We start from the raw sequence: 70,939 nt of genomic DNA, 5'->3' as shown, positions 1-70,939 counted from the left end.
AGTATGGGACAGCCAAGTTGCCTATGACCTCATGCTGAAATAGTGATCTAGATGGTTTGACTCCATATCTACACGCATGGTTGAAATATACAAGAGAATTAATAGGTTGTGGCCCATGGATGTGATGTTGTAGACTTGACTTCAACGACTGTCCCTTTTTCCAGTCTTATTAGGCCCTTCCCCCTTTTTTTTTCTTGCGAGAATCTTGGGCTAGATTTCAAATATGACCTCTTCAGCAAAAAGGATAGAGATGTGTCTACGAAAAGAAGTATGGTTTCTTGGACTATTATCAATAACCAATGGCAAAACCTTTTGGCTGAGGCTTTCAAATTTGAACATTGAGAAGAACAAATAAATCTAGGGATATTCATTTGCTTGTTTGAACCTAAACTTTGGCTGAAAACATTTGATGGCTTTGACTACCTATAATCTGGGTTCTGTACATGGAGAAATGTGATATTCACTGCACTGGCTCATTCCAATTGATCAGGTGGATTTGGCAATTACTTGTTCGCCATGAGTGGAACCATCGCCAGCCAAGCAACAGAGGCTAACGATGCTCAGAATGTCAAGGACCCCCACATCGGGTGGATGATAGGGTTCCTCTTCCTCGTCAGTTTCGTTGGGCTATTTGCTCTTGTGCCCCTGAGAAAGGTAAATCTGCAGCCTGTTTCTGCATTCCTACTTATGTTCTTACATCATCCCTGCATACCCATCTACTAATCGTCTCAAATCACTTTCTGGTTCAGATCATGATCGTGGACTACAAGCTCACCTATCCAAGTGGCACCGCGACTGCATATCTTATCAACGGTTTCCACACGCCAGAGGGTGCAAAGCTTGCAAAGTAATCTAGTCGTCTGAATGTCACAGTGCTAGTATTCTCCTTGGTGATATATAGTTAGTGACAACATGATTATGGTATTTCAGGAAGCAAGTAAGGACATTGGGCAAGTTCTTTTCATTCAGCTTCCTCTGGGGCTTTTTCCAGTGGTTCTACACTGCTGGAGACGGCTGTGGGTTTCAGAACTTCCCTTCCTTGGGCCTTCAGGCCTACAAGAGCAGGTTGGATAATGCCTGTTTTCTTGGTCTGAATGTCTGAAACTTGCCTGAAGCCTTTTGTATCTATATGGAGATCTGAACTCATTGTCCAAACTGAACTTCACATTTCAAAATTTCAGGTTTTATTTCGATTTCTCCCCTACCTATGTTGGAGTCGGGATGATCTGCCCCCACATAGTGAACGTGTCTGTTCTACTGGGAGGCATCCTGTCGTGGGGTGTGATGTGGCCCTTGATACACAACAACAGAGGGAGTTGGTACTCGGCTGACCTCAAAGACAGCAGTCTCCATGGCCTCCAAGGTTACAGGGTAAAACAAACATCTACACATTTCATCATCTTTGATTTCAATTTGTTTGGCTGATTGGTGCCACTGATGCTGGTACTAATCAAGCAACCAATCCCAACTACTCTGCAGGTGTTCATATCCATCGCCATGATCCTCGGGGACGGCCTGTACAACTTCGTCAAGGTGCTCGTCCGCACGAGTGTCGCCTTCGCGGCGATGGCGAAGAAGAACAGCACCATCCCGGTCTCGGACGTGGGCGGCGCCAAGGCCACCGGCGAGCCTGTATCGTTCGACGAGCAGCGTCGCACCGAGCAATTCATGAAGGACCAGATCCCCAAGTCGGTGGCGTATGCGGGGTACGCCGCCGTCGCCGCGGTGTCGATCGCCACCCTACCCCAGATCTTCCCGGACCTCAAGTGGTACTACATCCTGGTGGCGTATGTCTTCGCGCCCGTGCTCGCCTTCTGCAACGCCTACGGGACAGGCCTCACCGACTGGTCCCTCGCCTCCACCTACGGCAAGCTCGCCATCTTCATCTTCGGCGCGTGGGCGGGCGCCCCGCACGGCGGCGTGCTCGTCGGCCTCGCCGCCTGCGGCGTCATGATGAGCATCGTGTCCACCGCCGCCGACCTCATGCAGGACTTCAAGACGGGCTATCTCACGCTCGCGTCGCCCAGGTCCATGTTCATCAGCCAGATCATCGGCACCGGCATGGGCTGCGTCATCGCGCCCTGCGTCTTCTGGCTCTTCTACAAGGCCTTCGACGACATCGGCATCAGCGGCAGCGAGTACCCCGCGCCCTACGCCATCGTCTACCGCAACATGGCCATACTCGGCGTCGACGGCTTCTCCTCGCTCCCCAAGCACTGCCTCACGCTCTGCTACGTCTTCTTCGCCGGCGCCATCCTCATCAACCTCGTCAGGGACTTGGTGCCCGCCAAGGTCGCCAAGTTCATCCCGCTGCCCATGGCCATGGCCATACCCTTCTACATCGGCTCCTACTTCGCCATCGACATGTTCGTCGGCACCGTCATCGTCTTCGTGTGGGGGATCGTGAACAAGGCCAAGGCCGACGCGTTTGCGCCGGCGGTCGCCTCGGGGTTGATCTGCGGTGACGGCATTTGGACGCTGCCGCAGTCGATCCTCGCTCTTGCAAAGGTGAAGCCACCGATTTGCATGAAGTTTCTATCGAGATCCGTCAATGCCAACGTGGATGCCTACCTAGGAAATTAAGTCAGTGCCTGTGCGGCAGTTCTCCTTTCCTTGGAAAAAAAGGAAGGCCTCCCTGTCTATAGTTTGAAGTTACACATTCTGTACTGTATCATCATCCTATAATCACGATTGTATATGGCTTGTTACGTACGGTGATTTTGTAGCTAATGTATGTAAGCTTTAAGGTTGTGCTTATTAAGTGGCTATAGGGATGTAATGGGCTAATGGCAAACAAGGGGCGTCTACAAGTAAGTCCCGTTTGGTTAGCTTTAGCTAGCTCCATAGTTCATTTCTCTAAAGAAAAAACAAAACCAAATTTTAAACTGTTCGATTGTTGGTGGGACTGCTCCTTAAACGATTGACATCCCTAAATGGCTACCCCTCGGCTGATGAACTGTGAGAAGCAAATGACAAACTCGGTCTGTGCTGCTCGTGGTTTTCTCCTACCGAATTGAATGTGTGGGCCAGGCAGGCGTCCTGTACTCGTACACAATCGCACCCATATGGTATCGTTGTGTAGGCGTACACACTTGAGACCAACGGTGTGTTTGACTACGGGAGAAGTACATCCGAATCTCAACACCATCCGGTGGTGGCTAGATACCCGGTAGAAACCAATTCCACTCGAAATGTCACTCTCAGCGAGCTCCATAAATTATACCGATCAATCCTCGTATGCCGACTCTTTAAAGTGCCATTTTTAGCCAAAATCGTCATATTAATAGTTATTATGCCGATATGGCCAATCTGATGACTCTGCTAAAGTTGCTCTTGGAGATTTGCTTTCCTTGTCCAAGATTATAACATCTACCGCTTTTTGCACTGAACGCTCTTTATCTTCGGTCCGTTATCTGATGATAGTGGACTGATAGTGGAGCGCGGCCAAAGTTTGATCGTATGGAAAAGGTATACTACCGTAACAACCAGTGCACACTGACCCTGTAATCGCCCGGGGCCGATTTACGGATGCCGGTGAGCCGTCGAAATCAACCGGCACCTACGCAAAACGTACACGCATATACGACGATCAATAGAAACGGATGCGTACACGCGTGCCGTGCGCCCGTTACCTCTTTCGCTCTGTCGCGTGTTCGGTCGCCGTATGCGCGCGCTGTCTCTACCTTCTTTCTCATGGATCGATTCTGCTGGTACATGATGCGCATGTTCTCTTCTCTCGCCGTTTATGAGCCAGGGTGGCAATGGCATGCCTAACTTAATTCCTGTTTGATTCCCTCCTGCTGCTTATTAGTTAGCTGCCAAATTGCCTCCAAAATATAGCTCGCTGGCAAATATGGAACGCATGCATGTAATTAACATGGTTGATTTGTCTATGCAATGTGGATACTCCTATATGGAGTAGTACGCTACTGCACACCCGTATTTGGAAGCATTTTACTTCCTCATTGATTAGGATATATCTCGCTTGATTAACTCCTTGTTTATGTGTAGCTATATAGGTGCGTCACTCCCTTGCTATGCGCTCGTTAAATATACGTCGTCCAGGGATTTTCCTATCGATCGGCTCGATCTTGCTTCCACTACTCGATCCATTGAAACGATGGTGAAGACGAGGGTCGGTGCCGTCCGGCCGTGGGCGCTTCTCGCTCTTGCTCTCCTCCTCATCGCCGGCAGCTGCGTGGAGGCGGCGGACGAGCAGGCGGCGAACGGCGGTGGCAGGAGGAGGAGGACGCATCGACGTTCCGCGGCGGCGGTCGCGGACATGATGGTGCCCATCACCTTCCTCAACGCCTCCGTCGAGAAGGGCGCCGGTATGTCCACTCCAAGTCCAAGCATGGTTCTGTGAATCACTGCTCGTTTCTTCTTGTTCATCTGCTCCTCTTTTTTAATTTTGGCGGGGGACTTCTGCTCCTTTTCGGTGTGTACTATGGGAAATGGTATCTGATCTGCTTGATCGATTCAGCTGATAGCTAGCGAGTGAAAAAATTTAGGCATATGTAGAGTGTAGTGGACAATTTGGTCAGCTAGATTATCAAGAATTGTCTGCGAAATTCTGGCGCCGGTCGGTAGTTTCATATGTCTATGAGCAATTGGAATCCAGTGGCGTTCGACAATACATGCATGCATTCTTCATCTTTTCTCTTGTGCTTCTTGCGCTCGAGATCGGCCCCGTGCGTCTTCGGCGTGCACTCAGATCCAGCTGCCGGGGCCCCTTCTCTGCCTCCCTCTCTCCCTCGCCGCGGCTGGCTATAGCACATATTAAGATAACCCCTAAAAAAATCTGATCAAAATTCGAAACATACATCAAGAAGCAAAAAAGAGAAATTTGTTATGAATAGTTGCGAATGGTTCTCTGTATATTATTCACATATGAGTTTCTCTTTTTTGCTTCTTGGTGTATGTTTCGAATTTTGATCTGAATTTTTTAGGGATTATCTTAATATGTGTTATGTGACTTGTCTTCCTTCTCCTCATCGTCAACATCGAAGCAAACCAGACCAATGCGTCGAATCCTCTCCTTTCCCTCATCCTCACACACCGCTCCTCCGGCAAGCTCAAGAGGCGGCCAGCCGATGCTGCAAGGCCGGGCCAAGGTGCTGCAACACGCCCGCACACTGCTTCAAGGGAAGAGAGAGGCGGCGGCGAGGTGTTTGTCAAACATCCCATGTTGCAAAGGCACGAGTCTGCGAGCTCGCCAGCTTGCTATGTCATCAACGTTTTTGAAATCATCGGTGTTGTGGCGGTGTGGGTGTTGCGAGCTCGCTGGGTTGCAACTTCATCGTTGGTTTCAGAAACATCACTGATGTTGCGGAGACACGCGTCCAAAAGAGAATGCATGAGGCGAATTGCTACTCAGCTGATGTTTCTGAAATATGGCCAACGTTGCAACTGTTTTTGTGAAGGAAGGATGAGCGAGATGAGGGATACACTGCGGGCCATTTGATCGTGGCTGATTTGATGGTCAAAGAGGCGTTGGATAATTAAAAGTTATCACCCGGCCGATGCGTAGTAGGACCCAAATAAAATGTTGAGGATGTAGAAGGTTGGTCTAGGCAGGGTTCTAGCTTCCATTCCACGGCACAACCCACAAACCCCCTCCCAATTTTTTCATTTTCCCTTTTCACCAAAAATGGAAAGTGGTGGTCAGTTTGATTCGTTACTTACTTGCCGCGGAGTTGTCATTTTTTCCTCCTGTGGTTTCGACAAAAGCGGTGGCGATCCGTTAGCCTAGCCACAAATGTGATCGTTTTGAGCAATTTACTCTGTCGGAATCAAGCCTAGCTAGCTAAGAATTTTGAGTGGTATTGGTATATGCTATTGAACTGTTTCTGACGTCTGCACAGTATTGATTTACTTTAAATCATGTGCAACACACCGAGACTAATTTGCTATCTACGATTGCAGTGTGTATGGATGGGACGCCAGCCGCTTACCACCTGGACCCGGGCTCCGGGGCAGGGAGCAAGAGCTGGATCGTCAACCTCGAGGTACCCAGCGGGCGCACTTCTACAGTGGTGCATACATGATTTTACCTGATCCTTGGTGCATCGTAAGTGCAGGGAGGCGGGTGGTGCAACAACGCGAGGACGTGCAGGTTCCGGACAAGGACTCACCATGGCTCCTCCAACTTCATGGAGCGGCAGATCGCCTTCACCGGCATCATGAGCGCCAGCCCCGCCGAGAATCCTGGTCCGTCTCAAGTCTCAACTCCAAAAGCAAAGATGGTTTGCATGATTAATCTCGGGCAAACGAGGCCATCGACGACATGTGCATTTTTCATGCAGATTTCTACAACTGGAACCGGGTGAAGATCCGCTACTGCGACAGCGCCTCCTTCGCCGGCGACACCTTCGACAAGGTGCATATTAATTCCTTAGACGCAACAATGTGTCAGCTCTTCATGCATCGATCCGTGGTGGCATCATCACCCTATGTTTTGACGCATAATTTTTCCTCTGTAAATATGTTGCAGGGTACCGGGCTCTACTTCCGGGGGCAGCGGATTTGGGAGGAAGCCATCCAGCACCTCCTCTCCATCGGGATGGCGTCGGCCGACCGGGCGCTTCTCACGGGCTGCTCCGCCGGTGGGCTGGCGGCGATACTCCACTGCGACCAGTTCGGCGCCTTCTTCGCCGGCCGAAGCACCACCGTCAAGTGCCTCGCCGACGCAGGCCTCTTCCTCGACGCGTACGTCTACCTATTTACCTATATCGCTGATTCACCGTCACTCTCACGGGTCTCACCCAGTTGATGGACTGTTTGCGTGCAGCGTTGATGTTTCCGGGGGCCGCAGCTTGAGATCTTACTACGGCGACATTGTAGCCATGCAGGGAGTGGCTCCAAACCTTCCGCCCACCTGCACCGATCACCTCGACGCCACCTCGGTGCGTGCGTGCTTCATTTAGTTAGTTTGCGTGCAAGAAAGATCATTCGTGAGTGACTCTCTTCTGTCTACTGATCCTAGCTACCTTGCTGTTTCTTTTGCATGCACGTCTGCAGTGCTTCTTCCCTCAGAATATAATCGACAGCATCAAGACCCCCATCTTCTTGCTCAACGCAGCCTACGACGTCTGGCAGGTAACTAAATGTTTGCACGCAGGAATGACTTATCTTAAGGTGGGAGTAACTAATTTGCACAAGGAGGTAGCAAATTTGACGGAAACTTAATCAGATTGAGGAAAGCCTGGCCCCAAGCAAAGCCGACCCCAGCCGCGCCTGGCGAGCCTGCAAGTTCAACCGCTCGGCCTGCAACGTGTCTCAGATAAACTTCCTGCAAGGTAAAAGAACAATTCATACTTGCGATATCTAATCCAACTTGCCACTCAAAACCTAATTTACCGATTGAGCAACTAGCACGAAAGCCGTTGCGCGGGCTAGCATGAGAGGCAAAACACAATACTCCTTGACGATCTGGACAACTACTGAGTCGTGAGTAACTAATTTTGTTCACACATGCAGGTTTCAGAGATCAGATGGTGGCATCCGTGAGAGACTTCTCCGGTTCCAAGAGCAACGGGCTCTTCATAAACTCGTGTTTCGCCCACTGCCAGTCCGAACTGCCGGCCACCTGGAATGGCACCCCTGCCATTCAGAAGAAGGTAGAATACGTCAAGTCTCATCACCATTAACACATTCGTTAACAGTTTTCATGTAAATTTTGTGGTCGTTGCAAATACAGAGGATCGCGAAATCTGTCGGCGATTGGTACTTTGGCCGGGCCGAAGTGAAGGCGATCGATTGCCCATACCCTTGCGACAACACATGCCGCAACATCATATAAGAAGATCTTGCAAGCAAGGGCCGATTCGAACCTCATGATTAGGATTTAGAACTCGAGGCAAGTATTTGTTAGTTTTTCATAGAGACTTCACTTCAGGCCGGATGATATGTCTTTGTGTATGATGTAATTATGAAGGTCTCCTCAGAATAAACTTGTTAAATGTAATAGAAATAAAAGATGAGGCTGAGAGAGGGGATAGGGGAGAGAAAAAATACCCACAATTTTTCAATGGGCAAAGACCCCCACCTCCCTAAACTTAAGGGCATCTCCAACGGCAACCCACAAATTTTCTCACGCTTCTGTCCGCGGACCGGGAGGGGAGGAATCAGTCCACGGATGCGGAAGGACGTCATCCAATCGTAGCCGCATACATTTTAACAACAATTCGAACTAACCAGGTGAAAATCGTTCAAACCGGGCGGATTTCATCCAAGTTCGGATTTAATTTACATGAACGGTCGATATTTCGATCATTTTACTAAAAACTAAAAAAAATACTAAACCCTATATCGGACGACCACCTCGTAAGCGTGGTTGTTCTGCCGCACCGTGGTCGGCATCTGAGCCATTGTCGTCGTTCCTCCAGCAGCGCGAGGATGCCAGAGGGCCACAACAGCCTTGCCCCACGGCCGCCTGACCACCTCTTGTTGCGTCGTGCGAAGGGCCACAACAGCCTTGCCCCGCGGCCGCCTGACCACCTCTTGTTGCGTCGTGCGAAGGGCCACCTTTTCCACTGCTGAAGGCGCCCTTGCCCCTGTCGGCGTTGGCGGAGCTGTCGCTAAGCGACCACTCCTCGCCGATCTTGGAAAGCTCGCCGTCAAGGCGGCGCAAGCACCTGGCGGCCGTCTCGGCGGTGGTGATGGAGCGGTCGAGCGCCCACGCCATGGAGAGGTCTGGGTCCTTACGGACCCATTCCGGCGCCACGTCCATCTTGGCGAAAGCGGAGCGGCGAGTGGCATTGTGCCAGTCGTACCTCGCCTGCTGCCACGCCGCGCGCTCGGCCTAGGATACTACGGCATGAGAGCTGGAGGCACCACCGTAACCACCGCCTCCGACGGTGGACGATGGAGGCATTCTGCGCCGTTACCTTGATGAAGGCATCGTTCTGTAACTACTGTCGACCCACTCGTGCCGCTCCGGGGGAAACCCTAGGATCTGGTTTTCTAGATCGGACGATGGCGGCACTGCAATGTCATTTCTCTATTGGGAGCATCGTTTGTGGAGCAGCGCTGGAAGTCAGAGGTAGGAGGTGGAGCGGCTTCGTCTTGCACGGAGCTTCGGTGGAGATGTCAAGTCATGCCTGACCGACGGATGTTGCGCTTTGTCATGCCTGGTTGGCAGGTGCTACACACGACCCTTTGTCATGCCTGGTTGGTAGATGCTACGCACGACAGATCTTCTACAGACTTCAAGCTGTGTCGGCTGGTGCTACTTGGCGGCGTGGTGCTAAGGTGTACCGGCGGCGACCGCGGCGTGCTCAACAATTCGCCCGCAGGGGGGTGCTGATGTTGGGCGCCGTGGTGGCGTCAGCGGCAGCTAGACCTATAGCTCTGAAGATGGAGGGGCGGCAGTTGGCGGCGGCGGCCTCTGAGAGAGCGTCGGACCGTTGTGTGCCCCATCCCCGACAAGTGGCTTGGTTGGGGCCTCAGGTCTTATATGTTAGGCTTGGCTGCGAGGTCTGTGATATTAGGCCTGGACTATCAGCATCCCTTCATCAACTGGATAGGAGTAGCGACAGACGTTGCCTAGACCGTGACTCAGACTTACTGATGTATTTCTTTGTAAGGTCTTTTGTGAATAATTAATAAAATGGCTGCATGCATCGCCCAAATGCAGAGACCGGGGGTCTTCCTCCTGGTGAAATCCTGTTCAAAGTGTCACAATGTCACAATATCTAGTTCAAAGTGAAATTAGACAACATAATTATAAAATCTTCAACTTTTTATAATGTGAAAATGCTTCTAGACGAATCAGCACACATCCTAGCTATTACTCCCTCTGTAAACTAATATAAGAGCGTTTAGATCACTATTTTAGTACTCTAAACGCTCTTATATTAGTTTACATAGGGAGTATAAAAGTATTAATACTACGCTCGAACAGCTTCTGCCTTTTCAAATTAAAAGAACTGGAGGGAGTGCTAAGCTCTAGCAATTGGTTGTAGTTACAATTGTACAGTTATAAAACCTAGCCAAGAGGCTGTACATTTTAGAAATAGAGGCGCACTTATATTACAAATTTACGAGAGGCTGCTAACCTCTGAGCGAACAAAATAATTGACATCTTTCAACCAAACAAGGACAAATCTAGATGTCTACGTCAAAACTAAAAAGGACCAAGATGCTCACTTTGTCCGGGGCTCCAGGCCTTCTCAATCTGTACCGAGCTGCTCAATCTTCACAGTTGACTCAGGAGGGTTCTGCTCAGCCCACACAGCTGCATCCTGGTACCCAAGCTCGTACAATTTATCGAGAACTTCATCTTCAGCAGGTTCCAGAGCCCAGTTAAACAGCTGGAATTCGTTCAAGAGCACCGAGGGCAAGTTTTAGAACAAAACCATGGACAGTTGCAAGAACTTGTACATTTGAATTTCTGCTACCTGTCGGGGAGTTGCTCTGTTCTCCGGATTGCAGTCTGGACTAATACCAATCCCTTGGAGTCCTAGTCTGCCAGCTGGGAAAGCGCAGATTCGAACCTACAGTAACAGCCATACCAGCCAATGATGAGCATTGTGTTAAACCAAAATGTGGTCTGAATACTACAGTAGACTGGTTCCACCAGTGGACAGTGAATGGTGCTGAAAACAGAGTAACAGAATGTACAAACAAAAGCCTCAGCTCGCAAGTGAGGACGAATATCAGGCAAACTTATGCCCGTGCTCTCATATGAAGGAGGAGAAGCGCTTGTGTGAAAGGCACAAAATATAGATAGTATTTGAGTTAAGTATGGTTACGAGTATAAAGGAGTATAAACAAGTGTATTTGAGAAAGAATATGCAAAGAACAATATTGTGAGTTAAACACATGTAGCAACATCCTTTCAATGGCAGGTCATCAAACAGAAGGAGAGATGTCTTCATCGTTGGGAGAAAGGAAGAAAATTCCTCCCAGAAGAACTAAATGAAGACAAGGCTCCAGATAATTGTGTATCTAAAAGTACCCTAAATTCCAAAAATTATAGCATGCACGACACTAACAATGCTTATGACCACGTTAATGTTTTAGGAACAGCAAAAGGAAGTTGTAGATATACTGTTTCAGAAGCAGAAGTGGGTGGCATAAACAATGTAAGGCCCCCGTCAACGCACAGCCTGTTACGGAATAAAGTCGCAGGCCTGGGGGCTAAGTATCTGAAACAAGAACAAAAAAAAATTGTCTTTTCATTAAGCAAAATATAACTAAATAGTAAATACACAAATCCAGTGTTAGGAAAGGTTAGCATGATACTCACCCAGGAATAAACGAAGATGTAATAATTGCACTAATGACGTCTTCCTTGCAGTCAAACTGGTCGACCAGTAAGCCCCTAGGCCTCCAGGACAACTGAGTAATAGCAACTGTATGAGAAGAACATCAGTTTTCTGAAAATGACTAAGCTAAGTTGCCAGAGATCAAAATAGCAGAAAATGCACATAGACAATATGAAGATACAACACTTGTATAGTATAAAGAGCTTGCCACGGATCCTTCCGTTGCAACTGATATGCAGATCATCTGGGAGAAACTTTTCTAGAACATCCTTGAGTACAGCCTGCACAACAAGGGCACGGGATTACATGGTGAAAACCTGTAAAAGTTCACCAGCTAATACAAGTAAGAACTAGTGCTTGGACATAATATCTTTGATCTTCAGCTTTTTTTTAAGGGCGTATAACAAGATGGCAGGTTATTCATCACCCTTTTATGCCACTACTTTGCTTGTAGATGAAAACATGAACTTAATCTTGAGTTAGTACAGCAAACACCAAACAAACCAAAATTTGAAAAATGAGATAATCTATAATACTACAACACATTCCCAACTCAGTTGGAAAATTATTCATAAATAAGCCATGACTCGCATAGTTTTGCCTATAATTTACACGTCAGGTACTCGAGTCAAGAGTTGGCATCCGGCAACCAATGATATATGACAAATATAACTTGAAGAGCTAAATTTTCATAGCTCAGTAGGTTTTGATTTTTTTTACTAGATTTTTTTTACAGAACCAAGAGCTCAAGGATTAAAACAGTGTATGCATACATAGTAAACAAACAGGCGTTCCACATCGTTTCTGTCACAGTCCATTTTAGTCACCAAAATTCATATTAACTCATGTCTCATGGTCATGCACTGCTGATGCTACTGATTCAGTTTTGCAGCATCTTAATCTTTTTAATAATCAATTCATAATGTTGCACTTCAACAGATAAACACCACAAACAGAACAATGCAAGGGATTCATAAAGAAAACACAACTCATCAATTCAGAGGAAAATACTTCACTGCAAGCATTTTTCCAGGTCATTTGCTCCCTTACCTTACCATAATTTATCCATACAGCACTCAGTAAGTCAGTATACTTAAACATATACTCCCTGCGTTCCAAAATAAGTGTCGTGGAACAGAGGGAGTAATTTACAAAAATAAACAAAAGACATACCCCAAGGCGAAAGGCAGTCCCTTTACTCCGGCAGTCTTCAGCTAGAATCTTGGTCACCTGAAGAGCCTCTTGCATTGTCTTCCCGGATGCAATCACTGCACAGATTATGGCACCAGCTGATGAGCCAGCTAACGGAGTTCTTTCCTAATGCATATGCCAAAAAGGGAAAAGAAATAATCTATAAGAAGGTTTCTACAATAGACGAATATAAGTGTGGAATTAAGTCACATTCACATATAAGTGATGAGCACGCAGGTATATTAGTTCCCATGCATAACCACGCATGCCCTGCCACCACCTAGTACAAAGTAGCATGAGATCAAGACACAGCCAAGCTACATGTATTTTAACCCAAAAGGTGCTCAATTGCTTGTCGGCACCAGGCACAACAATGGCTGAAATCACAATTCGTCCGAGCTATACAGTACAGAAAGTATGGATGCACATGAGGATATGGCGATGAGGTGGGGGATAAAGATGCGTACTGTGATGTAGCCTTTGTCGAGGAGGCACTGCGCGACGCCGAGGTGGTAGGGGAAGAGAAGCCCGGCGGCTGAGAAGCTGAACCCGGGGCTCGCTGTCGCCACCTCCCGCCGCTGCCGCTGCCGCTCCGCCTCCACGTCCTCCGGGCGCTGCTCCCACAACACCCCCTCCCTCTGCTCCACCTCCTCCACCGGCGCCGCCCCCCTCCCCGCGCGGATGAACAGCGCACTCAGACCCAGGAACAGCTCCCCCGTTCTCACCGCAATCGACTTCTTCTCGCTCTCGGCCTGCGGCGGCGGCTCGGGGTCGCGGCGCGCGGCGGCGCGGGCGAGCAGGAGGCGGAAGCGCGACGCTCGTGCGGAGGAGGAAGCCGAGGGCGGAGGGGGAGAGGTGTGGGACGGCGAGGGTTTGGGCGGGGGGCCGGAGGCGGAGGAGGAGAAGGCGAGGAGGGAGGCCATGAGGTCTCGTCGGCGGCCGACGAGAAGGCCGCGTGCGCTCGCCCGAAGCATACGGTGCTGCGTAAGCTTGGATTCTTCTATGTCGTCGTTTTGTGCGTGGATATCACACAATTTTTCTTTAGATTAGAAAAGATGAGATTTGTTTTCTTTTGACGCACGTTACCTCAGTGAAATTCAGAAGACACGGATATTATGATGTTCTTGCGGCATGAACCCTAGATTTTATTTTTTGGCACGCGGCAGATTAATCCGAGTTTTGTGCCACACACGGCTGCCAGTTGCGGCCAAACTTTAATTTTTTTAGCAAAAAAGATCAAAATTTATATTAATCAAAGACCACAAATAGTGGGATACAATTTGGATCATGTGATTGGTTAAGCCTCGCTCTTATAAAGGGATCATGCCTAAGGGGGTGAATGACACTTCCATTGTTCTCATCCCGAAGGTGGATAACCCGAAGAGGCTAACTGAGTTTCGTCTAATAAGCCTATGCAATGTCATATATAAGGTGGTGTCAAAGTATTTGGTGAATCGACTGAGACCTATTTTGGATAATATTATCTCTCCTCAACAAAGTGCATTTGTCCCTGGAAGGATGATTACAGATAATGCACTAATTGCCTTTGAGTGTTTCCACTTTATTCAGCAGGAGAAAGACCCTAGCAAGAGCTTCTGTGCATATAAGCTGGATTTATCAAAAGCTTATGACAGGGTGGACTGGATCTTCTTGGAGCGAATGATGAAAAAGATGGGCTTCGCTCGCCGATGGGTGAACTGGATTATGGCTTGTGTCACCTCGGTGAGATATACAGTGAAATTCAATGGAACCCTCTTGGAATCATTTGCACCGTCACGCGGGCTACGGCAAGGTGATCCTTTGTCCCCGTTTTTGTTCCTGTTTGTGGCTGATGGTCTACCTACATTGTTGAATGATGGAGAGCAAAGAGGGGATTATACCCCGCTAAAAATATGTCGAAGAGCGCCGGGAGTGTCTCACTTATTATTCGCAGATGATACATTGCTCTTCTTCAAGGCAGATGCAGACCAAGCTAAAAAGGTTCAACAAGTGCTAAATACATATGCAAAGGCCACTGGACAATTTATTAATCCGTCTAAATGTAGTGCCCTGTTTGGCACTTCGTGTCCAGCCATGATGCAAGACGTGGTGAGAGATATTCTCCATATTGGTACTGTTACCTTTGAGGAAAAGTACCTAGGCCTTCCAACGCCCGAGGGTCGCATGTCGCGAGGTAAATTTTAGAATCTGCAGTCCCGGTTGTTGAAAAGGATTATTGCGTGGGGCGATACCCTCTCTCTGGCCGGCAAGGAGACTATGATCAAGGCAGTAGCTTAGGCCATCCCTACGTATATTATGAGCGTTTTCAAGTTACCTATGTCTGTCTGCGATGATCTGAACAGAATGGTCCGGAATTTTTGGTGGGGGGCATCGGAAGGCAAGCGGAAAACACATTGGATAGCATGGCCAAGGATACAAGCTCAGAAAAGCAAGGTGGTTTGGGATTCAGAGATTTCCGCCTCTTCAACCAGGCGCTCCTAGCGAGACAAGCTTGGCGTTTGCTAACTAATCCTACCAGCTTGTGTGCGCAGGTTCTCAAGGCACGGTACTATCACGACGGGCGCCTCGAAGATACGGTATTCTCGGGGAATGCATCTCCGACTTGGAAGGCGATCCAGCACGGCCCCGAGCTCTTGAAAAAGGGCATCATATGGCGCGTCGGGGGTGGGCAGGACATCCGCATTTGGCGAGACCGATGGCTGCCTAGGGAGCCATCACGCCAACCCATATCCCTGCAGGGTACGTGCCGCCTAAGGAGGGTGGCGGAGCTCCTGGATGGCGAGGGGTCCTGGCGCATGAACCTGCTCCGCCGCTACTTCCTCCCTGCGGATGTCGACGTCATCAACAGTATCCGTATGTCGACCCGCGTCACCGAGGATATTATTGCATGGGCACCGGAGAGGAACGATATCTTCACCGTTCGGTCCGCCTACCGCCTGGCCATGGACGAGCGCGAGCGTCCTTCGGCTTGCGCCGCGAGCAGGGCATCGGATGGTCGTCGCGCCATCTGGAAGATCATATGGGGGTGCCCTGCTCCCCCTAAGGTACGCGTGTTCGCTTGGAGAGTCGTCACCATCTCACTTGCTACTTGGGCCAATAAAGCCTCGCGACACCTCGAGCTTACAGACATTTGCCCCTTGTGTGGTGTTGAACGCGAGGATGGATTCCATGCGCTTTGCAGGTGTCCCCTGGCAAGAGAGCTCTGGCGAGTTATGGCCTTGGACTGGAACATCCCCAAGGTGGAGGCCATCGCCAACACTGGCCCAGAGTGGATCTTTTCACTGCTGGACCCCTTGGATGAGACGGCGAGACTGGTGGTGCTCATGACCATGTGGGGAGTATGGCATGTTCGGAATGAGATCACACACGACAAGGCGCCACCCACTGCCGAAGCCTCTCGACGCTTTTTGCACAGATACATCAACTCACTCTTGTGCATACAGCAACATCCTGATGGTAACCTAGAGAAAGGGAAGATGGTGGTCCTGCCTTCACCACCACGCGTTCTAGAAAGTACGGCGCCCAAGGTGCGCGCACACTGGGTACCACCCCAACCGGGCTGGGTTAAGTTGAACACGGATGGGAGCTACATAGCGGCCATAGGTGCGGCGGGAGGAGGTATGATCCTGCGTGATGACAGAGGCGAGATCATCTACATCGCATGTAGGGAGCTACGTACATGCGACAACGCTTTAGAGGCGGAGCTAGCAGCGTGCAGAGAAGGCTTGGAGCTGGCCTTGCACCAATCTAGCCTACCTATTCTGGTTGAGGTGGATAGCGCGGAGGCGGTGTCGATGATTACAGCACGCGAGATGGATAGATCATCACATCATGCACTTATAGAGGAGATTCGTAGATTGGCTCGAAGCGATGCTAGGGAGATCTCTTTTACTCTTTGTAGCCGTCTGCAGAACATGATTAGTCATGAGCTGGCCGCCTATGGCCGTAGCACTCCGTGCACAGCAGTCTGGCTTACTGCCGGGATGAATTTTGTTGTAAACCTGGCTCTCGTTGAGAAGCCTCCTTGAGTAATGAGAATTCCTTTTTCCCCGCAAAAAAGAAATAAAGGGCATCTATAGCCGGGTCGGGCTAATTTGACCTCTCAAATGTTGGTGGACGTATTTTGAGCCTCTATTTGTCATGAACACAACCATACCCTCCACGGTAAATGATTAACAATACTCTTTTAAAAAGTACTCTTTTCAAAGGTTCCTCCCATCTTTCCAGGCTGCGAGTGCGTCATTTGTCGCAACATGAGAGTTTTCTCTTTTTTGTAGATTTGTTTATTTAAAATTTTATCTCTTAAACCGTGCGTCCAAACCTCGAACCGTTTTCATCGTTGTATTCCTCTTATCGAGATCTTCAAAACTAGATCACAGATTGATAGGTTTCAACGAACATTTTTTAGGAAAAAAACTGAACCGAAAGCATGTTTTTTTCCTCTTTCGTGTCTCTTATGAAAGCAAATTCGTGCCTCCACATTAAGTGAATACGTGCCTCTCGTAGAAAAAAAACATTTTTTTCAAGAGGCATGAATGTGGTTCCTGCAGAAGTAAATTCGTGCCTCCACGAGAAGTAAATACATGCCTCTCAGGGAAGGAAAAAATGAAAACGTGTCTTTTTTCCTTTTCAAGGCATGACTATGCCTCCCGCGGAAGCAAATCCGCGCCTACACGAGAAGTAAATCAAGTAAATCGGTGCCTCTTGTGAAAGAAAAAAAAATGTTTTTTTGCTTTCCCAAGAGGCAAGACTATGCCTCTTGTGGAAGCAAATCCGTGCTTACACGAGAAGTAAATTTGTGCCTCTCACGAAAAGGAAAACACCTTTTTCGCGCATTTTTTTTCAAAACCTAAGAAAACCCGGGGAAAACCAAAAAGCAAAAAACCTGAAAAAAAACATCTAAAAACCGAAAACGCGTACAGAAAAATTAAAAACAAATTCGGAGGAAGCACTCAGAGCGTGGCGACGGCTGAGAGCACGCCAAGTGGCGTACTCCCAGCCCATCAAAAGTGACCCTTGCGGGGGTTTCTGAAAAAGTACTCGCTGATTAGTTGCTTACTCCACTTTCCACTTTATATGTCTGTCATGCATTTGATTGCGCAGGGTTGAAGAGAGAGAGAAACAAAAAATAATAAGGAAAACGTTTGTATTCAACCAGATAAAAACATCGCACGCATGTTGCTCGAGAAGTGTCCCTTGGACCATCGATCGCTTCCCTCTCAAGCCTAATCTCTTCGCTCGGCCTCTCTCCTCCGCGCGACTTCCTCACTCCTGTTTTCCCGCTTCCCTATATCTGGCTCCCATGGAAACTTCATTCAGCCGCCCACACTGTTGCGGCACAGGAGGAGCGACGACACCCACAACCTGCTGCAACCCGCCACGCACCCCGTTGTGATGTTGCAACCCCGTGGGGTGATACGTGGCGCACTCCTGTGACTCAACACGCAGGGGACGGGCAGTCGTTGCCGACAATGCGATGTGTCGCTCGTCGACTCCTGTCGGTGCTGCAACACAGCAACTTGACCACGACCACGGGTCATATGTTGCATTGGACCTTCACCAGAGCCGTCAGTGCTGCTTTGGAGTCCTCTCGAGGTTGCATTGGAGCTTCATCGGACGCGTCGGTGTTGCGTTTGAGATTTCCGGAGTTGCATTGGAGCTTTCACCATAGCCGTCGGTGCTTTTCTGGAGCTTTGTCAGTTGCTGCATATGCTGTCGGCAATGTCAACGTCTAATGCATCATCGTCGGTGTTGTGATGCAACATCGTCAGGGTCGTAGAGGTGCTGCGATTGAGGACAAACAAGGTCGAGAGGGGTCCTCATGGATGTCTGGCGAGAGGAGGAAGACGAGTTGCGAAGCCTATGATTGAAAGGCCCCGTGCGCCTAATCGGATGGCCCCCGAGGAGGAGGATTTATTGCAATCAACATCCATATGATTTGTAGCAACAACCAAAAAATATAAAACTGAAAGTGCAATTATCCCTGGGTGGTTTTGGTAATTCCTAACAACATATAACTCATTGAGCTAATGCTACTTAAAGATAAACATTTCAGGAAAGCTCAGTGATTGGCATGGCATGGATGAGAAAAGTGGATCCCTCAAAATTTTAAGGATAAAGAATTGGCTCAAGCTCAAAGCTCAGGACTCTACATCTTTTCATTTTAAGTGATCCAAGATCACATTGGGTCCATAGAAAAAGCCAATACTATTAAGAGGGGATGAGGTGTTGCCTAATGGCTTTCTTGCCCAAAGTGCTTAGTGATATGCTCCAAAAGCCCTCAACTACTTTCTCACATCCACATATGTCCCAAACCAAAAGTCAAACTCGGCCCCACCGAAACTTTCTATCCGGCGCCACCGAGTTCAGTTGACATAGCCACTGCCAGAAACCCTAGTCTTTTCAGTCTCACCGATAGGGATCTCGGTCTCACCGAGATGGGATTATAATCTCTCTATTTCCCGTCGTAACGTTTCGGTTAAACCGAGATGAGTGATCGGTCCCATCGAGATTACAATGCAAACTCTCTGTTTCCCTTTCGTAATGTTTTGGTCCAACCGAGATGAGCGAATCAGTCCCACCGAGTTTGCCTGACCAACTCTGTTAGTCCATGACCAGAATCGGTCTCACCGAGTTTGTGTAATCAGTCTCACCGAGATTACGTTATGCCCTAACCCTAACAAAATCGGTCCCACCGAGTTGACATGTCGGTCCCACCGAAAATCCTAATGTTCACATTTTGAACTAAATCGGTCTGACCGAATTTCATGATTCGGTCCCACCGAGTTTGGTGATCTGTGTGTAATGGTTAGATTTTGTGTGGAGGCTATTTATACCCCTCCACCCACTCTTCATTTATGGAGAGAGCCATCAGAAGATGCCTACACTTCCAACATATATTTTCTGAGAGTGAACCACCTACACTTGTGTTGAGGTCAAGATATCCCACTCCAACCACATAAATCTTGATCTCTAGCCTTCCCTAAGTCGCTTTGCACTCAAATCATCTTTCCACCAAATCCAAATCCTGTTAGAGAGAGTTGAGTGTTGGGGAGACTATCATTTGAAGCACAAGATCAAGGAGTTCATCATCAACACACCATTTATTACCTCTTGGAGAGTGGTGTCTCCTAGATTGGTTAGGTGTCACTTGGGAGCCTCTGTCAAGATTGTGGAGTTGAACCAAGGAGTTTGTATGGGCAAGGAGATCGCCTACTTCGTGAAGATCTACCTGAGTGAGGCAAGTCCTTTGTGGGCGACGACCATGGTGGGATATACAAGGTTGCTTCTTCGTGGACCCTTCGTGGGTGGAGCCCTCCGTGGACTCACGCAACCGTTACCCTTCATGGGTTGAAGTCTCCATCAACGTGGATGTACGATAGCACCACCTGTCGGAACCATGCCAAAAATCTCTGTGTCTCCAATTGCGTTTGCACACTCCAAACTCCTCCATTTACCTTCATATGCAATTGTTTTACTTTCCACTGCTATGCTCTTAGAATTGCATGTGTAGGTTGATTGCTTGACGTGTGCTACATTGCTAAAATCTGCCTAGAACTAAAATTGGGAAAAGGCTAGATTTTTATTTGGTCAAGTAGTCTAATCACCCCCCTCTAGACATACTTTCGATCCTACAAATAGTATCAGAGCTTTGGTCTCCATTTGATTTGATTTCCATAGATTTTGGTGGTCTTAGCCTTGGTTTCACAACCTAGGAGAGTATGGCGTCTAGCGAGGGAAATTACCACCATAGAGGTCCTTACTTTGATGGTACAAATTTTGCTAGTTGGAAGCATAAGATGAAAATGCATATTCTTGGACATAACCCCGCCGTTTGGGCTATTGTGTGCATTGGCTTGCAAGGTGAATTCTTCGATGGGAGAGAACCAAACCGTGAAGCTACCGCGGAAGAGTTGAAGATGCTACAATACAATGCTCAAGCTTGTGATATTCTCTTCAACGGATTATGCCCCAAAGAATTCAACAAAATCAGCCGTCTTGAGAATGCAAAGGAAATTTGGGATACTTTGATTGATATGCACGAAGGTACCGAATCTGTCAAGGAATCCAAATTGGATGTGCTTCAAAGTGAGCTTGGCAAGTTCAAAATGAAGGATGGTGAAGGCGTCGCTGAAATGTACTCTAGGCTTGCTCTCATCACAAATGAGATTGCCGTCTTAAGAAGTGAAGAGATGACCGATAGATTCATCATCAAGAAGATCCTAAGAGCCTTGGATGGAAAATATGATACCGTGTGCACATTGATCCAAATGATGCCCAATTACAAAGATCTCAAGCCAGCGGAAGTTATTGGAAGAATTGTTGCTCATGAGATGTCACTCAAGGATAAGGAAGAGCTTCACAACAAGTCAAGTGGTGCTTACAAAGCCATGTGTGATGCTCCCACATCATCAAGTGAGAAGCAAACCTTCAATGAAGAATTGAGTCTAATGGTGAAGAACTTCAACAAGTTCTACAAGAGTAGAAGCAATGAAAGAAGTTCCAAGTCAAGGTCCTACAATTGTGGAAGACCTGGACACTACTCCAATGAATGTATGGCCCCCTACAGAGAAGATTCTCCCAAGAGAAGGAGTAGAGATGATCATTATGAACGAAGACCCTCTCGGAGAAGCAAGGACTCGGAAAGGAAGGACAAGTCATCAAGGAGCTACACAAAAACAAGACATCAAGCTCATGTTGGTGAGTGGGTATCCGGTTCCGACTCCGACAATCACTCCGAAAAAAGTTATCACTCCGACTCCGAATATACTCAAGATGAAGGTGTTGCCGGACTAGCACTTGTGACAACCAACTCCTTCGACATATTTGACTCACCAAATGAAGGAATTTGGAGATGCTTCATGGCTAAAAGTCCAAAGGTAACACACCCCGAGTATGTTGATTTCAATAGTGATGAAGATGACTTGCTAGGAGATGATGATTTACTTGTTGACAACTCTAGTTATGAAAACTATGATGAGCTTGCTATTAATCATGATAATCAAGATAAAACGAATGACGATAATAAGAAGGAGATTGAGCGTCTAACTAAAGAACTAAACACTCTTAAGTTAACTCATGAAACTACCTTGGAAGATCATCGAGAACTTTTAAAGACTCATGATAAGCTACGCTTTGAAAAGCTCAACCTTGAGCAACAACATGAATTTTTAAAGGCAATCAATGATGATCTTCACAAGAAAAGTTCTTCTTATATTGCCAAGCGTTTACTCTTGTCTACTTACATGCCACAAGTTAAATCTAGCAACAAAAACAAGAAAGATTCTTCGTCTAGTAGTAACAACAATCATGCTAAATCCAATGTTGTTGCTTCTAGTAGCTCTCTTGATTCCACTAATAATTTTCTTAGCCAAGTTACACCTGAGCAAGAAAATAGCTTATTGAAGGGAATTATAGAGAAAGGTGTTTACAAGAGCCTTGCCAGAAGTAAGCAATTTGAGGAAATTGTACGCAAGCAAGGAAGACACTAGAAGAATCAAGGTGTTGGTTTTGAACGAAAGTTTAATGCTAATGGAGTTGAGTGGGAAGAAGATCAATACCCCAAGACGAAGTTTGTTCCTCAACAAGAGAAGTATGACCTAGTTCTTTTAAAGGAACACAATCTCAAGATGATCTTCCACCACAAGACCACAAGAAAAAAGGCAAGGACAAGTTTCAAGAGGAGATTGATGCAATCGAGGAAGCACCCAAGGCCTTGGTCAAGTGGGTTCCCAAGACTACGTCAAGTTCTACTTCATCAAGTACGACTACAACTCCAAGGATTCACATCAAGATGGTGTGGATCCCGAAGAAGAAGAACTAGAGAGTTCTTGAGGGTGACTCCGCCAACATACTTCACTCATATCATTTTGGCGAGGACAAGTGCAAACAACTTCCATATCTTGCACTAGTTCAAGGAGTCACAAACCCTCTTGTTGGTAAGACAAGGGACAAGGTAACCTAATGCTTCCATGGACATCATCTTGTGTACACATCACTCTATGTCTATGGATATCCTTGTTTGTTCCTTGTGAGACTAACCCATTAGGTATTGAAAGTGCAACTCACTCCAAAGGATTGCTCCGAAGATCTACATCAACATTGAGCATCCACATCTTCAACACCTACATGAAGTCATCATCAACAAAACCCAAGGTTAATTGATCCCTCTTAGGGGGGGATATCACATCTAGGGGGAGCTTTACTCTAATTAATTGAGTTAAAGCAACTCTAATGGTGTGAGTACAACATTGATCTATGTAAAAGTGGTAACCCCACTTGTGCTTAAACAATGAGTATGGCCTATGATCAAATGTTCTCGTTTGACTCCTAAGTCAATATACTCATATATAGATGACCTTGTCATCGCCAATTGCTTGATAGATGCTAGAGTGTTTGTGCATGCTTCGTCACATATTTCATTTGCCATTTTAATTGTGTGAGCATGTTGAATGCATATTTGTCTCATTCGAGGACATCCATTTGTTGCTTTGATTGTTTGGTTTTTTCTCTTCTGCCAAATGGATGGACAAGAATGCCTAAGAACTCCCTCTAGCTATCTATGCTTTTCTCGTCTCAAACTCTATTCATGCTACATCACAAAGTTTGATCAAGTCAGATTCGAACCACTCTGTGTGAGGAGCACTCGGAGTTCCCGATTCGTCATAGACTTAAACTTCCAAAACCTCTTTGTGTATTTCAGTTTGACCGATTCATCCTTTTCGGTCCTACTGAGATCACTTAGTTGATCTAGGTTTTCAATCTCGGTGCAACCGATTAGAACCTTTCAGTCACACCGAGTTGCAGTAACTGCCTGCAGTTTTGCATCTCGGTGCCACCAAGTTGTTCCACTCGGTCACACTGACAGGGTCAGGTTATATATACCGACGGGCCAAATTTTGGAAATTTTTCCGAAACCCTTCGCCCGTGCATAACCTACTCTGCCTCTTCGGGTCTCCGGATCGTCTTCTTGCCGCCAGTGACCTCCCACTGCTGGTCTCCACCGCCGTCAACGGCAATCTGCTCCACCTTTGCCGCCGTAGCGAACACCCGCCGCATTAGGGTAAGTGTTCGATCCCTTGTGCTGTCTTTTTCACTCCGATTCCTAGCACGAGGACAATGCCATGTTTCTTGCCACGACTGAGATTCATCCATCCAGCTAAAACTTCCCTAGGTCTAGATTGATTCGAAAATTTTAGGGTTAGCTCTCCATAGAGCTCATCTTGGACCGACCGAACTACAGAAATCGGTCTCACCGATTCGGCCTTGGCCATTGCACATGCGCTCTTCGGTCTGACCGAAACGCGCAAATCAGTGTGACCGAGTTTAGGACTCTGTGAAACCCTAGCAATCTCGGTGCCACGAACTGTGACTCGGCCCTACCGAGTTCACTAGTTTAGGTTCCAAGTGTTGCTTCGGTATCACCGAGTCTTCGAGATCACTTCTGTAGAGAACTAAAACTAACCTTTTTGACTCAATTGTTTTGCAAAACTCCTTTACTTTGTGATGCTCATCTTCTCTACCTCATCTATAATCTATTCACAGGGTCTGCTGACAGTTTGCCTATAAGATGTCTGACCAAAGTGACAGCCAGAACAAATCTGAAGAACAGGTCCAGATGAGTGAGGGCACTAGTCCCTCCAGCTCTTCTGATGATGGAAGCAGGAGCACTCTAAGTAACTTTCCAAAGGCAACAACCAGAACAAGGAAGAAGAGAACTTCTGATTCAGAGGATGAAGATTATGTGGCTGTTGAGGATGAGGCCACTTCAAAGAAAAAGGTGCTGAAAAAGGAGTATGGCTCAGCTGCTACAGTTAAGCCAGGGATGCATAAAAAGGCACCAGCAAAGAGAGTTCCTATGTCTAAGGCCAGAGCATCCACTGCTGAAACCTCCAAGCCAACTGAAGAGGCAGTTGGAGAAGGGAAGAAAAGGAAGGAAAGGGTCAAGAAGACCACTGCCAGAGTGCTTGGCAGATCATCAATAATGAGAGGCTCATATGAAGAGGAAGAGGATGTTGCACCAGCACCCAAAGCACAAAAGCTCATGGGAGATGCAATCAGATCAGGGGCTTCTCCATCTAAGCCCAAAGCTGCTCCCAAGGCTACTGCTCCAGCTCAGAAGCCTAAACCCAAGAGAAGCACTAGAAACATTCCTGCCGAGGAGAAAAACAAGGCCCCAGTGCCTGAAGCTACTGAAGAAGAGGATGATGAATCCCATGTTCTGCGGAATTTGAAGCCCAAAATTCCTAACCATAATGATACTCACCCTGTGGCAGAAGACATGCACATCAGGAAGGATGCAGGACTGAGGTTATGGAGACAATCCGATCCATATGCTGTCAGGAGGAGGACTATTGTGGACTACAAATTTCACACCAAGGAAATGCAAGACTTTTATGAGACAATCCTGCTTGACAAGAAGCCCATTGTGTGTGAAATGAGATGGGTTGACTGGTAGTACATCAAGGAGAATGAGGATAACTATCCAGGTGTCTATGACAGCTTCAGGGCATGTGGAGTTGATACCTTTGTGGCCCAGAAGCTCACCAAGTGGAATGATGAGTTGATCATGCAGTTCTACTCCACTGCCTATTTCTATCCAGATGGGAAGATCATTTGGATGTCTGAGGGTACCAGGTACCAATCTTCTGTTGATGATGGGCTCAGTTGATCAATGCCCCTGCAGAGCATGAAGATGACTTGGATGTATATGATGAGAATAAGAAAGACCACAACACAATGGCCAACATGTACAAAGAGATCCCAGATGCTGCTTTGGATACTCACAAGTTTGGATCTGTCCACTACTTGTTGTCTGGTCTGCCTACTAAAAATTGGATCCTCAGACACACACTACTACCCAAGTTAGGTGATCACAAGATGATCAGAGGACATGCCATCAACTTGCTACATTTGTTTGATGTGCCTCAAAAATTTAAAGTCATGAGTCTGATTATGGAGACAATCAAAAGGACAACAGCTGATTAGAAGAGGAGTTGTGGGTATGCCCCACAAATTTAGGAGCTCATCAACTCAAAGATGGGCACAGGCAAGTATCTTTTGGATAAGGAGCACCTGCCCATCTACCCTGATTTTGAAGACAATAATGTTGTAATGACTGAGGAAGATCCATCATCTGTGCAAGCACATGAGAAGAGAGAGAAGGCAAGGGCAGAGAAAGCTGCAAGGATGCCAACTGCTGAAGCGGCATCTCAGGTTTTCCTGAAGAGCAAGCAAGATCAACTTGGATATCTGATTCAAGCTACACTGAGGATTGAGAAGGGCTTGGCCACCCTGACTCAAAATCAGGAGAGCCTGGAGAGGATTGTGGAAACAAAATTCTATGATCTTGATCTGAAGGTGACTGAGATTCAGACTGCAGTTGAGCAACTTCAGGAGGAAGCAGAGGAGAAGAAGGGCAAGTCAACTACTGATGCTTTCAAGCGTGTGCCATGAGGTCCAAGGTCTGCTGTAGTGCCAGTCTCAGATGCTCGAGCTTCAGTGTCAGCACCAGCAGCCACAGCTCCAGTGCCACCTCCAGCAGCCACTCCATCAACTCCAACTACTTCATCGAAAGCCTTCATCCTTGGATTTCTCTCTACACCACCTCCCGAAAATCAAGCCCGAGAGTCGTTTAGCACTATGCATTTTTGAACTTTTTGGTAACTTGTTTCCAAAGGGGGAGAAAAGTATATAGATCTGTCGGATTTCGGGTTCCGGCAGACCCTTGAGGTTCGAACACTGGGGTGCGCGCGGAGATTTCGCCTCCTACCTACCTGCACCCCTCCACCTTGCTAGGATCTAAACTAAGGAAAGAAAAACACAAGAGACACATGGTTTATACTGGTTCGGGCCACCGTTGTGGTGTAATACCCTACTCCAGTGTGTGGTGTGGTGGATTGCCTCTTGGGCTAATGATGATGAACAATACAAGGAAGAACAGCCTCACGAGGGTCTGTTCTTGGCTGGGGCGATGAACTGCTGGGAGGAGTTCAGTCACCTTTCTCTCTCTCTCTCTTTCTGATCGAAACCCCTCTCTAAAGAGCCTCTTCCTTCGAACCCCCCTCTCTTCCCTCTTTTTTCTCCTCTCCCTCTCTTGCGAGTGGCTGACCCTATTTATACAGGCCCTGGTCCTCTTCCCAAATATCGAGCGGGAAGGGAGCCAACAATGGCGGGCTAATTTGAAGGGGGACAGCTAGTATCAGCTATCCTGACAAAAGTAGTCTTCGCCTGCGCAAAGCTCTAGTGATGACGCCGTCTTGGGCTCCACGGTGACCTCCGTCTCGTAGTCCTCCTGGTCTTGGTCTCGTTGCACCGAAATGGCAACCTTTGCCTGATGCCTCGGTACTCCGCGGCTGCGCTTGCCCCCTTTACACCAAAGAGGAAAGGAGGACACAGCGTGGGCTGGCACCCGCCTGGCGCCCTCGGTCGTCATGGCTTGCGTCACGAGCACCTCGTGAGGCATCCTGCCTTGGTCTCTCCGCCTCCTCGTGAGCCAGCCTGACGAGGCCGTGCCTGAGGAAGCTCCGCGTCGTCCGCCCCGCGAGGCTTGGCCCCTCGCGAGGGTCTTGGGTTTGTGTTGGTGAAGATGGGTCGTGCTGGGCCCCCCTTTGATCCACGCTGCAGGAAGGCAAGTCTGGGACCCCCATTCCCAGAACACCGACAGTAGCCCCGGGGCCCAAGGCACGCCCGGGCTTGGCCGTGCAGGGAGGCGGAAGGGCAAGAGTGAAGCGCCGCGTGCCCTAACAGCCTGCGGCCTTGGGCGCCGCGTGGCGGTTGATTGGACGTGGGCGCCTTAGCAACCGCGCGAGTTGATAAAGGAGCGGCATCCACCTAGGCTTTGCTTCTTGCTTTCCCCGGTTGCTGCTCAGATCCCCTTTCTTGCGCCTCTCCTTCCTTCCTCCAAAATTTCCAGATCCACTCCGACCGTGTGACCTAGGAAGTCATGGCGCCTCGTCAGCCCCCGGCCGTAGCTTGGTACTCGTCTGCCCTGGACCCGCCGAACGTGTCGGAGGCGAGCTTTGCCCGGTTGCGCCGGATGGCGACGGCGCGGGGCAACAATGGGGCGAAGGTGTTTAAAGCCGGCTCCGCCACCCCTGAGGGTCAAGGAAGCACCTTCTATCCGCTCTTCGTAAGTGCCATTGCTGCTGGCCTGGTGCCTCCCTTCTTCGAGTTCTTCTTCTCTGTCCTCCGCCACTATAAGTTGCAAGCCCTGCATCTCCACCCCAACTCCGTCCTTCTCCTGGCAATCTTCGCCTATTACTGCGAGGCTCACGTAGGGGTGCAGCCCTCAGTGGCCTTGCTGCGCCACTACTTCTACCTCCGGACCTCTCATGGTACTGCTTCCGCGTGCGCGAGCTTTGTCGCGTACGGTGGCGCCATTGCCATTTCGAACCCCGGGAAAAGGATTGAGGGCTTCAGGAGCAAGTGGGTCTTGGTGGATGCTGGGCGCATCCACCCTCGGCTGATCTTGCCCACGGAGCAGCCCACGAGCTCCAGCGATTGGGGTCGAGCGGAGCTCACGGACCCCCGCGCGAAGCTGATGTTGGAGAAGATGGACGCGGATCTGAGGCCGGCCAATATGGCGGCGACGAAGCTGACCGGCGCGTCGCTGCTGAGGGAATTCCTGGAGCACCAGCTGGCTCCGCTTCGGCAGTACTCATTTCCGATGTGGAGGCCCCATCCGAGCCCTGCGGCCTTAGCCGACGGAGATCTGGCTGCGGTCCTCCAATCTCTGGTCGGGGGCGACGTGGTGAGGTTGGCGGGCGCTCCTACGCCCTTGTTCCTCCGCGACGACTGGGAGCAGGTAGTGGAGTCCATGCCCGTCTTCAACGGGGATGGGCCCGTGCCCGTGGAAACTCCCAAGGAATCGGTGGACGTGCCCTCCGACGACTCCAGCGAAGAGGAGGAAGGAGGGGAGCGGGGAAAAGGGCCTGACTCCGAGGCGACTGACGGAGAGTCGAGGGCTCCCCTCCCCCGGCGCAGGTCCCGCGTTCTCCGCCTCTCTCCGAGCGATGACGACGAGGATGACGACGAAGACGACGAGGAGGACAACGACGAGCAGGACGGCGGGAGCTCGCCCCCGATCCCGAAGAAGGACAGGACCGGGCTGATCTCCCATGGGTCTGCCCCGGCCCCGGGGCGGACCGCAGACGCACCTTCCACCTCCAAGCATCCCGAGGTTGATCCTTCCAGCCGGCTTTCAGGCTTCAAATTTGGCCGGAGGCCGCTTGAGCTCACTGGCGAGGACCCGTAAGCATTCGATTCTTGCCTTTATTTCTTGCTCTGCTTCTGAGGCTTGACGTCCGCATCTCTTGGATAGGCTGGCGCCCGCAGCAAAGAAGCCGAAGGGAGCTCCCGAGGTTCCATCCGTGGCAGCGCCTCTGCCCGCGAAGGAGGGTGACCGCGACGCACAGGCTTCCCCTGCCCGATCGTCCTCGCGAGGCTTGGCTAAGCCGGCTGGGGCGAGCTCAGCCCCCACGGCCCAAGTGGCTCCCGAGGTGCTCTTGCCTGCCGCCGCCACTACAGCTGTCGGGGCGCGGCAGACTCCGCCTCAGGATGCTGTGGCCGCGCTGCCGCCTTCTCCTCCTACTCCACCGGCTGCTGTCTCTCCGACTCCTTCTGCCGTTCTGGATCGTGCTGTTGCTGAGCTGGACCGACTGCGGCAGGATCTTTTTGGCGCCGACCCCCGCTTGGTGGCCGGGCGCTTGGAGCTGGCTTCAGGATGGGTTCGCTCCGACGCTTCGATTTGGACGGCGCTGGTCCAGGCCTCGACGGCATGCGACGAGGAGAAGCAGGCCATCCTTGAGGCGAAGGCTGCTCGTGACGCAGCCCTAGGGGAGGTGGTCGACGTTCGTGGACGTTGCAAGGCGCTGGAGGGCGAACTGCAAGATTTGCGGGACCAGCTCGTGAACGAGGTCCGCCTTCGCCAAGAGCAGGAAGAAGGCATGAAGGCTCGCGAGGCGGCTGTCAAGGAGAGGGAGGTCAATCTCAGGAAACGCCGCGACCGCCTAGGCGCGCTGGAGCAGGAGTTGGGGGCGAGGAAGGCCAAGCTGGACAACGAGGCCCTGGTTCTTGCCGAGGACCGCGTGGCCTTCATGGAGATGGAGGCGAGGGCTCGCTCCTCATTGAGAACGCTTTACGACAGCGGCCTGGAGAGCCCACTGGCTGGCGCCGAGGATGGCCCCGCCAAGCTGCTTCCCTTCCTGGTTCACGCTCTTGAAGATGTCGCCCTGGGCCTTGGCCCCACGGCCGAGGCCGAGGCGCGTGTCCTGTCTTCTGCAGCACTGACGCGGGTCCTCACCCACATCTACCTTCGCGATCCCGGTGTCGACCTCGACAGCCTGCTGGAGCCAGTGAGTGGCGAGCGTGCCGCTGCCGCTGCCGAGGCCGTGAAGGGTCGCGCAGGGGCCCTGCTGAGGAAGTTTCGGGCCTTCAGCACCAAGCCGAAGCAAGGCGCTGCTGACCCCACCGCTCCGTGAGGCGTACCCAATCCGCGCTGCTCCACCTCCGACAAGTGACTCCGTCGCGGCTCCTGTCCTGCCTTTAATTCCTGCACATGTATCATGCCTCGGGGAGGCGTTTAAACTTGTGTTTGGCATTGAGATAACAGTGTGGACTGTAATATTTGCTTTTGAATTCCTTGAAATTTGCGCTTTTCCTTCCTACTTGCTTATGTTCTACGCTGGCAGAGCCCGGCCCCGCGCATGCCTCACCCAGTGTTGGTCCCGACCGAAAACCAGGACGGGGCCAAGGAGTGAAGGGCCACGTGACAAGTTAGGCTCCTGAGTCGCGATGCTCAGGAGTCCCCCTTGGCGCACGAACAACAAGTAGGGAGGTGTGATGCGGGTGGATCTACCGTTCTACGTCTGCAGAGCCCGGCCGCGCGCGTGCCTCACCCAGCGTTGGTCCCGACCGGAAACCAGGACGGGGCCACGGAGTGAGGGGCTACGTGACCAGTTAGGCTCCTGAGTCGCGATGCCCAGGAGTCCCCCTTGACGCTCAAACGGCCTTCGTACCTTGGCTCCGCTCGGGGAGAGACGCGCGATGAACCAGGCCCGGGGGACCTAGCTGGGCGGCGTGCGTCTGGGTGTGACCCAGGCGCAGCCCCCGTGCCCAGCCCCCTCGCGCGGCACTCCCGAGGGGAGGCGTTACGATGAGGCTAGACACTAAGCTCTGGGCTCCCTGAGGTTGGTGTGGCCCGGGGGCCACCCTCAGTTGTTTATCACCAGCACGGAGCATAGCGCTACCGTATGTGTGCGGGCATAGCCGCTCCTCGGCAGTGTCGTCAGCCAGCACGAAGCATGGTGCTTCCACTGGTACGTGGGAGGGGGCCCCCCTCCGGGAGGAGCCCCCGGGGCGTGTACAGCCCCGCCCTGACACGTGGCTGGCACGGTAGGGCTTGGCGAGGTGTATCTGGGCACCCGTGAGCCAGCGCGGGACTCACGGGGCCCTACCTCTAGGCGGGTTGCGCCTGGCACTGGGCCTTATCTTGTGATGTGTCCCTGCAAATTTGGTTAGATGTCGGCACTCTACGTCCTCGGGTCCGGGCCCTCGAGCTGGTCTCAGCCGTCGCTGGTATGCCAGGTCACGATGCCATGGACAAGGCCAGAGGGTGAGGGCTGGGGAGCCAGTAAGAGCCCTGAGTCGCGATGCTCAGGTACCCCCCCTTTAACGTGCAAGTGGTCGGCATGGAGAAGAAGAGGTTCCGTGGACCGGCATCAAATAATCAAGCATGGTGGGTCTAACACATAATCGAAAATAAACGCAAATGGGATACATGCCGTTGGGCCTAGCCCGAGCGGTTTGGGGATCATGCAGCCCGAGGGGCGCCCCCAACAAGGTAAGCTAACAACATGGAATAAAAAAGGGATACACGCCGCAGGGACGGACCCACGCGGCCTGGGAATAATGCAGCCCTGGGGGGGCGCTCCCAGCTGGAAATAAAACTCGAAAGATGTCACCTAATGATGTTGAGGACGAAGGAGCATTGGTGTAGCAGGCTCGGTGGGCTGCGGGAGCCGATCCTCACGAGCCCCCAGGCCCAGGGGCCTCGGGAGGCTCCGGAGGCGCTGGCGGCTCCTCGCGGGCCATCTCCATCCCTGCCAGGGCTGTGGAACGCCTGGCCTCTCGTGCCTCCGTGATGCCCCTCATGAGGCGCTGGTACGTGTCAGCCGCGCTCGGCAAGCCGTAAGGCATGCGAATGTAGCTGTGGGGTGGGCCTCTGCAGTGCCCCACTCGCGAGGGCCAGAGGCGCTCCAGAGAGGCGACTCGGTTGAGCCCTGGTATGTCGATGCAGACGCGCAGCCCACCATCCTCGCCTGGATGGGGAGCCACTGCTGGTAGGCAGCGGCCGCCTTTCATGACTCTTGACTCCTGTAGCTCCTGAATGGCCTTGCTGACGAACTCCTGAGGGTCTGGATCTCCTTGCCTTGCTCCTTCTTGAGGGAAACGTGCTTCGAAACACGCCTCCATGTGGTGCCCAAGCGCCTCCCTCGTGACCCTAGCTAGGTCGGTGGCCCTCCAGGGGAGAGCCCCCGAGCCCTGCCTGAGGAGGGCGCCGGGCGCGCTTTCCTATGCGATGGAAGGAGGTTCCCCCTGGGCAGGCGCGGGCCCAGAGGGGCCTGCCTCCTGAGTGGTCGGGCCGGACGATGTCTTCTTCTTCTTAGGGGCGGTCTCGGGAGGCCTCCTGCTTCCACGATCCGGGTCTTCCAGTGACGCGGCCGGAAAGGCTCTTTCCAGAGAACACACCGCATCCTTCTCTTCACAGGGCACCGTGATGACTCCGCCGCTTCCTGGCATCTTGAGGACGTTGTAGCCGTGGTGAGTTACGACCATGAACTTGGCCAGCGCTGGGTACCCAAGGATGGCGTTGTACGGCAGGCGAATGTGAGCGACGTCGAAGTCGATGAGCCCGGTGCGGTAGTTGTCGCGTGCCCCGAAGGTGACAGGGAGGCGGACTTGCCCAATCGGGACCGTGGAGCCGTCGGTGATACCGAAGAAAGGCTTGGTTGGCTGAAGCTGGCTGTAGGGCACTTAGAGGTTGTTGAATGTCTCCACGGACAGGACGTTGAGCCCTGCCCCGCCATCGATGAGGGTCTTGGTGACCACCACGTTGTTGACGATTGGGGAACAAAGCATCGGGAGGACTCCGGCTGTAGCCGCACACTTGAGCTAATCTGCTGAGCTGAACGTGATGGCGCACGCCGACCACCTGAGAGGGCGCGTGGCTTCGAGCCTGGGGAGGACCGTGTTCACTTTGCGGGCGAACTGCTTGAAGATGCGCTGAGAGGCTGGGGCTTGTGCCCCGCCCAGGATGTAGGCGATCGCGCGCGGCTCCTGGAAGCCCCCAGCCCCCTCGTCCTGGTGGCGGTCCTCGTTTCTCCTTGGCTGCGGCGGCAGCAGTGGGAGGCCTGCGTTGCCTTGCGGGCGATCCTCGCGAGGCTGATCCCTCCAGTCTCCCTCGCGAGTCTGATCCCTCCAGCCTCCCTCGCGAGGCGGGTCTTGCCAGCGATCCTCGCGAGGTTGATCGCGCCATCCTTGGCGTGGGCCACGGTCTTCCCAGCGTCTTGCATTCCTTCCTCCTCCTCGACCGTAGCCCCGGTCACCGCAGTCAGGGCGATGGCCGATCCTTCCTTCTCGCACGGCTCGGAGCTCTTGACATTCGTTGGTGTTGTGGGTGTGGAGGTCGTGGTACACACAGTACCGGCTGCCCTTGGAAGGTTCGGGCTGATCTCTGCCCCGCTTGGTGTCTGGTTCTGCCGCGAGCACGGCAGCCCCCTTGCACTTCACATCCTTGGCCTTGGGCTTCTTCTCTTCTGGGTCTGCGGCAGGCAGCTCGAGGAGGGAGAGACGCCCTTCCTCGGCCCTGGCACACTTGGTTTCCAGGTTGAACAACTCCAAGGAAGTGCACAGGTCTTCATGCATCGCCAGCTCCTTCATCTTGACGTCGCGCACGCCGTCGGAGGAGGCCGAGATGATGGCCTCCTCAGTCACCTTGGGAATCTTGAGGCATGCATTGTTGAAGCACTGGATGTACTTCTGCAGGGTCTCCCCGGGCTGTTGCTTGGTGCGGCACATGTCGCTCACGGCGGGTGGCCGGTCGCGAGTGCCCTAGAAGTTGGCGATGAAGCGGGTGCGCATCTCGTCCCAGGAGGAGATTATGCCTGGAGCCAGGTTCAGGAGCCAGGTGCGGGCCCCGTCCTTGAGTGCCATGGGGAACTAGTTCGCCATGACCTTCTCGTCTCCGTTGGCACCTTCGATGCCCAGCTCGTAGAGCTGGAGGAACTCCGCAGGGTCAGCCGTGCCGTCGTAGCGAGGAGTCAAGTCCAGCTTGAACTTGCCGGGCCACGCGACGCTGCGTAGCTCGGCGGTGAAGGCGTGTCAGCCTGCTGTGGCCACGGGAGGCCTTGGATGATGGGGAGCTTGGTCTTGCATGTCCCCACGCGCTGCAGCTGGGAGCAGCGCGGGGTATTGACGCGCGGGAGCAGGAGCATGGTCGCGACGTGCTGGAGCAGGGAGCGCTCGAGAAGCTTCTTGCGGGCGAGGGACTTCTTGACAGCTCTGCTCTTGCCGCGCTGGCACCTGACGGACGGGTTCCGCCCAGGGGCCACGCGCCTTGGAGCCATGGCGCCGTCCTGAGGAGGAGGAGGCCGGGGCGCCGCCGGAGCTTCATCGCCCGCGCGGGGCAGGGTGCGGTGCAGCGGAACGGACGGCGCAGGAGAGCCCCCTGCGGCGCGGATGAGCTCGGTGACGCGGTCGAGCCATTCTTCGTAGACGTCGTCGATGGGACGGTAGCGCAGGAGCTCGTTTGCCGCGATGAGTGCAGCCCGAGCCTCCATGGGCACGCGGAGCGCGCGGGACGAAGAACCAGCTGGGGTGAGCAAGGGAGTTGCGGTGCAGCCGTCTTGCCGCACGGACGGATGCTGGGACGATGCTTGCTGCTCGTCCCCCGCCGGGCCGGTGGCGACGTTGACGGCAGGTGACGGGGAACGGCGAGGATGCCCGCCGACAGGGGCCGTCTGGGTGACGCGGGAAGCGAGCGCGGCCCGGTGCTCGGCGCGGGACCGACGAGCGTCAGACATGGGCGTGATGGTCGAAGGAGAACAGGGTGGTGGAAGACGAATCCTGGCGCACCCCTACCTGGCGCGCCAAATGTCGGATTTCGGGTTCCGCCAGACCCCTGAGGTTCGAACACTGGGGTGCGCACGGAGATTTTGCCTCCTACCTACCTGCACCCCTCCGCCTTGTTAGGATCTAATCTAAGGAAAGAACAACACAAGAGACACAGGGTTTATACTGGTTCGGGCCACCGTTGTGGTGTAATTCCCTACTCCAGTGTGTGGTGTGGTGGATTGCCTCTTGGGCTGATGATGATGAACAACACAAGGAAGAACAACCTCGCGAGGGTCTGTTCTTGGCTGGGGCAATGAACTGCTGGGAGGAGTTCAGTCACCTTTCTCTCTCTCTCTCTTTCTGATCGAAACCCCTCTCTAAAGAGCCTCTTCCTTCGAACCCCCTTCTCTTCCCTCTTTTTTCTCCTCTCCCTCTCTTGCGAGTGGCTGACCCTATTTATACAGGCCCTGGTCCTCTTCCCAAATATCGAGCGGGAAGGGAGCCAACAATGGCGGGCTAATTTGAAGGGGGACAACTAGTATCAGCTATCCTGACAAAAGTAGTCTTCGCCTGCGCAAAGCTCTGGTGATGACGCCGTCTTGGGCTCCACGGTGACCTCCATCTCGTAGTCCTCCTGGTCTTGGTCTCGTTGCACCGAAATGGCAACCTTTGCCTGATGCCTCGGTACTCCGCGGCTGTGCTTGCCCCCTTTGCACCAAAGAGGAAAGGAGGACACTGCGCGGGCTGGCACCCGCCTGGCGCCCTCGGTCGTCATGGCTTGCGTCACGGGCACCTCGTGAAGCATCCTGCCTTGGTCTCTCCGCCTCCTCATGAGCCAGCCTGACGAGGCCGTGCCTGAGGAAGCTCCACGTCGTCCGCCCCATGAGGCTTGGCCCCTCGCGAGGGTCTTGGGTTTGTGTTGGTGAAGATGGGCCGCGCTGGGGCCCCCTTTGAGCCACGCCGCAGGCCGCAGGGAGGCAAGTCTGGGGACCCCCATTCCCAAGAACGCCGACAAGATCATAGGCTTCGAGAGATAGAGAGTTGTTCTTTTTATCTCTCTTGCTATTTTGGTTGAACTTCTTTATTGAGTACTTGTGTGAGATACTTTTTGTCCTTGTGAGATACTTGTTGATCATGTGTTTGATCATATGCTATCCTTAATGTTTGTTGGATAATATCATCTCTTATATCCTTATTTGATTATTCACTAGCTTGGTGATGAGTGCATGCTTTTAATCTCTATCATTTTGAGCGCTCCACCAAGATGTATGTGACATGGAAGAGTAACCCATGATCCTAATCGATTGTGCATTTGCATTCAAAAGCAAATTTTAAATAATGCACAAATTTAGGGGGAGCTCTTGCTTATCACATACTTCTCAAAGCGATGATGTTTTTTTAATCTTATTTATCATTTGTCGAAGCTTCGATCTATATGTTGTCATCAATTACCAAAAAGGGGGAGATTGAAAGTGCAACTATCCCTGGATGGTTTTGGTAATTCCTAACAACATATAACTCATTGAGCTAATGCTACTTAAAGATAAACATTTCAGGAAAGCTCAGTGATTGGCATGGCATGGATGAGAAAAGTGGATCCCTCAAAATTCTAAGGACATAGAATTGGCTGAAGCTCAAAGCTCAGGACTCTACATCTTTTCATTTTAAGTGATCCAAGATCACATTGAGTCCATACGAAAAGCCAATACTATTAAGAGGGGATGAGGTGTTGCCTAATGGCTTGCTTGCTCAAAGTGCTTAGTGATATGCTCCAAAAGCCCTCAACTACTTTCTCACATCCACATATGTCCCAAACCAAAATTCAAACTCGGCCCCATCGAAACTTTCTATCCGGCACCACCGAGTTCAGTTAACATAGCCACTCCAGAAACCCTAGTATTTCCGGTCTCACCGATAGGGATCTCGGTCTCACCGAGATGGGATTGTAACCTCTCTGTTTCCCTTCGTAACGTTTCGGTCAAACTGAGATGAGCGATCAGTCCCACCGAGATTACAATGCAAACTCTCTATTTCCCTTTCGTAACGTTTCGGTCCAACCGAGATGAGCGAATCGGTCCCATCGAGTTTGCCTGACCAACTCTCTGTTAGTCCATTACCAGAATCGGTCTCACCGAGTTTGTGTAATCGGTCTCACCGAGATTACGTTATGCCCTAACCCTAACAAAATTGGTCCCATCGAGTTGACATGTCGGTCCCACCGAAAATCCTAACGTTCACATTTTGAACTAAATCGGTCTGACTGAGTTTCATGATTCGGTCCCACTGAGTTTGGTGATCTGTGTGTAACTGTTAGATTTTGTGTGGAGGCTATTTATACCCCTCCACCCACTCTTCATTTATGGAGAGAGCCATCATAACATGCCTACACTTCCAACATATATTTTCTAAGAGTGAACCACCTACACTTGTGTTGAGGTCAAGATATCCCACTCGAACCACGTAAATCTTGATCTCTAGCCTTCCCCAACTTGCTTTCCACTCAAATCATCTTTCCACCAAATTCAAATCCTGTGAGAGAGAGTTGAGTGTTGGGGAGACTATCATTTGAAGCACAAGAGCAAGGAGTTCATCATCAACACACCATTTATTACCTCTTGGAGTGTGGTGTCTCCTAGATTGGTTAGGTGTCACTTGGGAGCCTCCGTCAAGATTGTGGAGTTGAACCAAGGAGTTTGTAAGGGAAAGGAGATCGCCTACTTCGTGAAGATCTACCCGAGTGAGGCAAGTCCTTCGTGGGCGACGGCCATGGTGGGATAAACAAGGTTGCTTCTTCGTGGACCCTTCGTGGGTGGAGCCCTCCGTGGACTCGCGCAACCATTACCCTTCGTGGGTTGAAGTCTCCATCAACGTGGATGTACGATAGCACCACCTATCGGAACCATGCCAAAAATCTCCGTGTCTCCAATTGCGTTTGCACACTCCAAACTCCTCCCTTTACCTTCATATGCAATTGTTTTACTTTCCGCTGCCATATTCTTAGAATTGCATGTGTAGGTTGATTGCTTGACTTGTGCTACGTTGCTAAAATTTGCCTAGAACTAAAATTGGGAAAGGCTAGATTTTTATTTGGTCAAGTAGTCTAATCACCCCCCTCTAGACATACTTTCGATCCTACAAAAAGAAAAGATGGCCTGGGCCAAATCCTATATGGCACATTGACCGTCCGCGCCTGGGCATCCCATATCCTTCCCATATATAGGAGGGGTATGAGGGTTTGCAGAATGCCCGGACATATGAGGATGAAGTGGGGGGGGGGGTCCGGTTGACTGACTTTTTTTTCTTCTCTTTTATGTCAGGTAGTGATTGGGATGTCCTCCTAGACCGTTTGGGGGAGAATTTGAGGGGACCAGTTGTAGTTGTTCTAAGCCTCTCAAGTCTCAAGGTAGGAGTACTACATATGGGACCTACCTAGAAAGAAGAAAATAAAAAACACCTCCACCCCACCTATGTCGCTCACATACGGGCAACTAAAAAAGAAAAAGGAGAATTTTGAAATTGATTTACTAGATTAATTAATATGTGGCCAAGTGATCCGTGGCTAATGCATGGGATGCACCTAGCAAGGTCCCACTGGCTATTTGAATGTCGGCGACCAATAAACATGGCGGAGCAGCGCGGGAACATGCTAGGGGAATGTGTGCGAGGTGCGAGAACTCACACGGATGCTACCACGGAGCGGGATGCATTTGCAAGGCCTCAGGGTTGCCAGAATCGGGTTGAGGTTGAGCTGTAGTGGCGATTGGCGGGCGTCGCTAGGCGCGGTGGGGATATAGGGTATCAGAGGGAGAGATAGAAGAGGGGCGCTAGATCCAGGAGCTTACCAGAAACACATAGGCAGGGGCGGTAGAGCCAGAGGAGCACGGGAGCCGAAGAATGGCGGGGAGCGGTAGGCTCTGGGAGCCACTCATGACTCCTTGTTGCCCACCTGCGAACGAGCCATCCCGAGCATGTCCACCTTCGTCGGGAATCTCTTCTACCATCCAATAAGGACAATGCCACCTCCCTCGATGTCCTTCTTCCCGAGCTTTCCGGCTAGTTAGGTTTTTCAAGTAATGGTTAGATTTCTTCTCTCTGCCCCCTCTCTCTGCATATAAATATATCCCCATAACCCTTGAGTTGATTGCATGTTTTGGAGAGACTTGGAAACATCTTTCATAGCAGAACTTTGAGAGATTGAAGGCCATGCTCCTCCCTTTCTTGAACTCGTTGCCTTTGTGCTCCATCTCTCATCGCTTCAAGCTAGCTTTGTGTGTGAGAGTGACCTTATGTGTTCTTGAGAGAGTCAATTGAAGATCTTTTGAGAAGTTCATCCAAGTGATTTTGCTTAGTTTGTTACTCTTTGAGGGTGTGGACCTCCTAGATGGTTATGAGTCATTTGAGAGCCTTCAACATGTGAAGGAATGAAAAGTTTGTATAAGTTACAGTAATTGCCTTCTTCGTGGAAGACCTGTTGGGGAACGCAGTAATTTCAAAAAAAATATCCTACGCACACGCAAGATCATGGTGATGCATAGCAACGAGAGGGGAGAGTGTTGTCTACGTACCCTCGTAGACCATAAGCGGAAGCGTTATGACAACGGGGTTGATGTAGTCGTACGTCTTCACGATCGACCGATCCTAGCACCGAAGGTACAACACCTCCGCGATCTGCACACGTTCGGCTCGGTGACGTCCCATGAACTCATGATCCAGTAGAGCTTCGAGGGAGAGCTTCGTCAGCACGACGGCGTGATGACGGCGATGATGATGCTACCGGAACAGGGCTTCGCCTAAGCACTGCTACGATATGACCGAGGTGGATTATGGTGGAGGGGGGCACCGCACACGGCTGGAAACAATCAACTTGTGTGTTCTACGGTGCCCCCTGCCCCCGTATGTAAAGGATCAAGGGGGAGGCCGGCCGGCCTTGGAGTGCGCCAAGGAGAGGGGGAGTCCTCCTCCTAGTAGGAGTAGGACTCCCCTTTTCCTATTCCAACTAGGAAGGGGGAAGGGGGAATGAAGGAGAGGGAGAGAGGGAGGAAAGTGGGGGCGCCGCCCCCCTCCTTGTCCAATTCGGACTCCCAAGGGGGGAGGCCAGCCCTAGGCCCTCTCCTCTCTCTCCCACAAGGCCCATGTTGGCCCATTAGTTCCCCCGGGGGTTCCGTTAACCCCCCCGACACTCTGATAAATATCCGGTGAGCCTCGGAACTCATCCGGTGTCCGAATATAGTCGTCCAATATATCAATCTTTATGTATCGACCATTTCGAGACTCCTCTTCATGTCCATGATCACATTCGGGACTCCGAACTATCTTCGGTACATCAAAACACCTAAACTCGTAACACCGATCGTCACCAAACGTTAAGCGTGCGGACCCTACGGGTTCGAGAACTATGTAGACATGACCAAGACATGTCTCCGGTTAATAACCAATAGCGGAACTTGGATGCTCATATTGGCTCATACATATTCTAAGAAGATCTTTATCGGTCAAACCGCATAACAACATACGTTGTTCCCTTTGTCATCGGTATGTTACTTGCCCGAGATTCGATCGTCGGTGTCTCAATACCTAGTTCAATCTCGTTACCGGCAAGTCTCTTTACTTGTTCTGTAATGCATCATCCCGCAACTAAATCATTAGTCACATTGCTTGCAAGGCTTATAGTGATGTGCATTACCGAGAGGGCCCAGAGATACCTCTTCGACAATCGGAGTGACAAATCCTAATCTCGATCTATGCCAACTCAACAAACACCATCGGAGACACCTATAGAGCACCTTTATAATCACCCAGTTACGTTGTGACGTTTGGTAGCACACAAAGTGTTCCTCCGGTATTCGGGAGTTGCATGATCTCATAGTCATAGGAACATGTATAAGTTATGGAGAAAGCAATAGCAGCAAACTAAACGATCATCGTGCTAAGCTAACGGATGGGTCAAGTCAATCAGATCATTCTCTAATGATGGGATCCCGTTAATCAAATGACAACTCATGTCTATGGTTAGGAAACATAATCATCATTGATTCAACGAGCTAGTTAAGTAGAGGCAAACTAGTGACACTCTGTTTGTCTATGTATTCACACATGTAGTAAGTTTCCGCTTAATACAATTCTAGCATGAATAATAAACATTTATCATGATATAAGGAAATATAAATAACAACTTTATTATTGCCTCTAGGGCATATTTCCTTCAAGATCAACCCCGGGTGAGACTTTGACCTTAGTGGTATCAAGCCATGGTGGAATATATGGGAATGCATTTTGTGGGCTCTTTGTGGTCTACGTTGTCGGGACATTTGTGGTGTTAGGACTTTGTGTCTCAACCCCCGCCAACAAGGAGTGGGATAATGCTAACCATCGGAACGTCGGAAAAACATCGATGTGTTAGCAGTGCTTGCAATCTCTTTTCCCTAACTCTTACATTCTTGTAAGTTTCCTTATGCATTTGTGCTTTGTTGTAGACTTTCACGTGTATGTGTTCTTAAGGTTCCAAATAAAAAAGGCTATACCTTTTCAAAATAAAATTTAGAGTAGACATTTTTATAGGACTATTCACACCCCACCTAGTCCATATAACCCAGGTCCTACACAAACACTTTAGAAGGAAACTATATAAGTTGTATCCCTCCTAAGATCTAGTGCGAGACATGACATATAAAACAAAACTTTGATAGAAAACTTGTCTCATGCCTTACCCTTTGTGGGACCAAGGCTTTCCCATGTGGAGATGAACATGTCCTTCCCTTTTGCCATTCATCCAAGTTCTTCATTGATGAACCCGCTACAAGACAAACCTCTGCCCCACCCCCTAATTTATTTAAGAGTTATAAGACTACAGTGAAAGAATTAGGGTGGGTTAACTCCCCCCAAAAAAGGTTTTTTTGAGGTATTTTTTTGGATGAGGGTGGATTAACTCCCAAACAAGGTTTTTTCAAGGTAATTTTTTTATGTAAAGGGATAGAGACCCAACAAAATGGTATCTAGTAGCGTTGAATATATCGGACATTTTACTCCTTATATTTTCTCCAGACTACATTGCATCCCTATCTTGCACCGCCACCCTCCACTCCGTCACATGCATACGTGTTACCGTCATGACACACGGAAATTTGGCACTTTTGAGAATTTGTCACTACTTACATTGAAATCGATTATTTGCCACACCTTACTTTCAAATCTTGATGATGTGTTCTTTCTTCATTTAAACTCATTCTTTTTTTCTTTGAGGATAAAATATTAATACATAGGAGCTGCACATTTATGCTTTGTTCACTGAAGAAATGAAAGAGGCGTCGCCCTGTTCTGTCGCTTCTGGCCGCCGCCCCGTTCTGTTGCTTCTCCCCGTCGCCCAGTGTTGCTGCAGCTCGCGGCCCCCACCTCTTGCTGCTGCCGCATGCCGCCCATCCAGGTCGCCGGCATGCTGCTCTTCCGGCACTCCCCATCCTCTCCTTGCTCAGCCACCGCTGTGCCTCCCCCGACTGGACCTTGGTAGCAGCGAGCCAGCGACTCCGGCGACCTGCACAGTGCGGCGTGCCAGGGTCCTCGCTGAGTGCAGTGACCAGAGTAGGAGCGACCACCAACTGTCTCAAGTGGGTCTCGCGTTCTCGTTCGGCCCCCGTTTCCTACTCGGGTTACAAGTGAGGTCACCCCCCGTTCATATTCGGTTCGGCCTGGGTTGGTTCACCTAGCGCCTATAAGTACAGCCGGGATGTGTGTTCGCCTTGTACCAGATCAGATTACAATCCAAAATACCTACTCGTAGTTCTGTAGCTTCCCCGTTCACCACTGAAATTTAGAGAAGACCCACCACCGATGGAGACTGAGATTGCGGTCAGAAGTTTGCCGGAGCTGCCGCGGGACGTATTGATGGATATCTTCGCCCTCCTGGAGATCCCAGACCTCACGCGTGCGGGCTCCGTCTGCTCCTGCTGGCGGTCTGTTTATACCAGCCTACGCAGCGAGCTTGAGCTGTACAAACGGCCCCAGACGCCTTGCCTCCTCTACACCTCTGAATCTGCCGCTGACAACATAGCTTGTCTCTATAGCCTCGCGGAAAAGCGGGTCTACAATCTGACTCTTCCGGATCCACCCATCCGAAATAGATATCTGATTGGGTCCTCACACGGCTGGTTGATCACCGCTGACGAGAAGTCCAAGCTACACCTTCTCAATCCGATCACCTGTCAACAGATTGCTCTCCCGTCAGTGATCACCAACGAGAGGGTGAAGCCGGTCTTTGACGACGCAGGCACAATTAAGGAGTACGAGTGGTGGGAGCCGAAGCACGACATTGAGCTAGACTGTGAAGTGGATGGTCACCATAAGTCAACCCATGCTCTCGACAAGCTTCGTGACTTGTTCTACATCAGGGCACGTATATTTCCTGACCCCTCCACAGGAAGCTACATTGTGGTTCTCACCCACAGTGAATCGCAGCAGCTTTCGTTTGCAAGGGTAGGAGATTGTAAGTGGACCTTGCTGCCGTTGGGTTATGACTATCAAGACTGCATCTACATGGATGGCCTATTGTATGCCTTCACGAGCTTTGGACAAATTGATACATTTGATCTCCACAGTCCTACCATTACAAGGAATAGAATTATAGGCGACATGAAGACTTATACTCTAGGGCAGCTGTACGTTCTCCAGGCTCCATCCGGTGATCTGCTGCAAGTTCACAGGAATTCGGAAATCCAAGATACTGATGATGATGAGGAGGAGGAGGAGTTCATATTTGTGACTAACAACATATTGTTATATAAGGTTGACATGGCAGCAAAAGATCTTGTGTTATTAAACGACTTGCATGATCAAGTGCTATTTCTTGGGTGTAACCAGTCGCAATACCTTAGCGCTGAAGAATTCTCTCAGCTGAAGCCAAATTGTGTCTACTTCACTGATGATGATACATGTGCTTCCGAATATAAGAATTGCTGCCGGGATATAGGTGTTATAAACTTGAAAAACAACAAAAGGGAAGAAATTCTACCTTAGCTTTTGTCAGGACCCCGATTCCAAGTCACATCGATCTAGCATGTAACACCTCATATCGCTTTGCAGCCTCACGCCCTGTATTCCCACGGGTGTCGCCTTACTATGGCCCGGGACCGTTTGCGTCTTTTGGCTCACGTATATGATAGTGTCGCTAGCATCCATATGACAGAGAACCCGGGCCGACATGGCTAGTCGTGAACCCAAAGCGGCACCAACCTATGGGGAAAGGCATACATGTATCACATCGAGTATGTCGGTCAGCAGCTTGTGAATCTGGGCTGTAGCACTGGGCTAACAGGACTCCAGAAACCCGGGCTGTAGTAGGCTAGGCAGGACTCCGGATGTCACCACGTGACATTTCCTCGAAGGGACAGACACAGGAACGAAGTGAAACACATGCCGGCCAGTCAAGTGTCCTGAGCAGTAGTGCTGGGCTAACAGGACTCCGGTGAACCGGGCTGTAGCGGACTACTATGGCTCATGGAAGCACAAGACTACATTTCCCCATAAGAGATGCTACTAAGGATAAAAAAACTAGGTTGTCGGATCCCACACATACCAAGCATTTCAATCATACACACAATATGCTCGATATGTGTAAATACAACATGGCATCACAACATAACTCTATGACTCAAGTATTTATTCATTAGACTCCGAAGAGCGAGATATTACAAACATGGGTCTCATGACCCAACATTCAGAGCATACAAGTCAAAGCACATGCGGAAGCTTAACTTGTCTGAGTACAGACAACTAAAAATGAAGAAGGCTGAGGAGCCTGACTATCTACCAGACCCTCCCAAGGGTACAAGATCGTAGCTGAGGTAACAAGCTAAACGTCGAAGCCCACGTGGAACTACTAGCGAGATTGAAGTCTCTCTGCAAAACATAAAATAAGCAAACGTGAGTACAAATGTACCCATCAAGACTTACATCAGAACTAACTACATATGCATCGGTATCAACAAAGAGGGTGGTGGAGTTTAATTGCAGCAAGCCAGCTTTGACTCAGTGGCTAACCTGAACTACGGCTGCAAGTAACTCTTTTGAGGTGGCGCACATGAGTCCACAAATTCACCATACCAATACACCACTATGGATCCGCTCCCGTCTCCCTGCGAGAACGCCATTCATAGCACTCACGCTTATCTTGCGAGTTTTAAAGTATCCACTTTCACTTGTCTATGAACTATGCAAGGGGTCCAAGTTTCCATATCCGAGGAATCCGACTATTCGAATAGATAATGATAACCCTGCAGGGGTGTACTTCTTCACACACGCTCTCGCCACTTATCGCCCTGTACACGTCATGTACCTTGGCAACCTTCAAGCGGAAGTCGGGCGAGGGAGTCGGCCACGACCTGACTAACCAACAAGTCTCTAGTCCAGGTTTATCGCCTATTCGGGTTCCATCCGCAAGGAGATCCGGCCGGGGTGTCGCTCACGGCCCCAAACGATGTGTGCAGGGTTCCCAAGCCCACCATCCGGGTGCCACTTGGTACACCGTGCCACCGTGCCTAGTCTGTCCCAAGCCCACCTGTACCGGGTGCCACTTGGTAGACTACTAACACTACCTACAAACACCAGAACTAGTTGCAACTCCTGGACAGAGATCAAGTTGATTAATAAGCTGAGAGGGGCCAAGTTACCGGTACCCAATGTGTGGTAGTAACTGTTCATGGATCACAAACACAGAACTCAGTTCCTGAGAACGGCTGCAATGAGACAACCCACCATGTACTCCTACATGGCCTCTCACCACTAACTTTACCAAATCGTGCTCACACACTTAGATCTCAACGGTAGGACATGTTCACCACGTTCCAATTCATTCCCGATGAATCAGACCGGACTCAACTCTAAGCAGTAGCAGGCATGACAACAAGCATGAATGAGTAGGCACATCAGGGCTCAAACAATTCCTACCCATGCTAGTGGGTTTCATCTATTTACCGTGGCAATGACAGGTCATGCAGAGGAAAGGGGTTCAACTACCGCAGCATGTAACAGTTGAATCGGTGTTGTCCTAATGCAGTAAAAGAGAGCAGGAGCGAGAGAGTGGGATTGTATCGGAATGAACAAGGGGGTTTTGCTTGCCTGGCACTTCTGAAGATATTATAGCTCTTCATCGGTGTCATCGATCACGTCGTCGGAACCACGTCTATCGAGAGGGGACAAACACCGGCAACTGAGAAAGAACACAATCAATGTGATGCCACAATATGATGCATGATCATGACATGGCAATATGCTGTGATTTGAGCTAATGCATCTAGCTATGATTTAAATGAAGTTGGTTTGAATACATGATTCAAATTCCAACCCCGTATATGATTGTTTAAATGCCCTTTATTTGTTTTGTCCAAAACAGAGGACAAACATTGTTCAAACATGCATGAAAATGGTACAGATGGATTCCTTGAATTTTTCTGATAATTTTCATATATAATTTATTTCATTTGGAGTTACAGTTGATTTTCTATGATTTTTAGAAGTTTAAAGTATTTTCTGAAATTCATAAATCCTTTTCTGATTTATTCTAATTTCCAGAAAATAGTAACATCGTCAGCATGATGTCAGGATGACATCAGCGGTCAACAGACCCGGTCCTGGTCAAACCTGATCTTGGGGGCCCGCATGTCATAGACTCAGTGTTAAGTGGATATTAAACCAGGGCTAAATATCTAAGGGGCCGGCGTGTCAGTGACTGTGTTGGGAGGGGCTAATTAAGCACATTCTTAACTCTAAACTAATGACGCCATGTCATCTAAATGGCGATTAGTCGCCGGTGCTAAGCGAGACGCAGCGGCGCTCCCCGTCCGGCCATCTCCGGCGATGAGAGCAAGCGTGGCTGGGCTCTACGTACTCAGGGCGACGCGACGTGTCGAGTGGTGGATGCGGCAGGTGCGGAGGCTGGCTTTAGCGGCGGCGACGGCGAGCTTTGGCGGAGGCCGGAGCTCGGGTTCGGTCACGCGCGAGGCTGCGGCGCATTAGCCGAAGCGCAGAGGGGCGCATCGGGATCTTGGGGACCCGGTGAGCACGCGGGAGCTACTGGAGCGAGCGGAAGAGCTCCGGGGCGCGAGGTTTGTCGGCCATGGCGATGGCCGAAGCTCGGTGCTTGCGGGGACGACGGCTACGGCGCGGGAACGAGCAGGAGAGGAGGGGGAAAATGAAGGAGTCCTCACAGCGAAGTCGTTGAGCATCTCAGACGGCTTGGGGACGGCTTGGAGACGGTGAATCGGAGCCGGCGATCTTCGGTTCCCGTCGGTGAAGACGATGATGATGGCGTTACTGTAGGGCTCCCGGCGTCATGTGCGTTGACGGAGACGACGTATGCGACGAGTGCGGAGCTTCCAGACAAGTGGGGAGGCGAGCGGAGGCCACTAGGCACGGCGGCGGTGAGCTGCGCGCTGCGGGTGTGCTCGGGCGGCTGCGGAGAGAGAGCCAGAGCGGTGGGGAGAGGCCAGAGAGGCGGGGGAGTGGGCGAGGGGGTGCTGGGCGTCTCCAGGCGCGGACTAGGACGAAGGAGCGGCCTCCAGCGCGAAGCAGGAGGTGGAGGGCTCCGCGGGTGCGCGCACGTGTTCGCTCCTGCCTACCGGCAGGAGGAAGACGACGAGGGAGGATGTAAGTGGGCTGGGCCGGCTTCTCTCCTGGGCCAGGTGGGTAGGCTGCTCAGGTGAGCTCCTGTTTCCTTTTTGTTTCTGCTGTTTTTTTATTATTTAATCTTTTGCCACTGTTTCAAAATTCAAAATGAATTCAAAACAGTGCCAAAACACTCTGAGATATTTTATGTTACCTCTCTGGACTATTCCAAAAGTACATAAAACATTTCAAAGCATTTGAAAATATATTCATTATATATTATGAATATATCCCCAAATTCAAATAGATTATTGATTTAAATTCAGAGACCAAATAATTCCTTAAAAATGTTCCAGAATTTTGGTTTGATATATAACTCTTGCCAAAATTCACAAAACTATTTTTAGGGCATTTTGGATTCACAGAATGCTATTTAAAGGGTTCTTGCCCTTCTTTTAAAATAATTTATGAGGCTTTGAATATTCCTCATTTCAATTTCTTGAATTAAACATGATGCATGCTCACTGATGCAACTATTACACTCAGATATTCTAGGGTTGTGACAACTCGCCCCCACTAAACAAGAATCTCGTCCCGAGATTCAAGACATGAGGTAAGAAGACAGAGGGAACACAAAGCTAGCACAATCTTCACGATCCAGGTTGCACTTCATAAGAACGTTGATTCGATCATTACCTTTGCCTCGACGTCTTGCTCTGAGAACTCCATCCAACACGATGATGACAAAAAGAAACTCTGTAGGAATTGATCTTCTCAAAAATCAAGTGATACACGATAAACTCATGGAATGAGACGTTGATTCATCTCTTGATGTAAGAGACAAACACACATCAAGAGGGATGGAGAGAACAAATGATGGAAGTTCAATTTGGTAGGAAACACTCCCACGCTTGAGTAGGATGGTGCATAGGTTTCAAGGTAGCGAGGAGTTGATTACCATGATTCCATAACGTGGCACCTCAGGGGCGACGACTCGTAGAATTATTCCCTTAAGTGGCAAAAAGAATTACTTTTGATTCGGAGATCATTGAAACTCTTTATACCAGCCTAAGGCAATCACAATCGATCATTTGAAGGAGTTCAAAAGAATGACATACTTGGACTAGAAAGGATGATGTGGACTCCCTTGTTGAAGACAACGCAATGGATGATTTTTCTTATCATCGGAAATGGATGGGACCCATGGTAAGTCCACTTTTGAAGATGATCCTGAACAACAACTACTGAGGTGCAAGCTGGGAACAAAATGCAAATGTTGGGAATGATTCTGGTAACTGGGGAAGAACTCAACAGTCGAGAGTGAGTCAACTGTTTGAAAAGGTTATAACATAACCGAGGAAACTAGAAGCAAATCCCAGTTAATGCCAACAGTAAAACCTGGTGCTTGCGCGTGCTCTCAAGAACTTGAGCATCTCCATATTCATCAAGGTTTTACCAATATCCGTGTCAAGGATCCTGGCAACACAACATACCACCATGATGAATGGTGATGGGTGATGCAGATGCAAAGGAAGATAACACTTTCTCAGATTTCACCTTAGCGAGGCCAAGGGAACAAAATCTGGATGATCGACCGAGAGACATATAGCACTCCGCCTCTAATGTTCTCCTTGATGTGCTAGTGTATCCTATTCATAGATATGGTTTGATATATAGAACATCAAGTAAAAGGTCGGACTTTGGGAGCACAAGAATCCATAAGGATTAACTACGAAGGTAAATCCTACGAAATCCTCATGGGGAGGTGGCCAACTTTCTTCAATCGAGATACTACAATAATAGGTCTTTCGGCTGGATGTGTTGGTCACGACATCCACTTTACCCGTTATCAAAGGACCAATATTATAGTTCTTGGAAAATGCTCCAACCATCATATCTGCCTGAGATTCAGATCTGGTTGGTGTCAGGATATTCCAGACTCATCGAGTCTAGAAAGTAAAATGAAAGTTTGCAACACAAATCGACGAGACGACGTTGCGAGATTCTCAGGGAATGAACTGCGATAGCAAGCTCCAAAACATGAGCTGGTTCTGCTACAACATGTGAACACGCTGTCCCAGACAAGTATGACCACATAGTAGTCTTATAATAAAACACTACCGAGTTCTGGTGGGGAACCATCATTGAGGATATCGAAATCTTGTGCATGACCTAGGATAGCACAACAACTTCTTTTCCTGGAACAGGTCAATCAGTGGCTTAGTGTGCTATGGAATTCATATGGAATGAAGATGATCAGTCTATTAGACCATGGAATACTTTGCACGTGCATGATTGACTTGGGATGATTCCAGAGGAAGAAAAACTAACTTTCTCGAACTCACGGCGGCAACTTGCACCAAATGCACGTGAATCAGAGGAAGTCACTTCTTTCATCCAACATATGCTTCATGAGCTAGCATGAAGAGATGCTTTCAAAAGTTTCCAACACTCGCTTAATGTTCGACAAAATCATGGAGATGACATGGATGTTGTCGATGGGCTCAACAACAATTCATCCAGGTTTCCATATAAATGGAATTCCATAATTAAGTGAACAATGTGATAGTATTGGTCAGACCAAAGGATGTAATGGTGTATGCTCGAGGAACAACCACGAGTAAGACAACATTATGAATATCGTTGGCTCTAACTTGATTTGACGATAGCCCACACTCAAACCAAGGTTTGGACAAGATGATAGATTCAACAACCGATCACGAGGAACAATCGATGAAGGTATCATCTCTCGTCAACACACACACACACACAAGATATCCCCTTTGGAGTGAACTAAGTGGATTAAGCTTTTTTCTTCCAACTCTCCAAGTTGTTATTTAGCTTGACCAACTAGCTCAGGGGTATCCAACACAGATTCTTGGAGAAGGAGTGGTTTACAAGAAACCAACTTGATCACGAACTCAACATAGCGGTCAGGTGACAACCTGGTAACACTTCCGAGAAGATATTCGGAAATTCACGAACCATCGATATGTTACGAAGCTCGAGAACAATCTTGCTTTGCGAGGCAAGACGATGTGACCAATAGAGCAAGGGTTTGACACAATCCTAACTCATTGATCGAATAGTGCACCAGAAATAAGGACAAGGTAGCACGATCAATCCTAGAATAGTGATTCGATAACCAACATGCTAAGAATGATAATAATGTCCATAACTACCAAGCAACACAGTTGCTAGGAGTATTGATTTCACACATCATGGTTCACTCGTCGGCATTCCGGTTACAACAACACGGAACCGAGGAATGAATAATGATGGAGAGAAGTATCACTGCGTCAAGAGTTCATAGGAGGCGGCGCAATTCTCATGACATTCCTGACATAAAGATGGTAACACTCCAAGGTAGAACAAAGCAAAAGCTGGATTGGCATTTTGATCTATGAAATACAACTACTTTGACCCAATCCTGGATATGGATGAGGTACTGGAGTTCTGTTTCTCCTAGTCATGCTGAACCAGAACGGCTTGACGGACCACAAGAGTAATAGCCATCGATGAACATGATTGCAGACATACTCTTGACTATCGAATGATAGACAATGGTCGGAATACAGGTGAAGAGTAACAACTCAAGGAACATATAACATTTTGAGTTGTGGATGCATAGATTAGTATGTCGAACTAAGTCCAACATGTTTCTTCCGGATAACCCATGCGGAGAGATAGAATTGGCAGAGTCACAATATAGAATGAAGAACTCATCAAGAGCACTCTGGTTGTGATCTTTTGGTTCAAAAGAACTTCTGCCATATTGGCTCATGGTATTGGAAGAACGATATACCACGGGCCTCGAGGACTATCACAAGGTTACTAATATCTTAAGGGAACTAGCAAATACTAACAACACGAAGTAGGGTGAATCTCGGGTTCAAAACCCAAGAGTAGAATGCCTACTACTAAGTGGCATCACGGGATGCTTTCGAGAATGGTGGCCAGATTCATCACACTGGGAACACAAAACATTGCTAGATTACTAGGTGACTCTCTAAGACACCTAGGGTCATAATAATAGCTCCAACATATATGTCGAGGTAGCAGAGTACCTCAACTCTCTGGCTAGTGTGCTTATTCTGACCAAAAGTACATCGGGAACGGAGGAAGGATTTGCAAATGCATCAGATTAGTTAGAAACCTGGAATGACTCGGACAGCATAGCGGATGTAAATGCTCAAAATGATTTGAGATATCCTACAAAAATGGTGGCATAACCACTCAATATCACAATATCAAGGTTCTGAGGCCGGCTATGAACATATGGAGGTAGTAGGAACTGAACCGAGGCTTGAACTCAACAATCCTAGGCAACTACGGTTTCGTAACACGTCATCCTGAGAGATAGAAGAGAAGCCTAGTTCTTAACCCCGTAGAAAAGATAAGATGAATCAGATCAGAAGGTCATGAGGATAAGGAGTAAAAAGAGCCTTACGTTCCCATCCACAATCAATTCCCTTATATAACTAAAACATTTCTAGACACGACTTCGACCAGTTTGGCTTGGTAATCCTACATGCAGTCAGGCTCTGATACCAAAGCTGTCAGGACCCCGATTCCAAGTCACATCGATCTAGCATGTAACACCTCATATGCTTTGCGGCCTCACGCACAGTATTCCCACGGGTGTCGCCTTACTATGGCCCGGGACCGTTTGCGTCTTTTGGCTCACGTATATGATAGTGTCGCTAGCATCCATATGACAGAGAACCCGGACCGACATGGCTAGTCGCGAACCCAAAGCGGCACCAACCTAAGGGGACAGGCATACATGTATCACATCGAGCATGTCGGTCAGTAGCGTGTGAATCCGGGCTGTAGCACTGGGCTAACAGGACTCCAGAAACCCGGGCTGTAGCAGGCTAGGAAGGACTCCGGATGTCACCGCGTGACATTTCCTCGAAGGGACAGACACAGGAATGAAGTGAAACACATGCCGGCCAGTCAAGTGTCCTGAGCAGTAGTGCTGGGCTAGCAGGACTCCGGTGAACCGGGCTGTAGCGGACTACTATGGCTCATGGAAGCACAAGACTACATTTCCCCATAAGAGATGCTACTAAGGATAAAAAAACTAGGTTGTCGGATCCCACACATACCAAGCATTTCAATCATACACACAATATGCTCGATATGTGTAAATACAACATGGCATCACAACATAACTCTATGACTCAAGTATTTATTCATTAGACTCCGAAGAGCGAGATATTACAAACATGGGTCTCATGACCCAACATTCAGAGCATACAAGTCAAAGCACATGCGGAAGCTTAACTTGTCTGAGTACAGACAACTAAAAATGAAGAAGGCTGAGGAGCCTGACTATCTACCAGACCCTCCCAAGGGTACAAGATCGTAGCTGAGGTAACAAGCTAAACGTCGAAGCCCACGTGGAACTACTAGCGAGATTGAAGTCTCTCTGCAAAACATAAAATAAGAAAACGTGAGTACAAATGTACCCAGCAAGACTTACATCAGAACTAACTACATATGCATCGGTATCAACAAAGAGGGTGGTGGAGTTTAATTGCAGCAAGCCAGCTTTGACTCAGTGGCTAACCTGAACTACGACTGCAAGTAACTCTTTTGAGGTGGCACACATGAGTCCACAAATTCACCATACCAATACACCACTATGGATCCGCTCCCGTCTCCCTGCGAGAACGCCATTCATAGCACTCACGCTTATCTTGCGAGTTTTAGAGTATCCACTTTCACTTGTCTATGAACTATGCAAGGGGTCCAAGTTTCCATATCCGAGGAATCCGGCTATTCGAATAGATAATGATAACCCTGCAGGGGTGTACTTCTTCACACACACTCTCGCCACTTATCGCCCTGTACACGTCATGTACCTTGGCAACCTTCAAGCGGAAGTCGGGCGAGGGAGTCGGCCACGACCTGACTAACCAACAAGTCTCTAGTCCAGGTTTATCGCCTATTCGGGTTCCATCCGCAAGGAGATCTGGCCGGGGTGTCGCTCACGGCCCCAAACGATGTGTGCAGGGTTCCCAAGCCCACCATCCGGGTGCCACTTGGTACACCGTGCCACTGTGCCTAGTCTGTCCCAAGCCCACCTGTACCGGGTGCCACTTGGTAGACTACTAACACTACCTACAAACACCAGAACTAGTTGCAACTCCTGGACAGAGATCAAGTTGATTAATAAGCTGAGAGGGGCCGAGTTACCGGTACCCAATGTGTGGTAGTAACTGTTCATGGATCACAAACACAGAACTCAGTTCCTGAGAACGGCTGCAATGAGACAACCCACCATGTACTCCTACATGGCCTCTCACCACTACCTTTACCAAATCGTGCTCACACACTTAGATCTCAACGGTAGGACATGTTCACCACGTTCCAATTCATTCCTGATGAATCAGACCGGACTCAACTCTAAGCAGTAGCAGGCATGACAACAAGCATGAATGAGTAGGCACATCAGGGCTCAAACAATTCCTACCCATGCTAGTGGGTTTCATCTATTTACCGTGGCAATGACATGTCATGCAGAGGAAAGGGGTTCAACTACCGCAGCATGTAACAGTTGAATCGGTGTTGTCCTAATGCAGTAAAAGAGAGCAGGAGCGAGAGAGTGGGATTGTATCGGAATGAACAAGGGGGTTTGCTTGCCTGGCACTTCTGAAGATATTATAGCTCTTCATCGGTGTCATCGATCACGTCGTCGGAACCACGTCTATCGAGAGGGGACAAACACCGGCAACTGAGAAAGAACACAATCAATGTGATGCCACAATATGATGCATGATCATGACATGGCAATATGCTGTGATTTGAGCTAATGCATCTAGCTATGATTTAAATGAAGTTGGTTTGAATACATGATTCAAATTCCAACCCCGTATATGATTGTTTAAATGCCCTTTATTTGTTTTGTCCAAAACAGAGGACAAACATTGTTCAAACATGCATGAAAATGGTACAGATGGATTCCTTGAATTTTTCTGATAATTTTCATATATAATTTATTTCATTTGGAGTTACGGTTGATTTTCTATGATTTTTAGAAGTTTGAAGTATTTTCTAAAATTCATAAATCCTTTTCTGATTTATTCTAATTTCCAGAATATAGTAACAGCGTCAGCATGATGTCAGGATGACATCAGCGGTCAACAGACCCGGTCCTGGTCAAACCTGATCTTGGGGGCCCGCATGTCATAGACTCAGTGTTAAGTGGATATTAAACCCGGGCTAAATATCTGCAGGGCCGGCATGTTAGTGACTCTGTCGGGGGGGCTAATTAAGCACATGCTTAACTCCAAACTAATGACGCCATGTCATCTAAACGGCGATTAGTCGCTGGTGCTAAGCGAGACGCAGCGGCGCTCCCCGTCCGGCCATCTCCGGCGACAAGAGCAAGCATGGCTGGGCTCTATGTACTCAGGGCGATGCGACGCGTCGAGTGGTGGATGCGGCAGGTGCGGAGGCTGGCTTTAGCGGCGGCGACGGCGAGCTTTGGCGGAGGCTGGAGCTCGGGTTCGGTCGCGCGCGAGGCTACGCCGCGTTAGCCAGAGCGCAGAGGGGCGCATCGGGATCCTGGGGACCCGGCGAGCACGCGGGAGCTACTGGAGCGAGCGGAAGAGCTCCGGGGCGCGAGGTTTGTCGGCCATGGCGATGGCCGGAGCTCGGTGCTTGCGGGGACGACGGCTACGGTGCGGGAACAAGCAGGAGAGGAGGGGGAAAACGAAGGAGTCCTCACAGCGAAGTCGTTGAGCATCTCAGACGGCTTGGGGACGGCTTGGAGACGGTGAATCGGAGCCGGCGATCTTCGGTGCCCGTCGGTGAAGACGACGACGATGGCTTTACTGTAGGGCTCCCGGCGTCGTGTGCGTTGACGGAGACGACGTACGCGACGTGTGCGGAGCTTCCAGACAAGTGGGGAGGCGAGGGGAGGCCACTAGGCACGGCGGCGGTGAGCTGCGCGCTGCGGGTGTGCTCGGGCGGCTGCGGAGAGAGAGCCAGAGCGGTGGGGAGAGGCCAGAGAGGCGGGGGAGTGGGCGAGGGGGTGCTGGGCGTCTCCCGGCGTGGACTAGGACGAGGGAGCGGCCTCCAGCACGAAGCAGGAGGTGGAGGGCTCCGCGGGTGCACGCGCGTGTTCGCTCCTGCCTACTGGCAGGAGGAAGACGACGAGCGAGGAGGTAAGTGGGCTGGCCTCTCTCCTGGGCCAGGTGGGTAGGCTGCTCAGGTGAGCTCCTGTTTGCTTTTTGTTTCTGTTGTTTTTTTATTTAATCTTTTGCCACTGTTTCAAAATTCAAAATGAATTCAAAACAGTGCCAAAACACTCTGAGATATTTTATGTTACCTCTCTGGACTATTCCAAAAGTACATAAAACATTTCAAAGCATTTGAAAATATATTCATTATATATTATGAATATATCCCCAAATTCAAATAGATTATTGATTTAAATTCAGAAACCAAATAATTCGTTAAAAATGTTCCAGAATTTTGGTTTGATATATAACTCTTGCCAAAATTCACAAAACTATTTTTAGGGCATTTTGGATTCACAGAATGCTATTTAAAGGGTTCTTGCCCTTCTTTTAAAATAATTTATGAGGCTTTGAATATTCCTCATTTCAAGTTCTTGAATTAAACATGATGCATGCTCACTGATGCAACTATTACACTCAGATATTCTAGGGCTGTGACAGCTTTGGTGTAGCTGGCCAAATCCCATATGGGTAACACCGAGTCTTCCAAGGATGAACTGGGGTTGTACAAATAGATGACTTATTATAGTTATATGTAGTCCGCTTCTAGGATGTTATTAAAAAGGGACAATTACATCCATGCCACTAGTTGTGTCACACCCGTTTGTTTTGCCCCTAAATTCAAAAAACCCTCAGTCTTGCCCAACCGCGTTTGCTGCACTTATGTTTTTGCCCTTCTATCACGTAACTTCAGTTTTGATGCACGTAATAGCTCAGTGAAATTCAGAAAACACGGATATTATGATGTTCTTGCGGCATGAACACTAGATTTTATTTTATGGCACGTGGCAGATTAATCTGAGTTTTGTGCCACACGTGGCTGCCAGTTGGTTTTCTTTTCGGATACAACCAAACTTTACTTTTTTTACATTTTTTTGAGCGGTAAACCAACACTTTATTAAGACGGGTTCGGTTTACAGGAATTACAAATGGGTCATGGGGTAAGCCCAGCCATACATGGCGACCCGCTGCTAAAGATGAAGAAAACTTGACCAAACTATGAGCCTCAAAATTCAAAACACGACTTTCAAAAATAAAAACACAACTACTCCCTCTGTCTAGGTGAATAAGTCATCTTAGGTTGTGCATCGCAACCAAGGTGGAGAGGAAAACGAGAGAACTTAATGTTTATTTGCTAATTAATCCCATTGCATGCAACGAACTGACCACTGCATGTCATGTTTGGTAGTCTTAAATCATTAAAAGCATACACGCCCCACATCTCTTATTGGTTGATTCCTTTATTTGTGTCAAAAAACAAGAAACAACGTGAGCGTTAATGCACCACGCCTATGTGTTTTGGGACTATTTGATTTTCGTAAGGTGACTTACACACCTAGACGGAGGGAGTATCAAAATCCCTTGCTGAAGCTTCACTCTCCTTAATGATCACACTGTAAGAGCCAGCCGATCCCTTATGTATCTCTTCCACCACTGTTTTGCAATCACAAGCAATAACGATTCTCCTTAACGAGAGGTCTTGCGCAAGTTCCATAGCTTCCTGCATGCATGCGAGAACTTCTAGTGTCGCCGGGTCGTGAATATCGCTGAAAACCAACTCCGAAGAGCCCAGGTAGGTGCCATCCTGGTGCCGACACACTGCTGCTGATGATCCTCCATTCCCAACTCTCGCCAGACCCCCATCAACGTGAATGTTTGCCATGCCACGAGCTGGTGCCCTCCATTCATACCTCGCATCTGCACTCCTTGATGCCACAATCCCTTGACGAGGCTGTTGCTGATTTGTTTCGTTAATGGCTTCAAGCTCCGCAATAAAACTGGTAATGAAGGAGTTGGTGGCGCGAGGACTCTGAAGAATCCCTTCATGTATTGCTTTGCGGCGCGCCGACCAAATCGCCCACAACATGACAACAATTTTGATTAAGTGTGCATGCGACATAACTTCTATCAATGAAAAAAAATCCATCTCTTAGCATTCCCTTTTGTTGTAGCCTATAAATGGACGATATGTCATCATCTGTAAGAGCCCACACACAGCGAGGCATAGTGCATTCTAGTAGGGAATGGCGCCATGAGTCCTGCACCCCACATATCTGGCATTGATCCGTGGTCGCCATATTCCTGTGAAGTCTCACATCTTCTGTTGGGATTGAGTGTTTTGCAAGTCTCCAGAGGAAATTTCTAATTTTTCCTGGTACCTTCACTGACCACAACGATTTCCATGATTTCGCTTCCGCCTCATAGTTTGAGCTTCCCGCCCTTCCTTCAAGTCAGTCTTCCATTCTCCTCTTTGTATCCACTAGCATCCGATATGTAGAGCGTACAAAAAAGGCACCATTATTCTCATGACTCCAAGCCCAGAAATCGGCCATTCTTCTTGTGCTCAAAGGGATCCCTAGAATTATGTTTGAATTAGCAGCAATAAAAATCTGTTCCACCATGTCCCTCCTCCATGAAGCATTTGTACTATCTATCAAGTCCCTCACTAGCTGCGGTGGATTGGTCGAAAGACAAGCTATCGGCCTCATTGTCCTGTTTCTAGGGATCCAATTATCTTGCCATATCCGAGTAGTCTCACCATCACCGACTCTCCTTAACAGACCCTGGAGCAAGACATCACGACCTTCCAAGATTGCCCTCCATACCTGGGAGGGGCATCCCCCAAGTTCAGCTGAAAGTATGTTGGAGTCTAGAAAAATATATAGCTTTCAGAATACGGGTACAAAGCGAGTCCGACTGCTGCAACAGGCACCATGCTTGACATGCCAAGAGAGCCAGGTTAAATAACTCAAAATCCCGGAATCCTAGTCCTCCCATAAACTTCGGTTGTGTCATTGTGTACCAAGATACCCTGTTGGGTTTTCTCTTCCCCTCCTTGCTTCCCCACCAAAATTGGCATATGAGTTTGTTCAGGTGCTCACACAAGCCTCTAGGGAGTTTAAAACATGACATTGAGTATACCGGCACTGCGTGCAACTGACTTCACCAAGACCTCCTCCCCCACAGAAGAAATAGTTTTCTCTATCCACCCTTTCACTTTACTCCACAATCTGTCCTTTAGATATTTGAAAGCCCCATTGTTAGAAGCACCTACGTCAGTAGGCATCCCAAGATACTTGTCATTTAGAGTTTCATTTGGTTCAATATTGTTTTAACCTCATCTTTTACACTTGCTGGACAACCATTGCTAAAAATATAGTAGATTTCGTTGGGTTAATTCTCTGACCCGATGCTTGATAGTAAGTTTCCACCCGGTTTGACACATTCGTCGCCCCTCCACCATTAGCTTTGAAAAACAGCAGGCTATCATCTGCAAACAAAAGGTAATTAACTGCCGGTGCCGAAGGGGCCACCTGTATCCCACCCATTTGAGATGACTGATTCACATTCTTCAAGAGGCATGAAAGGCCCTCTGCTGCTAACAAAAAATAGGTAAGGGGAGATTGGATATCCCTGCCGAATACCTCTACTCGGTTTAAATTCTTCCAACTTCTTGCCATTAAGCAAAACCGAAAAGGACACAGAGCTTACAAGATGCATAACCGTGTTTACCCATCTCTTCGAGAAGCCCAACTTAAACAAAAAGACCAAAATTTATATTAACAAAAGACCACAAATAGTGGGTTGCAATTTGGGTCATGTGATTGATCAAACCATACACGACGACCAGGTGGTTAAGCCTCGCTCTTATTAAGGGCATCTATAGCCGGGCCGGGCTAATTTGGCCTGTCAAATGTTGCCGAACGTGTTTTGAGCCCCTCTATTTGTCATCAACACAACCATGCCCTCCATGGTAAGTGGGTAAGAGTACTCTTTGCAAAGGTTCCTCCCACCTTCCCAGGTTGCGACATGTGGGGCATTGCATGTGCGCCATTTGTAGTAACCTGGGAGTTTTCTCTTTTCTGTAGATTCATTTATTTAAAATGTTTTCTCTTAAATTGTGCTTCCAAATGTCAAACCGTTTTCATCGTTGGATTCCTGTCGTCGAGATTTCTAAACTAGATCACATGTTGATAGGTTTTAGCTAACATTTTTTAGGAAAAAGCTGAACCAGAAGCATTCTTTTCTCTTTCCGAAGGGGCACGATTCTGCCTCTTGCGAAAGCAAATTCGTGCCTCCACAAGAAGCGAATACGTGCCTCTCTAGGGAGGATTTTTTTTATTTTTTCGAGAGGTGCGAATGTGATTCCCGTAGAAGCAAATCCATGCCTCCATGAGAAGTAAATCCATGTCACTCAGAAGGAAAAAAGAAAATGTGATTTTTTTCCTTTTCTGAGAGGCACGACTATGCCTGCCGCGGAAGCAAATCCGCGCCTACACGAGAAGTAAATCCGTGTCTCTTGTGAAAGAAAAAAACGCGCTTTTTATTTTTGCTTTCTCAAGAGGCACAACTATGCCTCTTGTGGAAGCAAATCTGTACTTACACGAGAAGTAAATTTGTACCTCTCACGGAAAGGAAAACAAGTTTTTTCGTGCATTTTTTCCAAAACCTAAGAAAACCAAGGGAAACCAAAAAGCAGAAAAACCCAAAAAAACTAAAAGCCAAAAATGCGTACAGAAAAATAAAAAATAAAATTCGAAGGAAGCGCCCAGAGCGTGGCGACGGCTGAGAGCGCGCCAAGTGGCGTGCTCCCAGCCCACCCAAAGTGACCTTTACGAGGGCTTTCTAAAGGAGTACTCACTGATTACTTGCTCCCTCCACTGACTACTAGGAAAAGGCTAATTAGTGGCGCACTTGTTTTGGCCATTAATGACGCACTACAGGTGCGCCACTATCATCACGCCACTAGTAACTAGTACTAATGGCGCATCGCTGGTGCGCCATTAGTATACCAGACAATAGTGGCGCACCAGGGAGTGCGCCATTAGTATGTCAAATGGTGCGCCATTACTATGCCTCCCAGGGGGTCATATTTACCTTGTGCTTTGGGTTACTAATGGCGCACTTCTAGGTAGTGCGCCACTAGTGTGTTTATTGCAGTGCGCCACTAAAGTGCAGTGTGGTGCGCCACTAGTATGAATATTAGGATTTTTTTTCTTTTCTGATATTTGCACAAGTTACAAAAATATATTACTGGACAGAATATAGACAACACAACATATAAACAACAGATTCATTGAATACAATAGAAGATTAGTCTCCGAATACAATTCATCATATTAGTATCCGAATTCAAAAGACCAAACAAAGTTAGAACATTACAAGTCTCGAGACCGCGAGTGGAGAGTTTGTCATCATGATGATGAGCATCATCACGATGAAACTGGTCTTCATCCGGTTCCTCCTCCGCTCCCTCCTCTCTCCTTCTAGATAGCTCGCGTATCTAGCTTTCGCCTCCGCCCTAGTGGTGTACCCTTTGTAACTGTTACCGCTGAAACGGTGAACTTGTCTCCGACACTCCTCCCAGTCGTCGTAGACTCTGGGAACCTTACCCTTGTACACGACATATGACGACATCTCTATGCACTAGCCAAACAAAACGTTAGTAGCAATTCACAGACAATACATAAGCAATATATAAGTATGCAACAAAAGGATCGAAAGAGAAAAGCAAGACATTAATAGCACGATTCATGGTCCTACTAATAAATAGCATCGATTACATATAAGTTGAACGACTGTCCAAACCAAAGAGACATACAAGTTCATTAAAGTTTAATTACAACATGAGTTAATCGATATTTCAGAACTACACATAGCATCACTACTTTCGACTCACTCAGGGACCGGAGCATGGATGAAGCCATCGTCTATCATGATGGTCATGAAATCGCGGGCGTTGTCAGCCTGCATTTGTAGCATTGTTTCTATCTCACTGTTGGACAGTTGATATCTGAGATAGAACTGCCCCGAGGTACGAAGGACATCTTGATGGATGATTTCCGCAAACTCCGACTGGATGCGAAAGAATTCTTGTCTGATGTCCGCGTCCTGGATTGCCGACAAGCTTGTTGCCCAATCTTTGAGATTATTTGGTAGCAGAAGGTGATTATGGTCCCGTACGATCGCCCACATGTGATGGAGGGCGTAGTAGGCATCCTTCTAACCGCCAGGCGGTTGCTTAACGTAGGGGAACGTCGTATTGTGGGTGAACACGTGCTTGCCATACCTACGAATTGGCCTGTTGAAGGTGCCTCCAGATCTGGCGTAGCCGGGGAGAACATCATCACGAACTTTCTTGATATTTGTGTAGTCTTTCTTCGACTGACGGTCCAAGTCGGAATATGTGGCCATGGAATATTTCGGGCTTAAGAGGATGAGTGTGCAATGTGTGTCACTGCACAAAACACGGAATTTTAGAAAAAAAAGAATGGTCAAAATCTAAGAAATCATATGTTACGGGGCGGTGAGGGGATGACTTACTCGGGAAAGTAAGGCACGAGGAAGTTATCCTTATCTGGGTTTGCCGGAATGACGCCTTCGAGGTATGAACTCGCGACTTGCCGGTCCCCAGCGCTGCCCAAGATCTTGGCATGCATGTAGAAGTGGTCGACTATCACGATGTCCGGGGTCTTGTCTCTAATGATCCACATCTCCATACTTAGCGAAAATAGCCGAACGAAGGTGTAGTGCAACAGATGAAGGTTAAACATAGCAAAGATGTCATCAAACCACAGGACGATCATACCCCCAATGGCGCTATCCACAAAGCCCTTGCCCTCTGGCATCTTGGCCACGAAAACCGGGTATGCCGCATCATTCCCTCGGAGACGCCGCTTCTCCAAAGAAAGAACACTGTCATGCAGACTCCGCATAGCAGTGGTTGCAGCATTGAGCAGATTAGTCAGTAGCATCGGCCTACCCGCCACATGCACCCTCCTCGAGATATCCTTAGGTGAAGGTGGCCCGTCCTGAGCACAGATCATACTCGGTGCAGGCTGGCTCGCACCCTTGTTACTCTTTCTTTTCCGTCCCTTCTTCTTCTGCTGTAATGGGATCGAGTTCTGCTCACAGACAACCTTCTTGAGTGTGTTGGGGCTGATAATATTTTGCACCTCGGCTATCTGAGGCTCGGTGAAGGCGGCAGCTGGAGGCGTCTCCTGAGAACTGAATACCAGACGATGCCTGTTGCAACTGGGTTTCTCCACGGTACCAGCTAGATCGTCTTTTGCAGGGTTGGATTCCTGAGAAGGAGGCCCCAAGAATTCGTCACCGTACCCATGTTCGTTGAAGTACTTATCGACGTTGGTAAATGTACCGTCATTGTCGTTGTCGTCGTCGTCCAGATCCTGTGCCATATGCATGTCTGGATCCTGTGCCATATCCATGCCCGGCATGTCCGGTAGCGTTGCGGGGGTCTTGCCATGGCTTGGCGCCGGCACGACTGGCGGTGTTGTCTGTGGGGTGGTGTCCCCCGCTCCCAAACGAATCTGGCTCTTCGACCAAAGCATGGGCCAGCTTATGCAGGTGGTGAGGGTCATCACATCATCTTCGTCGGCCCCATGGGGTCGATACGGAGGTAACATGTCGTCGAAGCCCGGCAGCACCCGAACCAGTTGAACCCTATAAACGGTGGGTGGCATCTGATTACCGTGGAACATGCGGCTGCCCGGTTGAATGATTCTGCCCTTGGCGACATCGACCAACTCATCATTCACGAAGTGCAGGAGAGTGCACGGAACGTCGGCGGCGCCCTGCGAAAACATGTAGGGCGTCAGGATGCCTAGTCAAAGGCAAGGAGATGAAGTCATTGGCAGAGAGGCTTAATTAGTTACCGTGATGGTGTTGAGCTCGGCTAATGTCGAGGTACCGCCAACGGCGGGCGTGCAAGTGACGGAGGGGCCGCTTGCTACCGAGGTGCCGGTCGGCATATTCTTCCCACACCCGGGTGTATTAAGATGCAATGCCGGCGCCGCCGCGGGAGACACCAATGCCACCTCCTCCGGAGACACCAATGGCGCCGCCGGCACGTTGCGCGAGTTGCTGCCTGTGAAGCTGGGAATCGGGGGCGGACCCTGTTGGCCGCCCACAATCCATGCATGCAGTCCAGAAACCAAGGTAGGCATAATGGCGGTGATCGTCGCTCCTAGTTGGTCTCGCACTTGCTCTTCGATGATCTCCGGAATCCGCGCCACTTGTGCCTTGAGTTGTTGAACCTCGCGCTCCTGGCTTTCCGAGCTGATCTTTCTCTCCTTTCGCCCAGCGGTATAGTACTCCGACCATTTGATGGACAAGCCTTTGCCGGCCACACGACCAGCTGACGATGGCTTACTGAGCTTATCCTTGTTTTTCATTACGTTCAACGCCCTATTTAAAGGGGTGTCAAAAGGGGAGCTCTGAGACGACACCGCGCTACTATTTTCAGTGTCTTGCGGAAGTAACGTGAACCATTTAGAAAATTGGCTTCATTAATTAGAATGCAACCATATGGAGCTAATTACGCGGGGGTGTATTCCTTACCAGAACATGCTCAAGCGCCTTGGTCTTTGGATCCGTGGTAAGTTCCTTGGTTACCGGGTCCACCTTGTACCGGGCCCTGACATAGTTCCTGGTCTGCTTGTCACGGTATTTCTCAAATAGGGGCGGTAGGCCTTGCTCGGCACGCTCCGCGTCCTCCTTGTCCCATATAGGTTCCGCCACTTTGTAACCGCCGGGACTGAGTTTGTGGACCCCTAAGTTCAAGTCCCGCATCTCTTTCCCCCACTGACTTGATTCCATGGTTGCGTCGCTCTCGCACTTGATCTTGAACTCCAGGTAGTCATCTTCGCTGATCGAAGGATGTTTCTCCTTGTTCTTCTCATAACTATCACCTTTTTGAATCATTCTCTTCACCGCAGCTCTCCAAGTAGCCAGGGCCATGCTCATCTTCGTGAGGGCGGCACTGTTCACTTTATTCCCTACAAGGCTTGTGTTTGCGAAGTCACCGGGGAACTTGTATCATTAGTGCAGCTTCGTGAAGAGGAGGTTGTGCAAATTCCCTCGGTCACGATGCCTTAGGTTCTCGGTGTTGATTGAGACGGTGCTCCGGATAATGCACCCGAGCTATCCCGCGTACCCCTTGACTATTTCTAGGGGCGCTGTTGGATGCCCCTCGGAGGACACTTCAGTAAATTCCTCCTTGACGGTGCTGAGCATGTTCGGGCGTCGATCCTTCCGTTGCCTCTTCGGTTGGCTGCCATCTGTGCGTGCGCTGCCATCATCAGTGGTGGCATCCTCGGCGGCACCATCAGTGGTGTCATCCCCGACGCCACTAGGGGTTGTGTAGTCAGGATCGGTGTCTTCCGCGCGTCCTCATAGCGGTGAGGTTCTTCCTCCATCTCCTGGGATAACTCCCAGAATGCCTTGCCCGAACCGCCGGCCTCATCGTTGTGGGCCATGTTTCGCTCTAAATAGGAAAAAAGTTTGGTCAAAAACTTGGTTATTGTCAAGGAACGAGATCATGGTCTCATCATTTAGGGTTTGTCGACACCGAGGCATCCTAAAAGCTAAGCTTTTATCATTTAGGGTTTGTCGACGCCGAGGCACTCTAAAAGCCTAAGCTCTCATCATTTAGGTTTTTATCAACACCGAGGCACCCTAAAAGCCAAGGTTTTATCATTTGGGGTTTTTCGACGCTGAGGCGCCGTAAATGCTAAGTTAAGTTTTCATCATTTAGGGTTTATCGATGCCGAGGCACCCTAGGTTGACTGATATATATGGGTATCTTCTAATAATATACCCTATCAAGAAAAGGGAAGGAGAATTCTAAGTTGGGCCTAATCACTTGGCTCTATTGCCACCTATGGTTTAATGCAGCAAGAATAAAGGGGCGGTTGATCCTACTTAATTAAGTACTAAGATACCCCGACCCATGCATTAGTCGCAAGTACCCCATATGTCCTATTTTTAGTAAAGTCATGCTAAAATTCACGGAAAATTTCAGCACGACCTTTGCTGAAAATAGGACATATGGAGTACCCGAATTTGCTGGAACGGAAGTTAATCGACATTCCGGCAAACTCAAGGGCCTCTCGGGGTACATCAGCAACATCACAAGTTGACAAAATTCCCAAGTAGTACAGCAGCAACATCACAAGTAGTACAAGATAGGATGCAGATCAACATTACTCTAGATAGTTGTAGCCATCCAAAAGTTAACCACACGTACATACTAGCAGCAGCAAACTAATCTGACCAAACTGAACTTAAAACCATAAGTCTGCCTAGATGAACTAACTAGAGAGCGTAGATGAAATAAAAGACTATTTTTTCCAAGACTAAAAAAATTAATTAAACGACTAATCAACAATGCATGGGATAATCAACAACAGGCATGTAGGATGTAATGAGTTGCTCTGCTTGCTGGCTATAAATCGATCAACGCGGCCCGAACAGAATACTATTACGCCATGCGGAATATCAATAGCCATCCTAGCTAGGATCAGACGAATGACATTCGCACAACATGATTGAAATATAGTAGTAGCAGTAGCATGTGCAAAGTCTCAATTTTGACATGCAGTGCTGCAATTCGATTGTTCCACATGCCACAGATCATATGCAGATAAACATGATTACACTAATACATTGATTACCCCTAATTGATAAAGCTAAGTCCTAAGAATAAGATAGATAGCCACGGCCATCCAGGAATTAATTGAACACAAATACACGAGCATGGCAGCAGATAAATCTGACCAAACTGAACTGAAACCACAAGTCCCAATTTTAACATGCACTAAAACTGCAATTCGATTTGATCATTTGTCCCACAGGTAAGATGCATATCAACATTACTCAATCCAGATCACTATCCTATCCTTTTCTAAAATAAAAATAAAGATCACTATCCTATGATAGAAGCAAATGCCATCCCAGAAAATGATTAAACACATACAAGTAGCATGTCCAAATTTTGCCATGCGCTAAAACTGCAATTCGATCTGATTCGGTTGTCTCACATATAACATGTCCAAGATCAACATTACACTGCCTACAACCCTTCCCCCTAATGAAGCTAATTAAGATATCCACGGTCGTCCAGAAATTAACTTAACACATATTTGTAGCATGCAGCAGAGTAAATCTGAGCCAACTGCACTGATATCAAAAGGTTGCATCAACTAGAGAGCATATATAGATGAACTCCAACTTTGTAATGCGATTCCATTTGATGATGTGATCTGGGTAACTGAATCAGTACTACCTAGGTAACTGAATAGAGGAGAGGAGTAGAGGAGGGAGGGAGGGAGGGAGCATTTACATTCGTTGACGAGGCGGTGGTTGGCGTCGCGTCGGAGATGCAGACCGTAGAAGGAGGAGGACGCTGGTCGTAGTCGTGGTCGTGGGCCGGCCTCGTGGCATCGCGTCGGCCGTCGAGGGAGATGAGAGACTGCGAGTAGCCCCACCGAAGTCTCCACCTCCGGGCTCTGGCTTCCTCGTCACGGCAGCAGAACAAGGTGCAGCTGCCGGTGGGGTGGGGTGGGGCGGCTGCGGCGAATGGGGTTGGGGTGTGACAGGACCTAGCCTAACCTAGATTGGAGCGGGGGAGGGTGCGGGGGGTCGTCGACGGCGGGTGGAGCGGGGGAGGGTGCGGGGGCTCGTCGGCGGCGACGGGGATCAGGCGAGGGGGGAGATAGCGATCGATCGAGAGATGTGGAGGGGATCTGGAACGGGGGGCGAGGGAGAAAGGGACAGAGGGGGGGTGCATCTAATAGCAATGGCGCACCACCGAGGGGTGCGCCATAAGTACATCCATAGCAATAGCGCACCACCCAGGGGTGCACCATAAGTAACTTTTTTTCAGTTTCATCTAATAATTTTTTAGAAAATGACTAATAGCAATGGCGCACCACCGAGGGGTGCGCCATAAGTACATCCATAGCAATGGCGCACCACCCAGGGGTGGGCCATAAGTAACTTTTTTTAGTTTTATCTAATAATTTTTTAGAAAATGACAATCAAATTTGAAAACATTTATGAATGTGAAAAAATATCATCAAATTTGTTATTTGAAAATATTTATGAATATGAAAAAATATCATCAAATTTGTAATTTGAAAATATCATCAAATTTGTTATTTCAAAATATTTTAAAAAATATCATAAAAATTGCTATACCAATGGCGCACCTCCCAGGGGTGCGCCATAAGTACACTGATAGCAATGGCGCACCTTCTCCTGGTGCGCCATTAGTAGTTTTATTATTATTTTTAGTTGCATCTAATAATTTTTTTAAAAATGTCAATCAAATTTGAAAACATTTATGAATGTGAAAAAATATCATAAAAATTTGTTATTTCAAAATATTTGTTGACACACGAACACGTCACGTGTACCCTCGACGCCGGGGGTGATGCACCACAACTCACGTCGAAGGAGACCCGACCGACAGCGCGATACGCAAGACAGTCGACGTGCGCTTTTGCAGATCCGAAAACCCCACACCCCCGGGAGGGACCCCGTCAGGGAGTGCGGAGGCTATGGGCTGCCCTAGGTCGATTCGCTCGCCCCTAGAGCCTCGGGATTCGCAGCTCTCAAACACGAAGAACAGCGAAGAACGAGAGAGAAATACAGTGGAGAGATAAAACATAGATGAAAAAGTAGTATATTGATTTGTTCGATTGTGTGTTGTTCAATCGGCCATCACCCCCAACATATATAAGAGGCGGCTGGACTTCCCGTACAAGCAAAGGATTCATCTAGGCTTTCCTTACAAAAAATTACATCAATTCACGTTCTAGAGTCCTAGTTCTATTCCAACTCGGATTCAGTCTGAATCTGGCCCAACTTCTGTCTTCCTCCTTGCGCGGGCCGCTGAGCTTGCATATGACCTCCGATCAAGACGGCCCAAATATGAAACTTGTGCTCCTCGACGAGACGAACAATACTTATGTTGAACACTTTTCCAAATAAGACCATCTTGAATATCTATGAAGCCATCTTTAATATCCAGTCGGACTCGGTCATGTAACGGACTGGATTGTCCGAGTCTCGTAGTGAACTTATAGGCCGTATACTATCTCATATGATAATGACTCCAAAACCAAATTTCACCGTTTTGACGATGCACACAACTTCCGTGTTGATCACTTTTCCATCCGAGGTCATTTGGATTACCTTTCGGGCACATCTTCAGTTTCACTCGGATCCGAGCTCATCCACTCGGATATTAGAGTTTTTCGTCCGACTGGACCTTTTCACTCAGATGTTAGAGTCTTTCACTAGGAAGACAATCTTTCACTCGAATGACTATAATTTCACTCGGAAGACAATCTTTCACTCGGATGACTATATTTCGCTCGGAAGGCAATATCTTACTCGAACGTCAAGTTTTCATTCCGATGGTAATCTTTTCACTCGGATTACTATATTTTCACTCGAAGCTAATCTTTTACTCGATCGATAAGTTTTTCACTCGACCTTTTACTCGATCGGTAGGTTTTCACTCGGATGGTAAACTTTTCACTCGGATTTCCCGACTGAAAACACAGTCTAATCTTGATTTGCCTCTTCAGGTTGCATACGACCTCGGATTGAGACAAATTTTATATGAAAAACGATCGGCTCGACGAGAGAAAACTTTTTCGTGTTGAAGGTTTTTCGATTCAAGGCCGTCTTGATGGCCTAATTACTCGCGCTACCTATCAGACAAGTGTCTGGCACCTCGCGTCATATTTCCGTTGAGGTTCGGTCTGCAGTGTATTGCCTCTAACTTTTGCTTATGAACTCGGATTGAGATGATTTATATATCAAAATCGATTGCCTCGACGAGAAGAAGACAATTCCTTAAGAGTGCTCCTTCATCCGAGGTCATCTTGAAGACGTGATTGGCCAAAAACCACTCAGAACATTGAATTATGCCACTCGGAGTATAGTTTTGGTCCGTAAGATAAAGTCGAATGAATATAACCAAACATCAAAGTGGTTCCACTCGGCGACGTGAATCTTTTCATACTGAAAACCCGTTCACTCGAGACCATCTTCATTACAATCTGTATCTTGCCAAAATCAGGTGTCAACACATGCCCCCCTGTTTTTCGGCAAAGCTTGCACGCCGAAAAATAATATGCATAGTGTTTGTTCTAAGGACGATATCAATACTCCATCGGCCATTAATTTTTCTCAGGGCGATAATTATGTATCGGCCATGTTTGTGCTAAGGGCGATAATCGTATATCTGCCATTGCTTACTTAGGCTTCCTGCCACACACTCGGGTGGTACTTCTTCAAATATTTGCCATTGAGAGCTCGAGGTAACAATGCCCCTTGTATTGATTCCACCAAATATGAATTTCCGGGAACAACTCTTGTAATTCTAAAAGGACCTTCCCAACTTGAAGACCACTTCCCGAATTTTCTATCTCTTGAACCAATCGGCAGAATCACTTTCCAGACGAGATCACCAACTTGAAAATTCTTCAACTTAACTTTCTTATTGTAAGCTCTTGCAACCCTCAACTTGTCTCTCTCTCTATGGACTTCAAAGAAACCAAACGTTTATCGGCAACCTCATCAATATTGTCCATCACCAAGTTATAAAAGTCTACTGCCGATAAATCATTTTGTTTGGCTATTCTCAAAGCATTCAAATTTACTTCTACTGGTAAAACGGCCTCTTGACCATATACTAGATCATATGGGGTCACCTTCGTAGCACCATGCCTTGAAATTCTATGTGCCCATAAAGCTTCAGACAACAACTCATGCCATCTCTTTGGATTATCTTCAATCTTTTTCTTGATGAGTTTGATTAAAAATTTATTGCTAGACTCAGCTTGTCCATTAGCTTGGGCATAATATGGAGAGGAATTGAGCAACTTTATGTTATAAGATCCGGCAAACTCTCTGACTTGGTGTGACATGAAAGATGAACCTTGATCTGTTGTTAACGTTTGAGGAATACCGAATCTATGAACAATGTGCTCGGTTATCAATTGAATTACCTCTGTATGTGTCATGTTCTTGAGAGGTACTGCTTCAGACCATTTAGTGAAATAATCAGTTGCCACCAATACGAACCGATGCCCCTTTGAGGAAGATGGATGAATTCTCCCAATAAAGTCTAAACCCCATCCTCTGAAAGGCCACGGCTTGATAATAGGATGCAACATAGCAGCAGGAGCCAATTGAATATCACCAAATTTTTGACAAGCTTCGCACCCTTTATAATATCTAAAGCAATCATTAATCATAGTCGGCCAATAAAACCCAGCATGTCGCAATAACCATTTCATCTTGGGAGCCGACTGGTGAGTGCCACAAATGCCTTCATGTACCTCTCCCATAGCAACTCTTGCCTGGTCCTCATCCAAACACTTTAGAAGAACATCATCGACTGTTCGGTGATAAAGACCATCATCTCTCATTGTATACTTGAAAGCCATACACCGAACATCCATGTCCACCCTTTCACTCGGATTGCACAAGCAATCAACAATGGGCTTCCTCCAGTCAGGATTGTCACCTATACTAGACTTTTTGTTAATGGCCGAATCAGTGGGTTCAGGTTCGACCTCTCCCATATTGGCAAGACAAGACATCAGTCTTTGAGAGATATGAAACATGCCATGATCAACATGATATCCGGATGCTTGTTGTGCCAATTTATTTGCTTTCCAATTGTCATGTCTAGATATATGA

At 48.9% G+C, this 70,939-nt stretch overlaps 3 protein-coding genes and 1 pseudogene across 6 annotated transcripts in view; 3 read left to right on the top strand and 1 right to left on the bottom strand.

Annotated features, from left to right (window-relative positions):
* The window catches only part of LOC125539096 (putative metal-nicotianamine transporter YSL12), a 4,362-nt gene extending 1,605 nt beyond the window's left edge, over positions 1-2,757 (top strand). Inside the window, exons 2-6 of the mRNA XM_048702464.2 lie at positions 491-654; positions 750-847; positions 931-1,065; positions 1,182-1,371; positions 1,480-2,757. Coding sequence (XP_048558421.2) covers positions 491-654; positions 750-847; positions 931-1,065; positions 1,182-1,371; positions 1,480-2,583 — 1,691 coding nt within the window. The 3' untranslated portion in view covers positions 2,584-2,757. The remainder of the gene's footprint in view (positions 1-490; positions 655-749; positions 848-930; positions 1,066-1,181; positions 1,372-1,479) is intronic.
* Positions 2,758-3,658: 901 nt separating this feature from the next.
* LOC125539097 (pectin acetylesterase 3) lies at positions 3,659-7,992 on the top strand. 3 transcript variants are annotated; one of them, XM_087544524.1, is made up of 11 exons: positions 3,659-3,710; positions 4,012-4,331; positions 5,926-6,008; positions 6,081-6,210; positions 6,306-6,379; positions 6,494-6,708; positions 6,791-6,905; positions 7,021-7,098; positions 7,193-7,298; positions 7,480-7,619; positions 7,700-7,992. In XM_087544524.1, exons 1-11 carry the CDS (start codon positions 3,694-3,696, stop codon positions 7,799-7,801), a joined length of 1,380 nt encoding a protein of 459 aa, XP_087400650.1. In that variant the 5' UTR covers positions 3,659-3,693; the 3' UTR covers positions 7,802-7,992. The 3 variants fall into 3 exon arrangements, with proteins under 3 accessions (XP_087400650.1, XP_087400652.1, XP_048558422.2); XM_087544526.1 differs by lacking the exon at positions 3,659-3,710 and adding an exon at positions 3,762-3,868; XM_048702465.2 differs by lacking the exon at positions 3,659-3,710 and having other exon boundaries at positions 3,765-4,331.
* A 1,896-nt stretch (positions 7,993-9,888) lies between these two features.
* On the bottom strand, positions 9,889-13,485 carry LOC125539098 (Acyl transferase/acyl hydrolase/lysophospholipase superfamily protein). Of its 2 annotated transcripts, none has more exons than XM_087544527.1 (7): positions 12,929-13,485; positions 12,444-12,587; positions 11,455-11,551; positions 11,252-11,357; positions 11,054-11,150; positions 10,401-10,496; positions 9,889-10,313 (listed from the first exon to the last, which is right to left on the bottom strand). In XM_087544527.1, the coding sequence occupies exons 1-7, from the start codon at positions 13,433-13,435 to the stop codon at positions 10,173-10,175; spliced, it is 1,188 nt and encodes a 395-aa protein (XP_087400653.1). In that variant the 5' UTR covers positions 13,436-13,485; the 3' UTR covers positions 9,889-10,172. The 2 variants fall into 2 exon arrangements, with proteins under 2 accessions (XP_087400653.1, XP_048558423.2); XM_048702466.2 differs by having other exon boundaries at positions 11,479-11,551; positions 12,929-13,484.
* A 28,892-nt stretch (positions 13,486-42,377) lies between these two features.
* Positions 42,378-55,936, top strand: LOC125537465 (putative F-box protein At4g22165; annotated as a pseudogene).
* Positions 55,937-70,939: the final 15,003 nt, after the last annotated feature.

Source organism: Triticum urartu, chromosome 2A (genome assembly GCF_056163025.1).
Source record: "Triticum urartu cultivar PI428250 chromosome 2A, HENAU_Tu73, whole genome shotgun sequence".
Classification (NCBI taxonomy): domain Eukaryota; kingdom Viridiplantae; phylum Streptophyta; class Magnoliopsida; order Poales; family Poaceae; genus Triticum; species Triticum urartu.
This window is presented reverse-complemented; position numbering and strand designations above follow the sequence as displayed.

Bases quoted from the DNA above. Each gene is read 5' to 3' on its own strand.
- LOC125539097 (XM_087544524.1), top strand. The intron at 4,332-5,925 runs GTATGTCCACTC...CTACGATTGCAG, and splicing joins CTCCGTCGAGAAGGGCGCCG to TGTGTATGGATGGGACGCCA. The intron at 6,380-6,493 runs GTGCATATTAAT...AATATGTTGCAG, and splicing joins CCGGCGACACCTTCGACAAG to GGTACCGGGCTCTACTTCCG.
- LOC125539098 (XM_087544527.1), bottom strand. From the start codon at position 13,435: ATGCTTCGGGCGAGCGCACGCGGCCTTCTCGTCGGCCGCCGACGAGAC. The intron at 11,358-11,454 runs GTTGTATCTTCA...CTTCTCATACAG, and splicing joins GCTCTTTATACTATACAAGT to TTGCTATTACTCAGTTGTCC. The intron at 11,151-11,251 runs GTGAGTATCATG...TTCTTGTTTCAG, and splicing joins ACATCTTCGTTTATTCCTGG to ATACTTAGCCCCCAGGCCTG.